The sequence below is a fragment of the Podarcis filfolensis genome (genome assembly GCF_964270895.1).
Source record: "Podarcis filfolensis genome assembly, chromosome: W".
Classification (NCBI taxonomy): Eukaryota; Metazoa; Chordata; class Lepidosauria; order Squamata; family Lacertidae; genus Podarcis; species Podarcis filfolensis.
This window is the reverse complement of record NC_139619.1, coordinates 33448581-33520669: the sequence shown is the minus strand read 5'-3', so window position 1 is coordinate 33520669 and position 72089 is coordinate 33448581. Positions and strand designations below refer to the sequence as shown.

The 72089-nt window shown below is 46.6% G+C and overlaps 1 long non-coding RNA gene across 1 annotated transcript; it reads left to right on the top strand.

The window, feature by feature from the left end:
• The first annotated feature begins 17019 nt into the window (after positions 1-17019).
• Positions 17020-53415, top strand: LOC310753919. The gene is made up of 3 exons (XR_014543510.1): positions 17020-17373; positions 52982-53175; positions 53346-53415. It is a non-coding gene; the product is annotated as an uncharacterized lncRNA (long non-coding RNA).
• Positions 53416-72089: the final 18674 nt, after the last annotated feature.

The following is a 72089-nucleotide window of genomic DNA, read 5'->3' as shown; positions in this document are numbered from 1 at the left end:
GCTGTGGTATGTGGGCTGCTTGAGTGCGCTGCTGTACTCGGTGCACCTCCTCCCTGTTGGATCCTGAGTCGTCGGTGAGGTCTTCGTGGTGGACCCTCGGTTGGGACGGCTGGCTCGGCCATGCCTCTTGCGTCGACCTCTCGGCAGCTTCCGTTGCCAGGGCCTCCTCCAGAGCGACCTGGAACGTTAGGTCCTTCTTAGCGTAGAGGCGTCGTTGCAGCTTCTCATCCTTCAGGCCACCGACGAGGCGGTCACGAAGCATGTTCTCCAGCTCTGAGAAGTTGCAGAACCGGGCAGCTTGGCGGAGAGAGGTCACAAACCCAGTTATGGTTTCCCCAGGGGCTTGCCGCTTTGCATAGAAGGCATTTCGACGAGCCACCACAGAGGGCTGTGGCGAAAAGTGCCCCTTCAGCTGTTCCATTATTGTTTTGTATGGAACAGTAGCGACGTCTTCGGGTGCAAGGAGAGCCCGGGCGATTTCAAACGTCTCCTCTCCGCAGATGCTGAAGAATATTGCCCTCTTCTTGGCGTCTTCTTCATCGGTGACCCCTTTGGCTTCTAGGAGGAAGGTGAAACGGGAGGCGTACGCTTCCCAGTCTCCAGATGCTGGGTTGAACGGCGAGAAGCTGCTGTCGGTTGCCATTCTGAGTTCCTTGTGTCCCGGAGCTGAAGCCTGGATACACGGTGCGAGGCAGCGGTGCGGCAGGTGGCGGTGCTGCGGTGCTGTGTGTGGCAGTCAGCTCAGCGGGATCCCACCTTCGTCGCCAGTGAAATATACTCAGAGTCGCAAAGTGATTTCATGCTCTTTATTCAGCTCATAGTGGTGAGGAGGAATGAATGAAAGTCCCCTCAAGGTATCTGCTTTATATACATTATTTACACAATGGGCTGCACATGATTGGCTAATTCCGGAATTCTACTGTAAGCCAATCAGGTTGTGGATTCACTTCTATCTGGAGCATGATTGGGTGGTTCCTGCCAACCAATCATATTGCTGCATTGTTCTAGGACCAATCAGACTGCTGCATTCTGAATCCTATTGTTCTAGGACCAATCAGACTGCTGCCTTTTGGATCCTATTGTTCTAGGACCAATCAGACTGCTGCAGTTTGGATCCTATTCAACTCAGTACATAACACTCGGGTAAGTAGGTTCAGAATTGCAGCCTAAATTTTGTTACCGGATTAAGTCCACAGGGTATCAGGGTCTTGAGTCTGTGCATCCTCCTGCTATTAAGATGGATTTTATGGTTGTTCCGTAGGAATAAGTTGGACAGGTTGAAGCAGCTTCCATGCTGATTAGCTGCTCTCCCTGTGCAAAGGTCAGAGGGGGCAGGGTTTCTGTTGAGGTAGGTGATTAGCTGTGGGAGGAGCTTATCAGAGCTTGCAGGGCAGCAGCTGAAGAAGGGTTTTCTTGTGTGTGTTTCTTGTGGCTGATTAGCTGCTCTCCCTGTGCAAAGGTCAGAGGGGGCAGGGTTTCTGTTGAGGTAGGTGATTAGCTGTGGGAGGAGCTTATCAGATGGTGAAATGCAAACAGGGGACACAGAAAGGGCTGAACTCCTCAATGCCTTCTTTGCCTCAGTCTTCTCCGATAAAGAAAACAATGCCCGACCTGAAGAATTTGGAGCAAATGATTCAGCAGAGGAAACACAGCCCAGAATAACTAAGGAGATAGTACAAGAATACTTGGCTAGTCTAGATGTATTCAAGTCTCCAGGGCCAGATGAACTGCATCCAAGAGTATTAAAAGAACTGGCAGATGTGATTTCAGAACCACTGGCAGTCATCTTTGAGAATTCCTGGAGAACAGGCGAAGTCCCGGCAGACTGGAGGAGGGCAAATGTTGTCCCTATTTTCAAAAAGGGGGAAAGAGAGGACCCAAATAATTACCGCCCAGTCAGTCTGACATCAATACCAGGGAAGATTCTGGAGCAGATCATTAAGCAAACAGTCTGTGAGCACCTAGAAAGGAATGCTGTGATCACCAATAGTCAGCATGGATTTCTGAAAAATAAGTCATGTCAGACTAACCTGATCTCGTTTTTTGACAGAATTACAACCCTGGTAGATGAAGGGAACGCAGTGGATGTAGCCCACCTTGATTTCAGCAAGGCATTTGACAAGGTGCCCCATGATATTCTTGTAAAGAAGCTGGTAAAATGTGGTCTTGACTATGCTACCACTCAGTGGATTTGTAACTGGCTGACTGACCGAACCCAAAGGGTGCTCATCAATGCTTCCTCTTCATTCTGGAGAAGAGTGACTAGTGGGGTGCCACAGGGTTCTGTCTTGGGCCCGGTCTTATTCAACATCTTTATCAACGACTTGGATGATGGACTCAAGGGCATCCTGATCAAATTTGCAGACGACACCAAACTGGGAGGGGTGGCTAACACCCCAGAGGACAGGATCACACTTCAAAACGACCTTGACAGATTAGAGAACTGGGCCAAAACAAACAAGATGAATTTTAACAGGGAGAAATGTAAAGTATTGCACTTGGGCAAAAAAAATGAGAGGCACAAATACAAGATGGGTGACACCTGGCTTGAGAGCAGTACATGTGAAAAGGATCTAGGAGTCTTGGTTGACCACAAACTTGACATGAGCCAACAGTGTGACGCGGCAGCTAAAAAAGCCAATGCAATTCTGGGCTGCATCAATAGGAGTATAGCATCTAGATCAAGGGAAGTAATAGTGCCACTGTATTCTGCTCTGGTCAGACCTCACCTGGAGTACTGTGTCCAGTTCTGGGCACCACAGTTCAAGAAGGACACTGACAAACTGGAACGTGTCCAGAGGAGGGCAACCAAAATGGTCAAAGGCCTGGAAACGATGCCTTATGAGGAACGGCTAAGGGAGCTGGGCATGTTTAGCCTGGAGAAGAGGAGGTTAAGGGGTGATATGATAGCCATGTTCAAATATATAAAAGGATGTCACATAGAGGAGGGAGAAAGGTTGTTTTCTGCTGATCCAGAGAAGCGGACACAGAGCAATGGTTCCAAACTACAAGAAAGAAGATTCCACCTAAACATTAGGAAGAACTTCCTGACAGTAAGAGCTGTTCGACAGTGGAATTTGCTGCCAAGGAGTGTGGTGGAGTCTCCTTCTTTGGAGGTCTTTAAGCAGAGGCTTGACAACCATATGTCAGGAGTGCTCTGATGGTGTTTCCTGCTTGGCAGGGGGTTGGACTCGATGGCCCTTGTGGTCTCTTCCAACTCTATGATTCTATGATTCTATGATTCTATGATTCTATGATTCCATTTGGGGGGTCAATAGTGATTTCTAAATCATGCCTAAAAGTCTTGTGTTTTCCCCCCTAATATTATGATTGTGGCATCCAGTAATGTATAATTACCGGTACATTTTTAGTCTTCCAGCTGAAATTCTCTTGAAGGAAATAATCCTTGCCGGCTTTCCTGCTTTTAAATGTAACGGTAAAAATAATACAGTGACCAGATTTACAATGATATACATGTTAGTGCTCTATTCTAGGCACTGTCTTTTTAGCTTAAAAAGTTCACTTTGCTCTTTTGAACGATGAAAATGCAGCAGCGGCAAGGCAAGAACCTCCAGAAGAAAAAGATGGCCAAGGTGGAGAGGAAGAAAGCCAAGGCTCTCAAAAAGGGTCGCATCCTGCCCGAGGACCTGGACAAAGCCAAATTTAAATGAATCAGGCTAGTGGACCATTGGAACCCACTCCAGGGCAGGTGCTCACAGGGCTCATTAATAAAAACTATTTTGTAGTGGAACCTCTACCCGGACACTGAGGTCCAGCACCGAGAGCCTTCTGGCGGTTCCCTCACTGCCAGAAGCCAAGTTACAGGGAACCAGGCAGAGGGCCTTCTCGGTAGTGGCGCCCTCCCTGTGGAACGCCCTCCCACCAGATGTCAAAGAGAACAACAACTACCAGACTTTTAGAAGACATCTGAAGGCAGCCCTGTTTAGGGAAGCTTTTGTTTGATGTATTACAGTATTTTAATATTTTTTTGGAAGCCGCCCAGAGTGGCTGGGGAAGCCCAGCCAGATGGGCGGGGTATAAATAATATTATTATTATTATTATTATTATTATTATTATTATTATTATTATTATTATCTAAATCTCCTTGGTTGTGAGATGACTTGGAGTTATCAGGCTATGCAGCTAGACCAAGAAGAGGGAGCTCCTACACTTGAGATGCAAAAGAGATATATTTCCACAAGACTGTTTCTGTGGTCATACAACCCTTAACTATGCCATTTGATCAAGTGGATTTTTTCATCCCTCTCCCTGAGTTAGGATAAGGGAACTTTCAGTCTGGGTGCTAAATGTGGCCTTCAAAACCTATCTTTCAGGCGCCCTGGCACAGCTTAACACCCTCCTTGAATATTTTCTACCTCTAACTGTGCTATAATGTCTTTTTTTCCCCTTGGGTAAAAAGTGTATTCATTGCTCCCCTCCATTTTTGCTTTTGCCCTGCCCATCAACTGGCATGCAGCCCCTTGAAAATTTCCCAGAAGGGAACACAGCCCTAAGGCTGACAAATGTATTTTTTGTGAAGAAATTTCACAAAAACTCATCAACAGGAGCTCAGGAAGGAAGCAAATGAATTTAATATCATAACAATAATGGAATAAATTAAAAGAAAATATGGGATTATTTTTAATTACTTTATATTAGCGCAACATAAAAATACTATGTATTACTTTACATATAATTTCCAGGAGATAAAGAACAAATATTTACAGCTGTTTGCAGAGATGCACAAAAGTTGAATGTTATCATGAAAATACTAATTCCAGAAGTTAATAAACAGTACCACTTTTCCATAAACCAGTCAATTTGAGATTTATAATAGCTTTTTGTGAAATAAATTTGTGCAGTCCTTTTTGTGGTGGTTCTAGAGTTTTCAGGTATGAGGCAATACACATAACTTCAGTTAGTAAGTTTAATACTGTTTGCAAGTCCTCTGTTTTTTATTTCATTTTCATTTCAACTTTTCAATAATGTATAAGATTTATTTTTTTCATCTGTAGTTAGATGATAATCTGTTAAATAACCAAAATACTGTTCCAAAAGTGGCTTATATAAGAACAGACCCCCAAAGTGGGCATAAGATCTTTCAACTGATCATAAGATTTTAATCTAAATTGGTCCCCTACTTCCATCAAAATATCATTATACTTCAACCACGTGGCTTTCATATTCAACCTTTTATGGGTCTTCGCTTCCAATGGTGATATCCACCTGGGTGTTTTCCTTTCTAACAAATCCTTATATCTTATCCAAACATTATACAAAGATTTTCTAATTATATGATTTTTAAATCCTTTGTGAGCTTTTATCTTATCATACCATAAATATGCATGACAACCAAATACATTATCAAAACCTTCCAAATCTAAAACATCTGTATCCTCCAACAAAAATCATACTTTCAGCCAGCAAAAGGCTGCTACTTCAAAGTAGATCCTTAAATCTGGCAGGGAGAACACCCCCCCTTTCACATCTGTTAATAATTTAAACTTTTAGCCTTATCTGAGGAGATAAATTCCTGGCCTAATTTTTTATTTTGCAGAATTTTCCTGTGGGTTCTTATTACACGAGTTTCTTGTAAACATATCACATCTAAATTCTGTTTTATCAGCACATGTTGAATTTTATTTCTTTTAGGCCGTGAATTAATTCCGTTAACATTCCAAGATAAAATTCTTAATGCCATGTTATCTCAGTCCAAATCTGGAGGTCCGACTCCTGCCCCAAGTCCTAATCCTGATCCTGAAACTGCACCTGTGGCTGATCCAACTCCTGCTCCTGTGTCAAATCAAAATCACTAGCGTTCTTTTCTAAAAATCTTCTCTTTTCTTCAGTTGACCTGATTCAATGTTTCCTTTGCTGATATTTAAATGAAAGGCCTTGTGGAAATTCCCATCGAAAGAAGATGTTTTTTCTTCTCAAAGCACTTGTAAGATCCAAATAGTTATTTCTTTTTGCCAAGAAAATTTTTGGGATTTCTTTAGATAAAACAATTAAATGTTGTTGTACTTCAAAATTCTTCTTGTAATGCAATCCCAAAATGTTATCTCTTTGATCCTTTGTTTGAAAGACTACCATACAATCACTTAAAATTTTTGAGTCCTTTTTTCCTCTAGGTCCAAATCTATAGGCCTTTACAATTGTAGCTTCCACCTCTTCCTTTGTTAGGTCCCAAAAGGACACAAATTCCTGGACCAAACACTCTTTCAAATTTCCTTGTTCAATCTCTGGTGGGCCTCTCAAACGAAGATATGTCTCTCTTTCCTTAAGTTGTAAAAAAGCTATTGCTGATTGGGCCTCTTCCTGTGATCTTTCTAAGTCCAAAAGTTTAACAGTTTCAATCTCTGATACTCCTTTCTGTAAACCTACAACTTCTGATCTCTTGGAGATCTTTGCACAGAATTCCAAAGTCTTTTTAAAATTCTTGTAGACAGAGAGTATTAGCTCTGACCTCTGTTGCAAGACTCTGCAGACCCTGCTTATTATCTTTCATAAATTCCAATATTTGCTCTTGGAAAGCCTGGTCTTTAGATTCTCTTCTTGTTTGTGGCTTTTTCCCAGGCCCACCAGCCATAACTCCACTAGTAACTGAGATTTCCAAGCTCAAAGATACTTTTAATTCAAAACAGTCAGGAGTAATGAGCTGGAAGTCAGACAACAGCTCCAGTTTACGGGACAAGGCAGTTAAAATACAGTCCCAATTTTTCCAGCCTGCCGTTCTTGTCAGTATATGAAAGCATCGCAGCTGCAAACCGCCAGCTTGTTGACATCACATGATGCGGCTATCTGTGGGAAAGAATTTCCCAGGAAGTTCACAGGCTGGAAAAGGCTCCGAGAAGAGTGTAATTTGAAACCTTCCATTTGCGCATGTACAGGAAGTTTGTCAGACTTGCTAGAAGAACTGAACTGAAAGGACGTGTTTTTCTCTAGTGCTGTAGTCAGAAATAAAAGAATGTAAATAGACGTTTCTGTCTGTCTCCTTTCCCTGCTAGGGAAGAAGCAGGAGGAGGGGGTGTGCATTTACCCACACTTGGGAAAATGTCGCCTATCAAAATCTCCCTGGTCTGTCTGGATGTCAGCCAGAGGAGGTTACCGGTATGCAAGCTCCGAGGACAGTAAGAGGGGCCAGCCTCTGTGGAGGGGGCTTGTAAACCAGCAGTGGTAGCAAAGCCTCGATGGTTGCTACGACAAGTGTTTGCACGGTAGATGGCTGAGACTGTGAAGCACTGCTAGACTTCCGGTCAGCGCCAGCGACCGTAATGGCGGATTTCCTCTGAACTCCGGAGGAAATCGGCTTCGTGGAGCTGGGGTTCTACCGCTACGGCGAAGCGGGGACCCGAAAAAAATCACAGGTGGGGAAGCCTGTGAACTGAAGGCTCGGCGGGCTCCATTTGCGCTCCCCCCCGCTGCAAAGGAGCCTTTTTAAAGGCTCTGGATCGGACCGGGGGTGAGGGGTGCGGAGCTGAGAGCTGTCTACCCGTCTCCGCGAAGTGAAGCCGCACAGCCAGGGTCGGAGAGCGCTGATTTCTTTACTGGATAATTGGACTTGAAAACAACTACCCGTGAGTAGGATTTTGACATATATTCGGAAGAAAATTATTAAAGAATTCGGCCGAAACGGGAAAGGTAAAAACAGGAAGTCTGCCTTCCCGGACTGTTAATAGATCAAAAGCAAAGAGACTGTAAAGCTGTGACTAAGAAAGACGAGTTTTTGGAAGGATTAAAATCCAGCATTAAAGAGGAAAATTCCCCCACTGTTGGCAGGAACAGTGGGGAGACATTTGAAAGATATTTGACCTGCAAGGAAAGGAAATTTTAAAATATATCTGCTGACTTTAAAACCTGGGAACGGACTGCCTATGACAGGGAAGCCGATTAGAGGGAACTGTCAAACGGAGAGTGGAAAAAAAGCTTGATTTAGCTCTGCAAAGGATACAGTGTAGATAAAATACTTTGGAAATGAAAGTAACCTTTTGGGACTGAAAATTTGATACTAAGATACTGGGACTTTATTAGAACATTATTTGTTATAAAGTTGCAATAAGAAGTTGGACTTGTGACCCCTAGAGGTGACTATGTTGCAGTGACATTCTAGACAACAAGTACTGCCGTGGGAAAATTTCTCCTTTCCCCAAACAAATTCTCCAAGTGTGTGACTGACCTTGGGAGTGTATGTGACTGTTATGGCAGATGATAAAAAAACAGAGTTGACACAGGAAAAAACTACCAGGTCTGGTAGACAATACAAAGCTGACACTACAAGAAGGCCTTCAACAGGGGGTGTAGCGGGCACAGCAGGAGCTGTTGCCCCACAGGTAAAATTAAAGGTTATGTCAACTGATGAACTTTTGGCCCAAGCATTGGGTAAGATTGATGCATCTTTGGAGAAGTTGGCCAACAAGGTGGAAGAGACAAATAGACAAGTAGCTGAGGCTTCTGCAAAAATTGATGTGAACACCTCAAGTATTAATTTGAATACCTCAAGTATCAACGAACTAGGGAAAAAGGTGAACTCTAATACACAGTCTATTGAAAAATTACTGGAAGAATCAGCTTCAACTAGAAAATTGGCTGAAGAGGCCAAGGAAATTGCAACTGCTGTTCAGGAACAGATTCCACTGGTATATGAAAAGTTAGAAGAGCATGATTTGACACTGTCCATGATAGACCTTGAAAGAAAGGCGAGAAATTTAAGAATAAGAGGTGTGCCAGAAAGTGAGAAATATAATTTGGCAGAATTTCTCACAAAGGAATTGTCACAATTTTGGCAGAAGGATTTGGGGGAGGAAGAATTTAAGATTGTGAGTGCATTCAGACTCGGCAGAAGACAAGGAAAGAATAAAGCAAGAGATTGTCTGATTACCTTAAAAACAAAGGAAGAAAGGGATAAAATACTGAACCTACATTATCAAAGAACCTTGGAAATTGAGGATACCTTTGTGGAAATCTTCAAAGACATACCCAAATACATTCTGGAGGTAAGGGCCTACTATAGAGACCTGGTTGACTTGCTGAGAAAAAATAAAATAATTTTCAGGTGGGAATTCCCCCAAGGCCTATCTTTTAAATATAGAGGAAAGAAAATAAGAATAAGGACAGTAAACGATAAGGACAAGTTTTTGAAAGATCACGAAGAGGACCTACAGAAGGAAGTGGAATCTGGTGAGGACTTATTGGCGCCAGGAAAAGGACTCTTGGAGATAGCAAATTTGATATCTGGACGCTCCGGCTCAGGGAGAGACAAGCCACCGACAGAAGAAAAACAACAACTTGGTGCAGTAGGAGGGAAAACTAATTAACTAATCATGTCTCTGCAACTTTTAAGTTGGAATTGTAATGGACTGAACTCTCCTAGAAAGAGAAAAGAGATTTTTCATATATTAAAGAAAGAACATTTGGACTTGATTTGCTTACAAGAAACACATGTTACGAGGCTACACAGGAAAATACTTGCGTGGCAAGACCCCTCCCCCATGTGAAATGAAGACACAGGACACAGTAGTTAAGGTTAATGGGCGTAAAAGGCCACAACTTTATTGATTACAGAATTGGAAGGTATTGGCCTTAGGCATTGGCTCCTATCGACTACCCGGCATGGGAACCGGGAAGGGTTGTCCACAAACCGTGGGAGTCCTGTTGAAGTACGCCAACTAGGATCCCACGGGTGGCACCGCTCTGGGGCGTGCCGGAGGCCCTTACCTCCCTAGGTTTCGGACAAGGCAACGCCCCCCCGGAGTCCTCTACCGGACTACCCTTTCCTCCTGGGGAAGGTGATGGCGCTTCCTTCCCCCTTCATTTGCATAACAATTGACCCCTGCCAATGCCTAACCGCCACTCGAGCAAAGCTCGCCGCCAATACCTTCAAGCCTGTAACCAATTCCTAATCCCTGCTATGATGTCCCCCAGCCAAATATCATTTCCTTCCTCTGACAGATGCACGCCATCCCGTCTGTAGAGGGCCTCGTTGCTGTACTGGATGCCTGGGTGGCCAATGATGCCCCCGCCCAGAGCTGCCACTCTACGCTCCACAGCCCGCTGCAAGACCTTTCTTGCTCTATTGATTCCGACCGGGCTCACACAATCTCTCCATGTCCTCCTCTCGAGCAATGAGGACCACAGGATGGTAATGTTTGGGTAAACCGCCATCAGACCAGCAAAATCGTCATAGATGTTCCATCTCAAATCAATAGCTTTGCGGTACGCTAGGTCATTTTCCCCCAACTGGATGACCAAGGCATCCGGTGGGCCCTCGGAGGCTGCCCTCGCCATCACGGTTGGCATAAATTCGCTCCAGCGCATCCCTCTTCGCGCTATCCACGTCAGCTCAACATTTTCTGGTAAGTCCAAGTTTTGCCCCAGCCCGGTATTGATGGCACGATTCCTGGCCCAATGCACAATGCTATGGCCCACCAACCAAATGCGTACCTTTTGGAATTCTGGAAAGCAAGTAGATAGAGAAACCAAGATCAGACGCGCGCCCACTAGTCATGTATTCTTTCTTACGTAAGTTCTGTATGCATTAGATTTCCACCGGCCCAGATCCTTTATCCTCTCGGTGGAGAGTCCGAGGTGCACAGCGGTGGTTGCAGCACCGATACGAAAGGAGTGAGCCGCAAATTCGGCCGCGGGCAGCCCGCATGCCGCCAAAGCCCTGCGCAACACCCGTGTAAACTGGTGTCTAGCCAAAAGCGATCCGTCGGCATGAATCAATAGGGGGCCTGGGCTACTGGGTCTTAAGTAGAGGAAACGCCTCGTGTCCCTAACCGGACAGGGGCCACTACCTTGCGCAGCCGGTAACCGTAAGAGGGCCCCCCTGCCCTGCTGGTCCGTCTTGGAGCTCCGAACTTGGACTATAAGCTCGTTTGTTGAAAGAGTCAGGTCACCTAAGAAGATACCCCTCTGGGTGTGGGAGGCCCCTCCCTCACAAACCACTTCCCCTATGCGCAGGGCCCCGAAGAAGGCTATGGAATAAGCGGCCGAGAATAGGCGAGCTTCGTATTTTGACCAGCATATTGCACGTAATTTTTTGTGTATTTTGGTCAGAATGTCAAAAGTTATGGGCCTCCTCCTGTCAGAGCTGGGGGGCTGAAGCCGGCGCCACCCTTCTAAAGACTTACGCACTATAAATTTAGCACACGGGTCGGTGTCGAAAAAGGTTTTACAAAAATATGAAATCCCTGCGGACTGGATATTAAGAGTCTTCGGAGCCCTGCCCAGCTCCTTCAGATGGGCTAAATAGTGGAGGACCTCTCTCGTGGAGGGAACAGATTTTTGGTTTGCACTGGGAAATTTATTGCGGAACTTTAAGAAGTCGGCCCACGCTTTTTTGTAAGATCTCATTGTGGACGGGGCGACTGCACCGAATACTCCCTTCATCACTTCTTCCTCCCAAGACTCCAGAGATGTTCCGGGAAAGGCATCGATGATTGTTCCGCATCCGGCGCTAACGAGCGGAAGCGCTCCATCTGAAAGCGAGATAGAGCATCCGCGATGTCATTATTAATGCCAGGTACGAATTTGGCTGAGAAATATATGTTATTCTCGAGGCACAGGAGGACGAAGGACCGCAACAAGTTTCCCACCCTAGGGGTGCGCGCGGACTGTCTGGACAGCACCGCTACCACTGCCTGATTATCGGTGTTGAAACAGACCCTATGATTGCGAAACTGCTCAGTCCAGAGGTGTACTGCCACTAGGATAGGGAAAAATTCCAAGAATGTAAGGTCACGCAAAATGGGCTGACCCTGCCAGTCTTCTGGCCACCTTTTTGCACACCACTGGCCCCTGAAATAAACTCCGAAGCCCAGGGACCCTGCTGCATCTGACTGGACTTGGAAGTCGGCCTTGAGGGTCATGGAGTCCTGCCACAGGGATATACCATTGTATTTATCTAGGAATTGCAGCCAGACTTCCAAATCTGCCTTGACTTCCTTGGAGAGGCGAACCCTATGCTGCGGTGCCCTGAGACCTGCCGACAGTCTGGCCAGGCGGCCACAAAAAGGTCGACCCGGTGCCACTACCCTACAAGCAAAATTTAGGTGACCCAGCAGGGACTGAATTTGCCTTAGAGTAACCTTCTTTAGAGGCAGTAGCTGTCCGATCAATTCCTTAAGGGCTAACAATTTCTCCCGAGGCAGTCTGGAAGTTTGAGCCACGGTGTCTAACTCAATGCCTAGATAGACCAATGAAGTAGATGGACCTTCCGTTTTTTCTGCGGCCAAAGGCACCCCCAGCTCACCTGCCAAGGCCGTGAAAGCCTCCAAGAGGGTGGAGCATCGCTGCCTGTTATCTGCTACCAAAATAAAATCATCGAGGTAATGTGTTACGCCCAACGACCCCGTCCTGAAGCGTAGGGCCCAGTCCAGAAAGGTACTAAACGACTCAAAAGCTGAGCAAGCTACGGAACAGCCCATAGGCATTGCTTTGTCAATGAAATACGCCCCTTCAAATCTAAAGCCCAACCAACGGAAGTCTGCTGGATGGACGGGAAGAAGGCGAAACGCTGACTCAATGTCACATTTGGCAAGGAGTGCCCCTTGCCCAAATTTGCGGATCATTTTTATTGCTTGATCGAAGGAGGCGTATTTCACCGTACAAAGCTCCTGGGGAATCGCGTCATTGACCGAGCCTCCCCTTGGGTAAGAGAGGTTGTGGATCATGCGGAATTCCCCTGGGGTCTTTTTTGGTACAATGCCTAACGGGGATAGGTGCAGTCCTTCCACTGGAGGCTCAGCAAAGGGACCTGCAACCCTACCTGCACTGATTTCTTTCTCTATCTTTTTCCTGACTATCTCTGGCCTTTCCCTAACTGATTTTTGATTTTGTGGGTCCCCAGTGTTAGGGGGGAAAGCCACGGGGATCCTGAAACCAGTGGAGAACCCCTCCCAAAGGTATTGTGCGGCTTTCCGATCGGGGTATTGATCCAGCAGGGTTCTGAGGGGCTGAAGGCGGATGGGGGAGGAGGCTAAACCAAGATGCAAGTTACTGGCGGTTACCGGGCCCTTGGTGGGAGGATCCGGGGGTGGCCCTGTTATTGTTGTGGAAGAACCCCCTGCCCCCACGAAAGGGCTGCTGTTTGTTCTTGAAGCACGCAGAGGCGGGGTGGTTACCCCAGCACCGCTCACATTCATGAAGATACTTACAGGAGGATCGCGAGCATACACCCCTGTTGTACTCCCAGCAGTGGCGGCGCCGCTTCGCCTCTGTCTTACCCGCCTTGGCTGAATCCTGGTGTTTCTTTTCGATGTAGGGATTGACGTCCTCGCCCCAGTAATTAGGATCCGTTAGATCCCATCGGGTGGAAGGCAGGAGAGAAGCGTTTCTACGGAAATTCTCATCATATGTTAAGGCGGCATTTTCCCCCGCAAGCGCGTGTGCCCTCCTCACGTGAGCCAAATAAGCAACCAAATCCATGGAGCACCGAGGATAAGCAGCGCAAACGACTCCCATGAAAACCTGGTACCCATCCAGCCAATTCTCAAAGGTGCGCTCTGCCCTAGGCGACCTATACCTCCGCTTACCAAAGGAGCGCCTCTTCTCACCTTTTCCTGTTAGCTTAGTCGGAGGGAGAAGGGTGAACATGTCCACATAGTCCCCATTGAGGATCTTATTCCTCTTCTTCTGGGACAAATGGTTCCCCAATATAAAATCGGTGGACTGATTGGTGGCAACTTTTACATCCTCCACTAATGCCCCGTCCTTCCATTCCAGTACTCCATTGAAAGTCTTACGATGGGAATTCGCCCTCCTTTCATGCGCCCAAAGTGGGATCCCATGATTCCCTTCACCAAGACCCCAGTAACCATCCATGGGGCCCTCGCTATCCGAATCAGAGGATGACGTACCTGACTCATCTTCCGACTCGGACTGCTTACTTCTTTTCTTCTTCGCAGACGTGTGCTTCTTCTTGGACTTTCTTTTACCTCCTTGGACCTCTGCGTTGGCCGGGTTCACACTGGCCGCTGGCTGAGCAATTTGAGGTTCCATGTGCTCCTCCTCCAAGCCGGAACCCGCGCTGTCCTCGGTGGAGCTGTGCTGGGGCTGCTGTTCCTGAAACACACTAGGAATGTCTACCACCTGTGAAAAGGCATTGCTGCTGGTCCTTTTGGCAGTAGCCTTCCCCTTGCCGGGACCTTTTGCCGGTGCCTTACCCTTTCCGGCGCATTGGTTGGCTTTCTTAGTAATGGCTGCCTGGGCACGGGTATTAGGGCGACCTACATTTGCGGTTTCTGACTGGGCGCTGCCCACTGCAGCGGCTGGGATGCCCTGCTGCCCTAGATTGTTAGGAGGAGTGTTGGGTATTACCTCCTAAGATGGCTCTGGGGCCGGAAGCGCCAAAGCCCCAGGCCTACATTGCCTATAAAATGTTTCAAACGCCCTGAAAAATTGAGCAAAGGCTTGAGGGTCACAGGGCATGGCCACTACTTGGGCGCTACCATTACTTGTGGCAGGTGCCAACTGATTGCCAGAGGTGGATGCCTGCTGGTCCCCGCCGGAAGCCATTACAAACTATATGTGAGACCTGAGAAATCTCAAATTACTTTCCAAACAAAATGCACCTGCTCAGAATCGACACGCCGCCAAAGGGTTCTGACTAGTTCAGTATTGTCAACACTGCTTAAGGCTCTACCCAGAATCTAAAGAGCAAATTTCCCTTATTTAAACTTTTATTTATTTTTTAATCTCTTATTTATTTATTTAACTATCTGCTGCCAATAATAAGTAACCGCAAAGGCTATAAGCTGTAACTATGAGGTAGCCTATTGGGTAGAGCCCAGATTGCTAGTCAAGAAGGAAGCTATTATTGATTATTCCTTATTTATTTATTAATTTTTTAAATTTATTTGTCTATTTAATTTTTATTTGTATTTATTTATTTATTTATTTTATTTTTTATTTTTTAAATTAATATTATTATTATTTTATTAAACTGCCCTAATTAAAAGCAACCGATGGATTAATCAGGCAGATGGTGTCTAAAGAAGTAAAGCAAATGAATTGCTATCACCAATGAGGAGCCAAGTAAATGATGCTGCCAGAAGCCCCTTGCACTCTTTAGCCCTTTTATTGCCTTTATGAATTAAGGGTTTTAAAAGCGGAGCTGAAATAAGATATAAGCCAGAGTGCTTGCCAATTGCACCAATCAATTGCACCAATCAATCAATTGCACCAATCAATCAATTGCACCAATCAATCCTACAAGCAGCCCGCGGACAGCACTTTACAACCAGCACTCAGCCCTCCAAAGACCTTTAATTGCCTCTATGAGTTGAGGCTTTGAAAGGAAAGCTGAAATAACAATATAAGCCACAGTGTTTGCTAATTGCACCAATTAATTTCAAAGGCAGGCAGCAGTCAGGACTTTGAAACCAGTACTCAGCATTACCAAAGACTCCTTTATTATATTATTATTGTTTAAAGTATTTCCCCCAATAACCACAATTTAAAAGCCTGTCATTCAGAAACCTGCAGCAGCAATAGATTCTCCCCTGTACTGCTGCAGACCTGGGAGCCAGCAGCGGGAGGGATTGCAACAATGTAGTTGCTTCCTGCACAGAGCAGCTAGCCTATGCTGGCAATTTATAATAAGCGTCAGAGCTGCTGCTGAGAGGGAAGAGTAAAGCAAAGTTGTAAATACAAGCCTCCCCAGTGTGTAAGGGGGTGATTATTCAAAACGCCAGGCAGCAGGGCTTGCCAAAGTCCTCAGGAATGAGGTTAATATCGCTTATTATTCCCTCCCCCAAAGATTGGAGCAGCCCTGTATCACAGTCAAGTCTGAACCATAAATAATATGCTTGCCAGTACCCTTCCCTTACTTAAAATGGCCGCCTGCGCTTCGCCACGTGGGCTCTCCAAAATGGCGACGGCTGTTTGCCAGTACCTCGCCCTTACATTACTTGTTAATAAAAGATTAGGGCAAGAATTTATCTCGTCTGATAAAGTTAAAAAGAGAGGAGTGGTGATCTACGCAAAGGAGAAATTTTCACCGAAATTTATTTTCAAAGATGAACAAGGAAGATATTTGGCTATTGAAATTCAGTTTCAAGGAGAGAAATTTTTGATAGTAGGTGTGTATGCACCAAATGAGGGGAAGTCGGAATTTTTCAAGAAGTTGCATGAGACTTTGATGGACTTTATGGACTATAATATAATTTTGATGGGGGACATGAATGGAGTTGTATCCACCAATATGGACAAGGCGCAAAAACAGGTAGTCACCAAAGATGGTAGACTACCAAAAACTTTCTTCAAAATGACTGATAATATGGACTTGATCGATATTTGGAGAACTAAGAACCCCTTGGAGAGAGAGGGAACATTTTTCTCTGAAGCTAAGATGACATGGACCAGAATTGACCAAATTTGGATTACTAGAGGAATGGCACCAAAGATAAAAAAAGTGGAGATCTGCCCTAAAACTTGCTCTGACCATAATGCTGTAAAGATGGAGATGAAGACAACAACAACCGGTACCTTCAGATGGAGGATGAATGACACTTTATTTAGAGATGAAGAAGTATACAACAAAGCCCAAAAGACTCTAAAAGACTATTTTGAATTAAATTTGCCAACAGATGTGGAAAAAAGAGTAATCTCAAATGTATCCCTCATGGCAGGACCTGATGCGAGCCACAAAAGCCATTTTCCTCTTCTCCCCAACTATCAGCACAGGACTTGGGGAGGGGGAGGGGACCCCACTCTTAGTTATTGCTTAATTGCATTTGATGATTTGCATAAATAAGTGCTGTAAATAAATTTGCACAATTAAATGCATTCATTAATTGTATAAATAAATGACAATTTTATTTAAAATTGCTCAGGGCACTGGCACCCAGATAGGTAAATAATAATAATTTTTAAAAAATATATTTATACCCCACCCTCCCCAGCCAAGACCAGGCTCAGGGCGGCTAACAACCAATAATAAAAACAAGTTGATTAAAATACAATTTCAAAAATACAACATTAAAACATTAATGGCAGATAATGGGGAGGGAGTCCACAGTTGCAAATAAGACTGCAGCTATAATATCATAAAACCCCACTGAAATACACTGGCATTTACTGCTGATATATGAGTCAGTTCGAGGTGCCATGCAATTACAAAAAAGTCTTGTTCACAGCAGTTTCTTCCCCACTCGCCATTCCCAACATCACTCAAGGAATGACAACAAACCATTCAATTCTTTCTTTCTTTCTTTCTCTTTCGCTGCATTTTCCTTTTTCTCAGCTAACCCAAGAAAAAGTTCAGCTGCAAACCAATCAAGCGCCTAGGAAAAGTCTGCAACATGACTCTAGTGAGGGTGTCCTGTGTCGTCCCCAGTGGGAAAGTCTACAGACAGATATTTGATGATGAGGTACGGCAATGACAGAAGCTAGAAGACCTGGGGGGTTTTTTTGGGGGGGGATAGCATCACTTGAAGAAGGGATGGGGAACCTCAGGTACAGAACTCTTCCTGGGCTACACATCCTCTCCCTAGGCCACACCCCTATCCAGCTTTGGTTAGTAGATCTGCAGATTAGTAGATCTGCAGGTTCTAGTAAAACACAGACACACACATAGAGACACAGTAGATCCTGCAAGCCTTCGGTCTGCCCACCACTAGACTTAAACTCCGGCAGAGGCAGTTGCAAAGTTGGGTTAGAGCAGTCTTTGAAAACCTAGTGCTCTCCAGGTGTTTTGGACTAAAGTTCTCATCAGTCCTAGCCAGCACAGGGTGAAGACTGCGTGAGATTTGTGTCCTAATTCTTTGTGGGATATCTTGCATAGGATCACTTGGGGAGTATCTTGTTCATTATGGTCTGTATCAACCATTTTCAGATAATACCCTCAGACCCATGTGAAAACATCTGGAGAGACTTCAAGTCCATGAACTTGTTCTAAGTAATGGTTCTAATTTCATGCTGCTATTAGACTTTTCCCAAGAAATGACAGGCTACCTGCTATTGTTGTAGTTCATTGTATTTTAAATTACATGTAAAAGCAATAAAACATATTCTAAAAGAAGAAGAAGACTTAACACATTTAAGCTTTTAGGGTGTGAAACAGGGCTGTGTTCTCACCCAAACTCTCTTTGGCATATTCTTCTCCCTGCTGGTCTCATGAATTCAGCTTGACTGAAGACAGTGTATACTTTCATTCGAGGAGCGACAGGGTTTGTTCAACCTGACACATCTCTGTACCAAGGCAAAAATGTGGCGAGTCCTTATCTGAGAGATGTTTGCAGATGACGCAGCCTTGACAGTTCTCTCCAAGGAAGCTCCACAAAGACACATCAACTCTTTTGTCCATGCCTGCATGGAATTTGGCCATACCACCAGTCTGATGAAGACCAACATCCTGGGTGAGAACGCCCCCAGCACTCCACGCATCAGCACTGGTGACCACACACTTGAGGTGGTAGGCGATTTTGTCTACCTGGGCTCCACCATAACCAGCAACCTTTCCATTAATGCTGAGCTGGACAAGCATATTGGCAAGGCAGCTTTGGCAATGGCTTGCCTCTCCAAAGGGTATGGGAGAATGTGATGCTAACATCTACAGTGGTACCTCTGGATATGAACGGGATCCGTTCCAGAGCCCCATTCACATCCTGAAGCAAACGCAACCCGCGTCTGCGCATGCGTGGGTCACAATTCGCCGTTTTTATGCATGCGTGTGACGTCATTTTGACCGTCTGAGCGTGTGTGAGTGGCGAAACCTGGAAGTAACGTGTTCCGTTACTTCCGCGTTGCCGCGGAGCACAACCCTAAAGCGCTCAACCTGAAGCAACTTCAACCCGAGGTATGACTGTAATACCAAGATGAAGGTCGTCTACCAGGTTTGCGTGTTGAGCACGCTGCTATTGCACACTGTGTGTTGACTTGTAGACAACTTACAACTGCCAGGAGCAGCGCCTCAACGCCTCTCACATGCGCTGCATCAGGAAGATTCTGGGCATCACATGGCAAGACAGAGTTTCAAACAAAGATGTGCTCTCCCAGGCCTGCAATCCCAGCATGTTCACACTCCTGTCTCAGCAACATCTACACTGGCTTGGTCATGTTCACAGAATGGAAGATGGAAGAATCCCGAAGGACAGTGGTGTCCAAACTTTTTTCAAAGAGAGCCAGATTTGAAGTGAAGGGCCGTGAGGGTCAAAGGGCCAACCAAAGTTGTTGACCTTTTTTTAAGATTGAAATTGCTGAGCTTTTTTAGGGTTGACGTTGAAGGTTTTTTAGGATTTTACCCCAGGAAATAAACTGCCACAGGGGCTGGATTAAACTGATCAGCGGTCATGCCTGCCCAAGGGTGTGCTCTACAGGGGGATGGCTTCATGAACCAGGCTTGTTGGCAGACCAACTCTGTGTTACAAAGATGTCTGCAAATGTGACAAGAAGGCTGGCAACATCAGCCCTGTTGTGTGGGAATTCCTTGCACATGACTGTAGTACCTGGAGACAGTCAATGTGGTCATGGAAAGAATGACCACTTGAAGGAGCGCAGAGGGAAGAAACACCATAGTGCTTCTACAGTGGCACAACTAGGCACCTTCATCTGCCCCAGCTGCAACAAATACAGTTTGCTTTGCCCCTCCTCTTTGACAAACACACATGGCTCAGCTTTGCCTTGGTGAAAACCTAGAGAAAGCAATTTCTCAGTGTGTTTTGTGTTCCAACACCTGGCACTCTGCTTGAGACCATATAGGGATTTCTGTAGCTTACAGACCATTCCCTTCTTTACCTGCACTCCATCAGGTGGAAGCATGTACAGCTCCTCTTGCAAAATCCCGTACAAAAAAGCTGTACTCACATCGTAATGAGAAATGTGATGTTTCTCCTCTGCAGCAATCTGGAGCATTAGCCTAATGCTCTCATACTTGACGGTGGGTGAGTAGGTCTCGTGGTAATCCTGTCCTGGTACCTGTGAAAAACCTCTGGAGACCAATCTGGCTTTGTGCCTTTCAACCTTGCCAGTCTGGTCTGTCAGATGGCTGTCAGGTGGCAAGGGTGGTTGCTCACAAGTAACCAGGCAGGACTCCGACCTGTCTTTTACAGGTTTTATTTGGTGCAAAACGATTTACAGTGCAGAACCCCATGTCTGTCTCAATCGCTAGCAGAGTCTGGGAGTGGTTGTTTCCTGGACCTCCCCCAACATAAAAATCTTGTTACTCCCAGCCTTTTCCTTCCCTCTTTGCCCTTTAGACTTCTGCGCAGGGTGGGCGACGGAAGGGATGTGCTTCCCTCCTGGCCGGCTTGGCAAGGAGCGGTGCTGAGGCTCCCACCAGCATCCTCTGGTCCTTTTATCTCTTCCCCACTGGAGGTGGGGCTTTTCTCATCACCGGAAGAGGAACTGCTTCACAAGATTTTTGGAGGCCCCCTGTAACACAACTACCCTTCTGTTTCCCACCCCTGTTCCAATGGCAGTTCCCTGACATCCACCCCCCTCCCCATTGGTGGGGTCCATAGCTGCTTCCCACTCACAGGCGTTTGCGGGAGAGGGGGGAAAACCTATGAAAGAATCCTCCTCCTCCTCTGTGAATTCAAAAACTGTAACAGCGCAAGTACTGCTGCAAAATGGCATTCGCTCTCTCGGCCTGTCCGTTGGTTTCTGGGTGTCTTGCTGTTGAGAAGTTCACCTCTACCTGCAACAAGCTCATGAGTTTGCGCCAGAAACACGAGGTGAACTGCCTTCTGCGGTCGGAGATTACCCTCGAGGGGACCCCATGCAGTCGAAAGACGTGATCCACCAACAGCTTCGCAGTTTCCTCGGCTGTCACTGCATGAGAACATGCCACAAAGTGACACATCTTTGACAGCAGATCTACCACCACCATGACTGCCGTCTTACCTCGTGACCTGGGCAGATCCGTCATGAAATCTATGGACACCACCTCCTAGAGTCTCCCCGGTGTCGGTAACGGTTCTAGTAACCCCGCCGGTGCTGCCCTTTCCCCCTTGGCTCTCTGACACCTGTCACACCCCCAGACATATTCCCGTACATCCCCCCTTACATTGGGCCACCAGAACTGCCTTGTGACTAACAACAGGGTCTTATGTTGCCCAAAATGCTCAGCTGTGGGGTTGTCATGGAGCTGTTTGAGGACTTTGGCCTCAAAGTGCCCCTTTGTAGAACAACAGCCCCCTTTCTCCTCAAAGCCCCCATTTGCTCCCAGACCTTCCTTGAGCTCCCTCATTTTAGTTTGAGCAAACTCATCATGTCTGGTGAGTCCAACCAGTTCTGCCTCCCCTGCCAGTGCTCCCCCACAAGTCCATTTGTCCTCCTGGAACATTTGTCTGGCCATGGGGGGCCCTTCCTCTTCCATGTACTTAGGCTTCCTGGAGAGCGCATCCACCCTCACGTTCTGCTCCCCTGGTACGTATTGGATCTTAAAGTTAAAATTAGCAAAATACTGTGCCCAACGGATCTGCCTCTGACAGAGCACGCGCGCTGTCTGCCAATATTCCAGGTTCTTGTGGTCTGTCCACACCTGGATCTGCTGCTGCGCCAATCAGAAAGTGTCTCCACTGCTTAAAAGCTGCATAAATGGCCAACAATTCCTCGTCATAAATGGTCAATTCCTTGTCATAAATGGCCAACAATTCCTTGTCATAAATGGAGGGCCCTCACCTCGTCTGAACACGCTCTAATCAGCCAAGACGGGCACGGGTCGAGAGGATAGGTGGTGGGCTTTCCAGCTCGGAGGAGTCTGTTCACATCGGCTGGGGATATCCGGTCAAAGTGGTCCAATACAGGACCCGAGGACAGTCGAGGGGTCTCCAGTACGAAATAATTGCGCTGGGCGAGAGCTAGCGGATGCAATGGAGGCCGAGAAGTAAGACTTCTTAGCAGCCTTCACTGCCCTCTCATAGGTTTTCATAAAAACCCTATAAGATGTTCTTGAGGCTCCGTCACGGGCACCCTGCCATACTCGCTCTAGCCGTCTGAGGTCCCGCTTCATTTTCCGGAGCTCCTCGGTAAATCAGGGAGCCCGTTTTCTGCGGGGTTGCAGAGGGCGCTTAGGTGCGATCTCATCGATGGCTGCCAGGAGCTGGGTATTCTAGCCCTCAACAAGCTCAGTCAATGAGTCGCCAGGGGGAGCAAGGTCCCGCAAGGCTTGGCGGAATCTATCACTTGTCCATCAGCCTCTGCGGGCGAGCCCAAATTGGCTCGCCACCTAAGCAGGGTGGGGGTGGAAAGTCAATCCTGGCTTTCAGAGCGTAGTGATCAGACCTTCATCGAAGGAGACATGACCACATCTATACCTACGCCAAAGATCAAATCCAGCGTGTGGCCTGCTTGATGTGTGGGGCCCGAAACAAACTGGGAGAACCCTAGTGTCGCCATGGAAGACACCAGGTCCAGAGCCTGTGAGGAGGGAGTGGCATCAGCATGGATGTTGAAGTCCCCCAATACCAATAGGTTAGGGAACTCCATGGCAAAGCCGGCCACCGCCTCCAGTAGGCCTGACAGGGTGGCTGCTAGTGCGCTAGGTGGCCGGTACCCCAGCCAGACAGCCAAGCTCACCTCGGAGCCCCACACTAGGCCAACACATTCAATGCCGGGAATCGATGGCGATGGTAGAGCCCTGAAAGAACAATCTTCCCAGATTAATAATGCCACCCCTCCCCCCGGCCCACAGTCCGCGACTGGTGGAGGACGGAGAAACCCGGGGGCACCATCTCTCGTAGGGTAACTGTTTCCCCTTCACGCACCCAGGTCTCCGTCACACAAGCCAGGTCGACCCCCTGCGAGGTAAAGAAATCTCGCAGGGTGGCGGTTTTATTGCCTATAGACCTGGCATTGCACAGCACCAGTGACGGAGGTGAGTAATCCTTGCTCACCCTACCCTCGTCCCTCGGGATGGGGCGCAGATTGGAAGGGGTACGAGCATATCCGTATCACGATTCCCTTCGCCTATGACATCTGCCCCCACCGCCATACCTCCCTCGCCCCTCCACGGTAGCAATCCCAAGCCTCATACTAGCCTCCATTTACAAATTGAAAAGCAAAAAAACCAAAAACAATTATACCAAAACAAAACCAATCCCCACTCCACTCAACATCCATCCCACCCCAAACCAAAATAAAAATACATGAATAAAAACCACCGTTCACAGTGGTACAACAAAGTAAAAAGTAAAAACACTTTTAAAACACTTTAAAATATATAAAAACATTTTTGACATTTGCTGCAGCAGCACCAGTGTCCTTAAAGCTGTGGTGATGGTGAGTGTGGGCCCCGCCCCCTAGGCCTGGTGGAATTGGCCTGCAGGAGGGAGCGGCCTTCCCCAGCACTCACGGTGGCAGCAGCAGCAGCAGCAGTGTCCCAGTGCCTCAATGAGGCCTCTTAAAGCTGTGGCGGTGGTGATTCTGGGCCCCGCCCCCTAGGCCTGGTGGAATGGGCCTGCAGGAGGGAGCGGCCTTCCCCAGCACTCACGGTGGCAGCAGCAGCGGTGTCCCAGTGCCTCAATGAGGCCCCTTAAAGCTGTGGTGGTGGTGAGTCTGGGCCCCGCCCCCTAGGCCTGGTGGAATGGGCCTGCAGGAGGGAGCGGCCTTCCCTAGCACTCACGGTGGCAGCAGCAGCGGTGTCCCAGTGCCTCAATGAGGCCTCTTAAAGCTGTGGTGGTGGTGAGTCGGGGCCCCGCTCCCTAGGCCTGGTGGAATGGGCCTGCAGGAGGAAGCGGCCTTCCCCAGCACCCACGGTGGCAGCAGCAGCGGTGTCCCAGTGCCTCAATGAGGCCTCTTAAAGCTGTGGCGGTGGTGAGTCTGGGCCCTGCCCCCTGGGCCTGGTGGAGTTGGCCTCCGGAGGGAGCGGCCTGCCCCAGCACTCACGGTGGCAGCAGCAGCGGAATTATATGCTTCCACCTGATGGCGTACAGGTAAAACAGGGATTTGTTTGTTCTCTGTAGAAGTCCCTATATGGTCTCAAGCAAAGTGCACGATGCTGGCACTCTAAACTCACTGAGGTGTTGTTTTCTCTAGGTTTTCATCAAGGTAAAGCTGATCCATGTGTATTTGTCAAGGAGGAAGGGCAAAAGAAGCTGTATTGCTTGTTTTATGTTGATGATATACTTTTCTTTTGGAAGGATGTCAAAATGTACAATAGCGCCCTAGCTCAACTGAAGGAGCACTTTGGCATGAAAGATCTTGGTGAGGTAACCAACTACCTATCTCTGGAAATAGAGAGAGACCACGTCTGGAGTTTGCTATATGTACACTCAGGGTCTATTTGATTGGTTGTGCAAGAAGCAAACAACAGTAAGTTTAAGTACTTGTGAAGCTGAACTGAATGCACTGTCTTATTCACTTGTGGATTATGAATGGTTGTTACAATTGTGTAAAGACATGAGAATTCCTGTTAAATGTCCAATTCAGGTTTATCAGGACAACAAAGCATGTTTGGCTTTGCTGACTTCTGAAGGTTGTAAGCAAAGCACGAAGCACTTGCAATTGAAGCTGCAACATGATAGGGAATGTGTTCAGAATGGACTCGTAACGATGTCCTACATGCCAGGTAATGAAATTCCTGCTGATTCCTCCAAGGTTGTTCCGAAGGATCAACACTGTACCTATGTACAGAAATTGGGTTTGTACTGAGATTGTACTGACACGCTGCCCAGTGGTGTTCACAGAAAGGGGGAGGATGTTAGTTTCTGTTCTTATCACTGAGCAGCTGCGTGGAGTCACAGGACTCTGTTTACATTCCAGAGACAGTCCAGACTCTTGGATGTCTCACGGGAGGGGAGACGGGATGTGACGTTAGTGGTTTCCTGTTTCCTTTGTTCCTTTGTTCAGTTGCTCTTCTCTCACAGGGAGAGGATGTATATTTCTTTGCTCTCTGCATAGCTAGAAAATAAAGCATAGCAATGTAGCTCATACTATCTCATCCTTCCACATGCTGTTTTGGGAACTCTGCTAGGACGACATGCCTGAGGCGTTATCAAAGGATCAGGTCGTCAATTAATCGTCGGGAGGCGATTCCGAAGATGAGCCTTATCAGCTCGGTCGAACGGAGATTCCGACAAAAGCAACATATTGAATTGCCAAAAATAAAAATTGTAAATAAACTTTTTGTGATAACACATTTTAACGAATAAAGATGAACTTAAAAATTTTGTCTTGGAATGTTAATGGATTAAATGAAAAAAAAGAGAGAAACAAAATAGCACATATTTTGACCAAACAAAAAAAAAATGTTGTTACTTGTCTGCAGGAAACACAAGTCACAAAAGAGCATAGAAGAGTATTAATCACCCCCAAATTAGGAAAAGAATTCATTGCTGCAGATAATGTAAAAAAGAAAGAGTAGTGATTTATGTCAGACCTGTGTTAGAGTCAGAGTTGTTATTTTCTGGCCCTAAAGGGAGAATAGTATTGTAAAGATTAAAAGTCAAGGAGAAAACATCAAAATAGTAGGGATATATGCGCCGAATGGGGAAAAATCAGTATTTTATAAAAAACTAGAAAAAAAGCTGTTGGAATATGTAAAAGATAAATTAATACTGCTTGGAAATCTTAATGAAGTAACAGACCCACAGATAGACAGATCGGAGGAAGTAAAGGACAAGGAAAATTGCCTTGTACATTTGCGAAGATGATAGAAATTCTAGATCTAAAGGACTCATGGAGGTACAAACCTAGATTTGAGAGAGAATACACGTACTTCTCTGAACCAAACAAAACAGCTAGTAGGATAGCTGCCATCTGGGTTTTGTTAGATTTGCTTAGAAAGATTGAAGAATCACAGATTTTACCAAAAATAATTTCAGATCACAATCCAGTTCTGTTAAAACTACAACCAGACTGGAAATCAGGAATATGTAGATGGAAATTGAATGAATCATTACTGAAAGAGGAAAAAATATTAGAGAGAGCTAAAAATGCACTAAAATAATACTTTGAATTGAATAAAAACCAAGTTGATGATGTAAGAATACTCTGGGATGCTGGTAAAGCAGTGATCAGGGGATACTTTATAAAACAAGGTGTAAGAATAAAAGAGGAAAGCAAAAAGCAAAAATAGAATTAATGGAGGAAATAAGGAAAAAAGAAAAAGAGCAAATCAAACAACCAAATAATGATACAATTAAGAAAGAGATTAAGTTATTACAGGCAGAATATATGTCCAAAATAGAACAGGAAATAGAGTGGAATGTGGAAATGTGGAAACAAAATAATTTTGAGTTTGTCAACAAGCCCGGAAGATATCTGGCGTGGCAATTGAAAAAGAGGCAAAACCAAAGACAAATAAACAGAATAAAAATAGAAGAGAAAAATATAGATGATGCAAAAGTAATAATACAAAAATTTAAAAAATATTATGAAAATCTATATAAAAAAGACAAAGACGCAAACAAAGAAGTAGACAACTACCTACACCAACAGAAAATCCCAGCGATAAATAAAGAAAAAATACAAATGCTCAACTCCTCGATAACAACATTAGAAATTAGGAACACAATCAAGAAAATTAAATCAGGAAAAACACCTGGCCCAGGAGGTCTCCCAGCAGAATTCTATTTAAAAAAATGGAGGAAATCCTAACAGCTCCAGTGGTTGAAGTAATGAACAACATTCTTAATAAAGGAAAGATTCCAGACTCATGGAAGGAAGCCTGCGTAACATTAGTACCTAAACAGGGAGGAGACCCAGAGTGAATATCTAACTATAGGCCAATATCGCTATTAAATTGCGATTACAAACTTTTTGCCAGTATACTGGCAAATAGACTTAAAGAGGCCATCAGTGAAATTATACACCCAAATCAGTCCGGGTTCCTCCCAGGAAGACAAATCTCGGCCAATACTACAAACATTATAGACATTTTAGAATATTTAGAAGCCAAAAATGATAAAAAGCTGCCTTATTATTACTTGATGCAGAAAAGGCATTCAGCAATGTTTTGTGGCATTATATGAATAAACAATTGGAGGTTATGGGTCTAGGAACAAAATTCAGAAAGGGAATAGAGACAATATATGAACAACAAAAGGCAAGGTTAATAATAAATGGTAATCAAAATCAAATCCATTTATTGTGAGGACCATGCCTGTACACAAACATCAACACTACAATAGTTAAAAATATTAAAATTAATTACATACTATGCCAACAAAACCTTCTTCCCACAGAATAGAAAAGGAGGGAAAACGAGCAACGAGTTAAACAGACGATGAAGGGGTCTTTACATTGTCTTCCATAAATCTTTCCCTGGCTTTCATGGCCTTCATCACAAAAACCGCTACCACATGGGTAATACGTGGGTTTGCATCAACTAACAAAAATTTTACTCTGTCTTCAGGACTGGTTATAGAATTGGGTATAATTTGCAGCAATGCGTCTCTAAAGCCCGAGTAAATGGGGCAATAGGGGAGGTAATGTGTAAGATCCTCTTTAATTTTCATAAGGCAAGGACATAAACGGTGTTCTACTGGGGTTTTTGTGTATCTACCGGTCAAATAAGCAGTTGGCAATGTTTGGAACCGTGCCATAGTAAAAGCTCTCCGAAGGGTGGGATCAGTGATCTCCACCAAGTAGTTGGCACAGATTTTGAATGCTTTTACTCGAGGGAACCAGTAGGAAAACCCAGAGTTTTTTATCTTAGTGGAGTCCAAAAAGGCGTTGTCAGAGCTGCCCGAGATCCCAGCTCACAAAGGACCAACGCCGCTTCGTTGTTAAGTACGAAAGTCTTTATTGAAGTTCAGTTTCACTTCCACAGCCGCAGCGTGCAGCTCTACGTCTCAAACTCTAGACCGCTGAAGCTCCGTCTGAATCTCCTCCCCCCAGACACCAGTTTAAGACTCTAGCCTTGCTCCACCTCTTCCTCTGCTCTTTCCTCCTCTGGTTCCGCCTGTCCGTCGGGGTCTCGCCCTTTCTAGACTCTTCTGATGCTGATTCCCCTGAGTCTTCCCCCTCCCTCCGGCGGGCTTTAGGAGCTGGTTCCCAATCCGGGTCTCCTGCTGTCCCTCGCGCCTGTACATTTGAACTTGGCGCACGCGCCCAGCCGGCAACTTTCCTCCTGACCGTTTCACTGCTGCTGTCACTGCTTCCCCCTTCGGGGAGGCTAGCTGCAACTGACCTCCCCTCCGTTCCCCCACTCTCCGATGGAGGCGTGGTCAGCCCTGACTCATCTTCTCTCCCCGCTGGAGGAGACGCTGGTCCTGACACATGTGACTCTTCCCCCCCACTACGCTCTGGTGGGGAAACTGGTCCTGATCCCCCGCTGCTGCTTTGGGGGTCCCCGCTGGCTCCTTGTTTCTGGTGCGTCCCCCCTGGGACCCCCCTTGCCCTGACCATCGGCGCCCCCTTCTGGGAATCTTCTGATTCGCTGGAGAAGCTCATGGAATCTCTCGGGTCACTGTCATACTCCCCTACGCTGCCCTCGGATTCTTCCCCTTCGCTCTCCATTTCCTCTCTCCCCTGTGCTCCTGCTCCCGAGCCCCTGACATCCATCCCCCCTCGAAGCCCCCCTTCCCCCCTCCCCCTCTTCGGGTGTGGTTTCCGGGTGCTCCAGTCCTGTGGGTGTGAGTGCGGGATACCATTCTTCCCCCCTGGTGTGCAGCCGGCCAGCGGGATCTGGCCAGACCGCAATGGGCTCGTCGACGTCAATTTCTTCTGCTTCCATCTCTCTGCTGTTGTGCTCGAATCCAGGATCCTCCCCCAACACGTCCATGTCCTTCCCTCCCCCTCGTACCTCGGGTGAGGCTGCGTGTAAGGTCCCCGCAGCAGTTCCCTGCTCCACCCCACCTCCGGTTGATTGTCCCACCAATAGGAGCGGTCTGTGACAAACCCCAAGAGTGACCCCTCCGGGGAGCTTGTTTCCGGTGTCGTCTCCTCAGCTGATGAAAAACCCTGGAACGTACTGGCTGAAAGTGTGGGTGTGAAAAGCCAGTCGTCGAAATACTCTGCCGGCATAGGTCTGTGTGGGAAGAGTGCATGGAACTCGTCTTTGAGATAGTGCTCCTCCACGGCATAGCACGGTACCCAGCTGTTGGCGCTGGCTGGGGTACCTTCCCTGGCAAGGAGATATTCCACTCCCTCTTCCCCCCACCTCGAGTCCAAAATCTCCGTGACCTCGTTGAGTGGCGTCGCCCTCTGTGACCCCTCCCCTGTTGGCGATTTGTTAAGTGGGTCTGGCGCGTTCCCTGGCGCCTGAAACCTGTGGGGTGCCCTGTAGGGTGTGAGCACTGACCTATGAAAGACTGGATGCATTCTGGAGCCCTCCGGGAGTGTCAACCGGAAGGCCACTGGATTGATTTGTGCCGCGACCTGGTAAGGCCCCAGCTGCTTGTGTTTGAGCTTCCTCTTAGCTAACGTCCTGGCCGGCACTGCCTGGGCTGCTAACCAGACCCAGTCCCCCACCTGGATGTCTTCCCCGACTCTCCTGTGCCTGTCTGCCTGCAATTTGTAGGCGTGTTTCGCCAGTTCCAAGTGCCTTCGGAGTTGCTCGCGGACCTCCTGTAACTCTGCTGCTAAGTGCTCTGCTCCCCGTGGCTCCCCCTCCCCCTTCGTCTCTAACCCCGGGAAGGTTCTGGGATGCCGTCCATTGTTGGCGAAGAACGGTGTCACCCCTGTAGACCCGTGCTTCGTGTTGTTGTAGGCAAACTCGGCCAGCGGTAGGTAGTCCACCCAGGTCGAGGGTTGTTGATTCGCGTAGCATCGCAGGTACTGCTGCATGATGGCGTTGACCCTCTCCGCTTGTCCGTTGGTCTGCGGGTGTCGTGCCGACGCTAAGTTGATCTTGACGTTCAGGATGCCCAGCAGCTTCTGCCAGAAGCTCGAGATGAATTGGCGACCCCGGTCGGACAGGATGGACCGCGGCAAGCCGTGAGCTTTGAACACGTGGTCTATGAACAGCTTGGCGGTCTGTTCCGCTGTGGCCACCTTCGCGCAAGGAATGAAGTGCGCCATCTTGGTGAACATGTCTACGACCACGAGTACCGCTGTTTTGCCTCGCGAGCTGGGCAGATCTGTGACAAAGTCCAGGGCCACTTTCTCCCACGGTTCGAGCGGCGTCTGTAGAGGTTCTAGCAGACCCGCCGGCTTCCTGTGTACTGGCTTGGCCCTTTGGCAGGTGTCACACCTGGAGACGTAATCCGCGACTTCTCCCCTCATCTTGGGCCACCAAAAGTCTCTGGTTACTAATTCCGCCGTCTTGTCCTTGCCGAAGTGCCCAGCGCTGGGCGCGTCGTGTAACTGCTGCAGGACTTTCGCGCGGAGGTCGTCTCCGGGTACGTAGAGAGCCCCTTTGCGGATGAGCAGTCCGTCTCGTATCTGGAACTCGTCGTCCTTCGCTGTGCCTCTTCGCACCTCCTCCATCTTGGATTGTGCGAACGAATTCGTCTGCAGCGCTCGACGCACCGCGTCCAGGTCCACGGCGGCTGAAGCGCACGCCCACGCTTTCGGTGCGAAAATGTGTTTGGCCGCCACCGGTGCCGCTTCCTCGAGATACTGCGGCTTCCTGGATAGTGCATCCGCCATGACGTTGTTGTCTCCCGGGACGTATTCTATCCGGAAATCAAAATCCGCAAAGAACTCCGCCCAGCGGATGTGTCTCTGGTTCAGGAACCGCGCCGTGCGCCAGTACTCCAGGTTCTTATGGTCCGTGCGGACCTGCACTGTGTGTCTGGCTCCGACGAGGAAGTGCCGCCACGCCTTGAAGGCTGCATGAATGGCCAGCAACTCCCTGTCCCAGATGGTGTAGTTCTCTTCCGACTTGCTGAGTTTCCTGGAGTAGAATGCGCATGCCCTCCAGTCCCCTTGCGGATCTTGCTGCAACAGGACCGCCCCCACCGCTCTGTCCAAGGCGTCCGTCTCAACCCTCATTGGTTTGCTGGGGTTTACGTGTAGCAGCTGTTCTTCGGACGCGAAGAGACGCTTGAGTCTCCGAAAGGACTGCTCTGCCTGGTCCGTCCAGGTGAACTTCTTCTTCTTGGAGCTGAGGGTGTCCGTGATGGCCGCCGTCTCCTTCGCGAACCCCTTGATGAACTTGCGATAAAAGTTGGCGAAGCCGACGAACTTCTGGACCTCCTTCCGATTGCGCGGGCTCTTCCAGTCCAACACCGAGCGGACCTTGGTGCTGTCCATGGCGAGTCCCTTGTCGGACAGCTTGTAGCCCAGGAAATCCACCTCCGTCATGTCGAACTGGCACTTCTGTAGTTTGGCGTAAAGTCTGTGCTCCCGTAGCCTCTGCAGGACCTCCTTGACGTCCCCCTCGTGAGCCTCCTGCGATTCCGAGAAGATCAGGATGTCGTCCAGGAAGCAGACGCACTTCTTGTAGAGGAGTCCCGCTAACACGTGATGCATGAAGGCTTGGAAACAATGGGAGCCATTTTGCAGACCAAACGGCATTACGCGATATTCATAGGTGCCTAAAGGTGTAAACATGGCCGTCTTCCACTCATCGCCCTCCCGCATGCGTATAAGGTTGTACGCCCCTCGTAGATCCAACTTGGTGAAGAGTCGTCCCTTCCTCACCGTCGCGAGCAGGTCGTCGATCTTGGGCATGGGGAATGCTGTGGGCTTCGTCCTGGAATTGATGATTCTATAATCAACTACGAGCCTCCGTTGGGGCGTGTCTTTCTTCTTCACGAAAAACACGGGACGGCCCCCCACTGCTTTGGATTGTTGGATGAATCCCCGCTTCAAGTTGTGATGTATGAACTCCCTGAGTTCTTGCAGTTCGTCCTCAGACATGGAATACAGTTTTCCAGTCGGCAGCGTCGCCCCCAGCAGGAGGTCAATCTTGCAGTCGTAAGGCCTGTGGGGAGGCAGCTTATCCGCTTCCTTCTCGCAGAAGACCTCCAAAAACTCCTTGTACTTGTTGGGCACCGCTTGCACCATGCCTAGGTGTAGCTGCGGTTCATCCTCTTGCCCCTCCTCTTCCTGGCAGGTCCGGACGCAGTGTTCTGCGCAGTAGGAAAAGCAGAAGGTCAATTGCCGCTGGTACCATGCTAATGCCGGGCTGTGCCTATCCAGCCAACTCATGCCCAACACTATGGGCGTGTCCGACAGGTGGGTGACGTTGAAGCTGATGACTTCGCGGTGGTTTCCAATTTGCATTACCATAGGCGGTGTTTGCTGTACCACCTCTCCTCCCAGTATCTTCCTGCCATCGACCGTGACGACGTTTAGGGGCATCATGGCTGGTAGGAGTGCTATGCGATGTTGCTTGATGAAGTCCACTCCTACAAAGTCTGCGTTGCTACCAGAGTCAATGGTAATTGGGACTTCCAGGGTGAGCCCATTGGGCAGCTGGAGCGATGCGGTGAGTTGCACCACTGGTTTGGGTGGGAGGGGGTCTGTGGGCTGTAAAATCTCTGGGGACTGCTTCACTGACTCGCCTGGCTGGGCCCCAGTGCTTCTGCTTCCAACCAGGCTTCTTCGTTTCTCTGCAGCTGTTCTCCCTGCTGAACTGCTCCCCTTACTGTTGCTGAGGCTGCAGTGTGCTTCTGGATCCTCTGGGGACACTCTTTGGCCATGTGCTGTGCACTGTCGCAGATGTAACACTTCCTGCTCCCTCTAGGAGCCTTCGCCTTGACTGCTCCTGGTGTTTGGGCTCTGCTTGCTGTCTGAGCCCTGGCACCACCTATCTCCATCGGCTCTTCTCCCCTCCCCAGTGGAGGCGTGGATAGCGCGCGCCCTGTCTCTCTGGGTAGGAAGGGAGTTGTTCTGGCTGGTGTGCTTGCCCTACGTTCCTCCTCCCTGCTCCAAGGGCGGTCTTCCAGGCGCACCCCTATCGCCAGCGCTCTCTGGACGACTTCTGTGGTGCTTTTAGGTCTTTCTCCCCTTGCCAGCTCATCTTTCACGGCCCCATTTAGTCCCTCCCAGAACAGATCCCTGACGGCAACGGAGTCCTTCTGCCAGCCCAGCACATTCACTAACGCAAAAAAGCGTGAGTGATATTGTCTCACCGTGGCTTTGCCCTGCTGCAGCCCATGCATTTCACTCCTGGCCACATCCACATCTACTGTTGATTTAAAACAAGCGTCCATAGCTTTGATAAATGCGTTGGAATCTTGGAGGGCGGGATCATTTTCGCGCCATAAATTCTGCAGCCACGATTTAGCTTCCCCATGCAGATGAGTAATTATGAAGCCTACTTTCTCTTCCTCATCTCTAAAGTCTTTCCGAAGCAAATTGAGCGCGAAAACTATGTCGGCTCTGAAGTTAGGATACTGCTGCAGGTTCCCGTCGAAGTGGGCTACTATGCTGCCCCCCCTCTTCCCGAGGCCAACTCCCTCCGGCTTGGGTCCTGGCAGCCCCTCCTTGCCCAAACGTTCCCACCTGGTCTGCAGATCCCGGCAGAGCGCTACTTCTTCTTCTTCTCTTTTCCTGGATGCTGCTACTTCTGCGTAAAGCGTCGTGACTGCGTTTTGCAGTTCTGTCACCTTCTCCTCTGTAGTCATCTTTGCCTATCTTCGTGAGCTCGCAAAACACCAAGTTTTGCCCCTCGCTGCGCCAACTCACGCTGCGAGGGTTAAATTCTAAGAGGGACGGAGCTTAATGTCAGAGCTGCCCGAGATCCCAGCTCACAAAGGACCAACGCCGCTTCGTTGTTAAGTACGAAAGTCTTTATTGAAGTTCAGTTTCACTTCCACAGCCGCAGCGTGCAGCTCTACGTCTCAAACTCTAGACCGCTGAAGCTCCGTCTGAATCTCCTCCCCCCAGACACCAGTTTAAGACTCTAGCCTTGCTCCACCTCTTCCTCTGCTCTTTCCTCCTCTGGTTCCGCCTGTCCGTCGGGGTCTCGCCCTTTCTAGACTCTTCTGATGCTGATTCCCCTGAGTCTTCCCCCTCCCTCCGGCGGGCTTTAGGAGCTGGTTCCCAATCCGGGTCTCCTGCTGTCCCTCGCGCCTGTACATTTGAACTTGGCGCACGCGCCCAGCCGGCAACTTTCCTCCTGACCGTTTCACTGCTGTTGTCACTGCTTCCCCCTTCGGGGAGGCTAGCTGCAACTGACCTCCCCTCCGTTCCCCCACTCTCCGATGGAGGCGTGGTCAGCCCTGACTCATCTTCTCTCCCTGCTGGAGGAGACGCTGGTCCTGACACATGTGACTCTTCCCCCCCACTACGCTCTGGTGGGGAAACTGGTCCTGATCCCCCGCTGCTGTTTTGGGGGTCCCCGCTGGCTCCTTGTTTCTGGTGCGTCCCCCCTGGGACCCCCCTTGCCCTGACCATCGGCGCCCCCTTCTGGGAATCTTCTGATTCGCTGGAGAAGCTCATGGAATCTCTCGGGTCACTGTCATACTCCCCTACGCTGCCCTCGGATTCTTCCCCTTCGCTCTCCATTTCCTCTCTCCCCTGTGCTCCTGCTCCCGAGCCCCTGACAGGCGTCTTTTTCAAAGATCCATTCCCGAACTTTATCAGGGCTCCACAATTTGAGAGTATTAAACTCAGGTAGGTTGTATCTACATAAAATGTCTAGTAGATTTTTATGCCAAGTGGTATTATTTTGTAATGATACAAAGGCTTGTTTAGCCAATAAGGTGTTTGGGGCATCTATGAGGTTGGTGAAGAAACGCAGGAATCTTAAGTGGGCCCTGGCAGACACAGAGGGTAATCCTACTTCCACTCTTAGGAAAGCTGCCGGAGTGCTCTGAGTGAGGCCTAGAATTCTTCTGAGATAAAAATTTTGGAAGATTTCAAGCCGTTCTAACAGCTTCTGATTCCATCCCCAGAGTTCTACTCTGTATAACATCTGGGGAATCACTTTTCCAACAAAAGTTTTTAGTGCCGGGGTCACCAGTTGCCCTCCCCTCGAATAAAAAAAGCTGAGCAGAGCACCAATTGTCCTACGTGCTAGAAGGGCTACAGTCTTGAAGTGGGCAAGTCAGCTAGATGTAGCTTGGAAAGTGATACCAAGATATTTAAAGAGAAGACATTGTTCAATTTTGTGTTCATCTAAAGACCATCTGAATGTGTGGCGAGCTCTAGTAAATACCACAATTTTTGTTTTATCATAATTTATCTTTAGAGAGTTTTGGGAACAATAAGCTACGAGCCCCTCCAGCATGCTATGTAGGCCCCTTCGAGTGAGTGCCATGACCGCCATGTCATCAGCATATAGCAGTATATTCAGGTGTTTGCCTTCCAGGGCAGGAGCTGATGACTTATACTTTGCCATATGTTGAACAATGTCGTTTATATAGAAATTAAAGAGGAACGGCGCTAACAAACAGCCCTGTTTAACCCCTTTCCCCAGTGGCAGTGGGTCAGTATAGTTGCCTGACATCCCAGTTCTAATTTTAACTGTGATGTCTGTATGTAACTCTCTAAGTATTTTGAAAAGTCGTCTATCTATATCTGTGTCATATAGTTTTTGCCATAATTTGTCCCTACAGATTGAGTCAAAAGCGGATGTAAGATCTACAAAAGCCACAAAAAGTTTGCTCTTATGTGTCTTTGTATACTTATCTATCATTGTCTGTAATACCAAACAATGGCCTATTGTACTATGGCCCTTTCTAAACCCTGCCTGTGCCGAATTAAGCAAGTTAGAGTGGTCAGCCCAGTCAACCAATTTATTTAACAGGTGGTGAGTATAAAGTTTATACACAATGTCCAGGAGACTTATGGGGCGATAGTTTGAGGGGTCTTGGGGGTCGCCCTTCTTATAGATGGGGGCTACTAGGCTCAGTTTCCAATTTTCTGGGATTTTGCATGTATCATTTATTACCGTAAAAAGTTGGGCCAAAAAAGCAGCCCACCACTGGGCATTTAGTTTAAGCACCTCAGGAGGAATCATATCTTCACCGGGAGCTTTGCCATTCTTGAGTGTTTTAATTAGCTGTAAACATTCTAATTCGGTAACAGGATCCCAGCCCATTAATAGATCATTTTTAAGAGGAGGAAACTGGCTTGGTTTAGGGTTAGGGTTAGGGTTAGGGTTAGGGTTAGGGTTAGGGTTAGGGTTATATAGCCGGGAAAAATGTTGGTACCATAAGTTAGATGAAATACTGTTGGTTACAGTTATCCCTTTGGGTGAAATTCCCTGAGCAATTATTCCCCAGAACTTTTTGTCGTCCCGCAATTTGATCGCCTTGTCGAGTGCCTCCCACTGTTCCTTTCTATAGAGGGATTTCTTAAGTTTTAGAGTATTTTTATAATGAGAGCGCCACCTGTGCAGGTTTTCCACTGAGGACAGGGTCCCTTCCTGTTTTACCTTATTTTGTAATTTCCTGAGCAAAGATCTTAGATTCCTACAGTCTTTATCGAACCAGGCCCTCGAATTATTTTGTTGTTTGGGAGGGTTGGGGTTCGTGAGTAGTGGGAAGAGCGACTCTGAGACCTGCTGAAATGTTAGAAAGGGGTCAGAATTAGATAAAATACACTGGTCTCTCAAGGCCAGTAATTCTGATGAATGCAGGTGTAGTTTGATTTTGAATTCCAGGTCGCTGTTCCATTTACGCCTGCGAAGGGCCAGAGTTGGAGGTGGGTCTGCACAGTGATTGCGGTATTGCGGATCCTCCAAACCACGGGGAATTAGTGAAATTGATATAGGGAGGTGATCACTCTCAGTTCTGTTGAAAGTCCTAAAGCCCTGTGACCTCTCCAAAAGTTTTGGGGAGACCAGGATATAATCAATAACGCTCACACCTCTAGGCCCAAGGAAAGAAAAGAAACCCCCTGACCTGTCCATATGGGTACCAAGCAAATTATACAGATTATGTTTGAAGGCAGTCTCCATTAATGTAATGCCTGCCTTATTCAAGACCTTATCATCAGAGTCGAAATTGGAAACAGAACTGTTAGAACCAAAAACTAAGATTTTGTCAAAGATGTATAACTTGCTGTTGAAATGGAACACGCAGGATGAAACGGTCAAATCAGCAATGATCAAATGGGCGCAGGATCTAGGTCATAATATTATGTTTGCTGATTGGGAACAGTTGTGGACCACCGGTATGAAATTTACGGCATGTATTGCCTTAAAGGAGAACATTATGAAAATGATTTACAGGTGGTACATGACCCCAGTCAAGCTTGCTAAAATTTATCACCTGCCTGACAATAAATGTTGGAAATGTAAAGAAGCTGAGGGAACATTCTTTCACCTCTGGTGGACTTGCCCAAGAGTTAAGGCTTACTGGGAAATGATATATAATGAACTTAAGAAAGTATTTAAAAGTACCTTCCCTAAGAAACCAGAGGCCTTTCTCTTGGGCATAGTTGGCCAATGGGTGCCAAAGAAAGATAGAACATTCTTTATGTATGCAACAACAGCAGCAAGAATACTTCTAGCTAAATATTGGAAGACACAGGATCTACCCACCGTGGAGGAATGGCAGATGCAAGTGATAGACTACATGGAGATGGCTGAAATGACTGGCAGAATCCGTGACCAGGGAGAAGAATCGATGGAACAGGACTGGAGAAAGTTTAAGGACTATCTACAAAAATACTGTAAAATCCTTGAGTGTCAATAGGATGTGGGAAGTAAAAGCAACAGGGTTTGTGTGACTTTGGTCAAAGGTGTGTGAAAAGAAGAATCTAAGAAAAAAAGGATAAGGGGTTTTGAACAGAACAATATTATGTCATATTTTATAAGATGAGGTACGGATTAAAAAAATGGAAAATGGGGACATAATAATTAGAATATAACATTAAGTATGGTTGAAACAAGGTTTTGAATTTGCTGAATCTGATTGGAGTAAAGTGGAACACAAAAAAGGGGGATGTGAGGAGGTCAAGACAGAGGGGCATGGAACTTTATAAATTTAAGAAAGAGCGTTTTTCTTTTTTCTGTTTTTCTATTTTTCTTCTTTTCTTTTTTTTCTGTCATATATTTTTGTTTTTCTTGAGCTTTATGTATGGAAATGATGCATTTTGAAATGATGAAATTCTTTGTTTTGTAAAACCTTAATAAATATGTATTTAAAAAAAAAAAAAAGACCTTATCATCAGAGGACCAGGGAATAAACCAATCTGCCTCTGGCAGCAACTGAGATTTAGAGCAGTAAGTATTAATGTCGTTTCCTATCCTGGCGTTGAAATCACCTGCCAGCAGGATATCCATGCCAGGGAATTCTAGTTCAGCCTTTTCCAAACATAGCTCCAAATCTTCCCAGGTTTGTAACGACTGGGAAGGGGTGCCTATAGGAGGGATATATATATTAAAGCAAAGGAAATCTCCTCCTTCACTGCTAGAAATAAGTAGGATTTGTAGATTGTTACTCTTCGCCCACTGCTGTTGCCGGACCTTGCACTTTAGCTTGGTGGAAACAAAAGTGACTAAGCCACCACTAGGTCGGCCTCGAAAATTTGGTTTAAATGGTAATCTAACAGACAATTGTTGGCTATTTTCAGTTTAGTTGTGCTGCAGAAAGCTTGCTGGGGAGACCACACATTACAAGGAACTCAAAAATAACTTTATCAAGGTTTTTTGTTGTACTTACCTTTATTGTAAGAACCAATAAAGATGTATTAAAAACAAAACAAAACAAAAAAACAAAGGTTTGCCAGGATCCACGTGCAGGAACTGCTCCTCGGAGGCAAAGACCTTCTTTAAGCTTTCAAAGGCCTGCTGCGCCTCCTTTGTCCACAAAAACTTCTTCTTCCCACTGAGACAATCAGTGATGGGCGCCGACAGATGCGCAAAGTTCTTGATAAACTTTCGGTAGAAGTTGCTTAAGCCAAGGAATCGCTGCACATCCTTCTTTGTCTTGGGGCTTTTCCAGTCTAACACTGCCTTCACCTTCTCCGGATCCATGGCAAGCCCTCTATCTGACAGCCAGTACCCCAGGAACTCGACCTCCCGAGCATGAAACTGGCATTTCTCCAGCTTGACCCATAACTGATGCTCCTTTAGCTTCTCCAACACTTGCCGAACATCCCTCATGTGCTGTTCCTCATTCTCAGAAAAGATCAAGATGTCATCCAAAAAGCAAACGCAGTTCCGGTACAGTAGGGGACCCAGTATGTGGTGCATGAAGGCCTGGAAACATGGACTGCCGCCTTGTAATCCAAAGGGCATAACGAGATATTCAAATGCCCCAAGGGGGGTGAAAATGGTCATCTTTCATTCGTCTCCCTCGCGCACCCTGATAAGGTTGTACACTCCTCGGAGATCAAGCTTGGTAAAAATTCTGTCCCGCCTGACTCTCGCCACAACATCGTCAATTCTGGGCATGGGGGAGGCCAGGGGTTCCATCAGACTGTTCACGATTCTGTAATTCACTACCAGATGGCGCTCTTCTGTCCCCCTCTTGTCCACAAAGAACACTGGACTACCCCCTACCGCCTTGGATTCCCTTATGAAATCCCTTTTCAAGTTCTTCTCAATAAACTCCTTCAAATCTTGTATTTCTTGGTTGGACATTGAGTACAGCTTACCCGCCTGCAGCTTGGCCCCGGGAAAAAATTCATCTGGCAATCAGATGGTTGGGTAAGCTGTACTCAATGTCCGATCCTTTCCCTCCTTTTTCTTGGGGATGTTAGTGTTTTAAATCTCCCGCTTACAGGCTACATCGATTTTCATGGGCTCTGCTTGCGGCAGTCTGTGTGAAGCCCCCACTGGCGTTTCAGGAAAGCGGTTGCCATGGAAATGCTCCCGCCTTTCCTGTGCGTGCGCCTCTTACCCCACCCAATGGCTAACGCTGCCTTGGTTAGCTCATCCATTGATCATGGCCAAGGACCTCTGGAGAGCTCATCTTTCATGTCTGAACTTAAGCCCGCCTTAAAAAGTGCTTGCATGGGTTCGGACGACAAATCCCAGCCCAACTTGTGCACTAGCATTGCAAAGCGCTACCAATAGCTCCGGACAGTCAGAGACCCCTGCTTAAGTGACAGTAATTCCTGCTGAGCGACATCCCCCTGAATCTCGCTGGAAAACATTGCATCCATCGCCTGATAAAATTTTGCTAAGTCCTGAAGGGCATCGTTCCACGCTGCTATCAGGGGCCTCACCCATTCCCTCGCCGAGCCTTCCAAGTGTCCAATTACAAATGCCACCCTCTCCTCATCATTTTCAAACTCCCTTTTTTTGCAAGTCCAACACGTATTTAATCTCAGTCTTAAACACCAGGTAGTCTTGGGGGTTCCCTCCAAACTTGCTCACCAGCAATGGTAGTTTTTTCCCAACTGGAGTGGTTCTGACCTGCTGGTCCTGTGCTCTGCGCTCCTCAAGCCTAGCTGCAAGCTCGGCGATGTGCACCTCCAGCTCCCTGTTCCTCTGTGCCAGGGATGCTACATTCTGTGCCTCCTCATCCTCAGCGCCTCCGCCTGCAGATCCCTTCTAAGTATGACTCATCGTGTCTTTCCGTGCTGCTACCCACGAGCAACCTCAAAGGCTCCCAGATTGCTGTCAGATGGCAAGGGTGGTTGCTCATGAGTAACCAGGCAGGACTCTGACCTGCCTTTTACAGGTTTTATTTGGTGCAAAACGATTTACAGTGCAGAACCCCAAAGTTCATGTCTGCCTCAATCTCTAGCAGAATCCAGGAGTGGATGTTACGAAAAAGGAGCAATGCTGCTGAGTGCTCCAGATGGCTGGAAAGCCAAACAGGATGTTGATGTTATGGGACTGTACCGTGGGAACAAAGGACAGTCTATTCTGTGCTCTGAGCACCGGATGTTAGCTCAGAGTGGCACATGACCCTGTACCAGAAGTACATGGGTGGAGTTATTCCCCCTCTGCTATTGCTGTAAAGAGAGTGCAGACATGTTTTCTCTGCACTGCTGGAAAGACAGAAATAAAGGCATGTAAATACATTTCTGTCTGTCTCTCTCCCCTCCCTGGGAGTGAGGGAGGAGGGATGGTTGTGTTCTTCTCACGTTCGTGAGGAGGATCGGCCGATAGAGACCTCGCCTTGTCTTGCCGGGAGTCGCTGACGGGGGAGGTCAACAAGGAATCAAAGCCGGGCACCTGGAGAGTGCCAAATTCCTCTGACTGATATGGCTTTAGATTTCAACATATGGTAGCAGATGCCGCTGGTTATCTGATCCGTGGGAATCAGCATGAGAGGTGAGAGGTTGATGGATCGTGTGCCATCCTCTGCACCAAGGAAAGAAGATAACGTCTGCATTGCAGCCAGAAGCTGAACAGACGGCTGGACACCAAGAGGGGGTGTTTTCCAAGCATCGGAGCCCCGAAAAGGTATGCTGAATATCGGGCTAAAAGTGTGAATGCAGATTGATTCTCTGGTTCACAGGAGAGCTGCGTTTGGAAAAACAGCTCTGAGAGCAAAGGCTTGCATACCAGAAATTCTTGTGGCTAGATAAGAAGAAGAGGTATGCACAGTTGCTAAGCAACGACAGTCAGTACAGTGGAAAGTTACTGACACCTGGGGCTGGCTCAGTCAGAGCAATGGGAAAGCGAAAGTTGTTTTGAATTCGCTTCTTTGCAAGGACTGTGAGACAGCTTGCAGATTGCCTGAGAGAGGCTGTAAACAGCTCAAAAGAGACTTTTGGATTTTACTGGCTCGAGAAAGAGAGCTGAGACTTGGATTCACAATGGATGCCAAGAAGGGGGGAGGCTTGCCTTACCCGCCTCCCCTGACTAATGACAATTATTCATCTTGGTCTGTAAAGATGAAGGCCCTGCTGCAGAATCAGAGGATTTTTGGGGTGATTGAGAACCCCATCCCTCAAGCACCAACGCGAGGTTGGGAGTCACAGAATGTGAAAGCCAGGACGGCTATAATTCTGTGTGTCTCGGATGATCAACTTGTGCATATTCAGGATTTGGAATATGCGCGTGAGATTTGGGAGACGCTGCGTAGAACACATCAGAGAGATGCTGGATCTTCAGCGTTGCTATATTTTGAGAAGCTTACCAATCTGAGGCTTGCGCCTGATGGAGATGTTCAAGCGCACCTGACGGAAATGAAATATCTGCGCCAACAGATGGTGGAACGCAATTTCCGTCTACAGGAGGAAGTGTTTTGCTTCATGATGATTAACAGCTTAAATCGGACTTACAAAACGGTTGCCAGTCAGCTTGGTTCCCTTCCGGCGAACGAATTGACCGCGGAGAGGGTGTCTGCCGTTGTTTTGAATGAACACGACAGGCTTGCTGCACTGGAGGTGAAGGACAGGGGGAGGGAAGAACGGAGTTCTAATTTCCCCACTGTTGTTGCTACTGGAGAGGATGCTGTAGCTTTGAACGTTGTCCGATGTTACAATTGTGGACAGGCTGGGCATCTTCAGCGGAACTGTAAGAAGCCACGCCAGCCGAAAGGAGCTAAGGGCCGCTCAGCAAAGCCTGAGGCAGCAGGCAAAGGTCATACCAAGTCTTCGGTGAAACCTGCAAAGGCCCTGATGGCGAAAGGAACCACGCCAGATGTTGGACACTCTTTTATAATCGATACGGGCTGTACTGTCCATATGTCTCCGCACAAGCAGCTCTTTTCGACGTTTAAGAAGCAAAGCTTCGCTGTGAAACAAGCCAACGGTCAGGAGCTGGAAGCGACCGGGATTGGAACTGTGTATCTTAAGAGTCTGAACCTGACTATAAACAATGTTTACTTGGTTCCTGAATTGAAGTTCAATCTGCTGAGTGTTTCGCAGATTGCAAAGAAAGGACTGAAACTGTCCTATGATGCTGAGAGCTGCAAGATCTTCAAAGATGGAGAGTTGTATCTTTCTGCCAGAGAGAAAGATGGACTGTATTTGTTGGACTTTGACCAAAGTGATTACATGGAATGTAATTCTGAGTCTAACTTGATTTCTCTTGCAGGTGTGACCAAAACGAGCGCCAAGAAGGTGGCCAGGGTCGACAGAGCATTTCAGCGGGTGTATGCTGATGTGATTGGTCCTCTAGAACCATCTAGAGGCAATGCAAGATTTTATCTTGTGTGTGTGGATCATTTCTCTAACTTTGTCTGGGTTTATGTGTTAAAAAGGCCACAGGAAGCCTTGGAAAGGTTTCAGGAGTTTTGTGACAAGGTTAAAAAGATGCATGATGCTAACATTGATTGTCTTTTGACAGATGAGAAGCAGATTTTTCTTTTACAGGATTTCCAGAGGTTCCTGCAGAAGAAAGGGATAAGGCACAAGGTTGCTGTTTCAGCGGAAGCGTGGAACAGGGGTGTCTGTGTACGGGTGAACAAAGAATTGCAAAAGGGGATGAATGCGCAATTGCTTAGTTCACATCTGCCACATGAGTTCTGGGCGGAGTCGCTCATGTCGTTTTGTTACGCGTGGGTGAGAAAGGTTTCAAAAGAGTTGGGAAGTTCTCCTTTTGAGAAACTGTTCCAGAGAAAACCTTCTGTTGCCCATTTCAAGGTTTTTGGGTCTCATGTGAGGACAGAAGCTCCAGGTGGAGTAAAGAATGCCAGAGGCATTTTTGTGGGATATGAAAAGGGTCTCTACAGAGTAATTTTGTCTGAGTCTGGTCAGGTGATTCTCACAAAATTTCTAGAGAGTGCTCCTGAACAGGAGAGAGTGATAGTACACACATTTCCCACAGAGGACAATTCAGATGATGATGATGATTTCACAGAGTACAGTGGTACTGAGAGCGACAGTGATAGCTCAGAGAGCTCAGTTGTCACAGTCATTGAGAGGAAATCTCACACAATGGATAGACCTTCACAGGTGAAGGATGAACCACTGTTTACTATTGGAACTGGTTCTCCTAAGAGTCCTGAGACTGAACCAGTGAGCAGAGAGGATCAGCACCTCTTACGCAGGTCTGAGAGAGTCACAAAGGGTGAACCGCCCAAAAGGTACTCAGAAGAGTTTGCTAACTTAGCTGTTGCATGTGTTGCTGTTGTACACAACCGAGGACAGGTTGGAGCTGTGTCTAAGTCAGAGACAAAAACACAACAGAGAGTTGCTAGCCAAGGTAATGCAGATGCACTCATTCCTTGGAAGCCAGACAACCAGAGAGGTACACTGGGGAAACCAGTGACGGGTAGTTCCAAGGGTGGAACTGAAACAACAGGGGAGTGTTATGTGTATAACAACTGTTTGTTTTCCCTGGATCACGCTTTGCTTGCCGCAACACGCATTGATTCTTTTGGGGGAGGTTGTTACGAAAAAGGAGCAATGCTGCTGAGTGCTCCAGATGGCTGGAAAGCCAAACAGGATGTTGATGTTATGGGACTGTACCGTGGGAACAAAGGACAGTCTATTCTGTGCTCTGAGCACCGGATGTTAGCTCAGAGTGGCACATGACCCTGTACCAGAAGTACATGGGTGGAGTTATTCCCCCTCTGCTATTGCTGTAAAGAGAGTGCAGACATGTTTTCTCTGCACTGCTGGAAAGACAGAAATAAAGGCATGTAAATACATTTCTGTCTGTCTCTCTCCCCTCCCTGGGAGTGAGGGAGGAGGGATGGTTGTGTTCTTCTCACGTTCGTGAGGAGGATCGGCCGATAGAGACCTCGTCTTGTCTTGCCGGGAGTCGCTGACGGGGGAGGTCAACAAGGAATCAAAGCCGGGCACCTGGAGAGTGCCAAATTCCTCTGACTGATATGGCTTTAGATTCCAACATATGTTTCCTGGACCTCCCCCAAAATAAAAGTCTCGTTACTCCCAGCCTTTTCCTTCCCTCTTTGCGCTTTAGACTTCTGCACAGGGTGGGCGACGGAAGGGGCGTGCTTCCCTCCTGGCCGGCTTGGCCAGGAGCGGTGCTGTGGCTCCCACCAGCATCCTCTGGTCCTTTTACCTCTTCCGCACTGGAGGTGGGGCTTTCCTCATCACCGGAAGAGGAATTGCTTCACAAGATTTTCGGAGGCTCCCTGTAACACAACTGCCCCTCTGTTTCCCGCCCCTGTTCCGATGGCAGTTCCCTGACAGTGGCCCTTTCAGATCTGCGTACTAGATGCAAGCCTTCAGCACTCATGTCCTCCTTCTTAGGAGAAAAGTGGCCAATGGTGAACAGTGGTTCTTCTAGTTCAGTGTCAGACCCATCAGATAGTCTGAGTGAGGCCTTAGCTCTCTTGTAGTCTCATCGCTGTCGCTGACATCAGCAGCAGCACCGCCCACTGAACTGGAATCCGAACTCTGATCATCATCCTCACCTTCCTCTGCTACCTCATCATCTTCTTCTTCTGAGTGACTGGATAATTCCCCCACACACCCCAACTTTGGATTGTACTCAACACTCTTTGTGACCCGAATGGTCTTAGAGTCAGTCATGCTGCTCTGTGGAGTGTGGACCCACATGTCAGAACCAAAGATTCTCATGTGCTTGACATAAGGTTTCTTACTAAATACCATACATCTTCTCATCGGGAGTACAGCCAATAGGTGAAGACAGTCTCCTATTATAGGAATAAACAAAACACGATAAAGATTCAGCCCAATATTGCTCAGGGAGAGTGGCATCATGCAACAAGGTTTTTAGGCCTTGCAACAAAGTCTGGTTCGCCCGTTGACAAAGTCCATTCTCCCATGGAGATCTGGGGCTTGAGAGGTCCTGCTGGATTCCCTTCTCAGTCAGAAAAGCTTCAAACTGCTGAGAAGTGAATTCGCCGCCTCGGTTAGAAAACAACCAACCAATGTGTTTATTGTGGGCATTTTCCAACCAAGCACAGAACACTTTGAACCTAGGAAATGCTTGACTTCTGCTTGAGCACAAACACATGAATGAACCTGGAAAAAGAATCAATTAAAACCATGAAGTACCTTGATCCACCCAAAGAAGGTGCAAGTGGACCAACCAGGTCTGTGTGGACTAGCTGATAGGGTTTGGAAGCCTGTCTGCTAGACACTTTGCCTTTGGGAGCAACCTTCACTTTGTTTTCTGCACAAGAGACACATTTCATGTGATACCTGCAGGTCTTGATGGTTAACCCCTGAACCATCTCTGGCATCTTGGCGAGCACCTGCCATGCCATGTGACCAAATCTTCTGTGCTGTTCATGAATATATTCCGAATGAAGAACTTTGTTAGTTTGTGTGACACAACAAGATTCAACATTAGACACATCAACAGCAGAGTCATCATATGTTATCAAGAACAAACCATCTACAAACCTAGCATGCAAGGTGTCCTCATTGTTCTTCTTGATGATGTAGATCCCCATTTTGAAGCAAATCTCAAAGCCTTGTCAGTCAGCTGTGGGATGCTGAGCAAATTGTCTGCTGAATCAGGAACATACAGTACCATGCTGATGGTGGTGTGCAGACTGGCCAATTTCACTGTCCCAACTCCTGCAATTCGCAAAGTCTTACCATCAGCCTGTTGAATTACTCCATCCCGTGGAGTAAAAGAGATAAACAAGTGTTTGTCCTTCGAAATGTGCTGCGACGCTCCCGAATCGACAACAAACCTGCTCTTGGCCTTTGGAGCAGCAGTGCTAGCAATCAAAGCTTTGTTTTGCACTGGTTTGGGCTTTTGGCCCACCTTCTTCCAGCCATCTGCAGGCTTCTTCCTTTGTTTACCTTTAGCCTTTGGGCAGTCACGCTGTATGTGGCCTTGGATTCCACAGACTCAGCACTTCACAGCTGCCAACTCCTTGGCTCCCCCTGGTGGCTGGAATGCTGTCCCAGATGATGTCACAGCATGCTCCCCCTGAAGCACACAATCTGGTTCCTCTGCGTTCTTCCTATCATACCCATTTTGGAGGGTATCCAAAACCTTTGTGGCAGACAGGTCTTGTGCAGGTAGAGTTGCCAGCTGACTTGCCACAGCGTGGTAACTCTCATCCAAGGAATCCAAAATTAGGATTGCAAACAAAGACTCAGGCATAGTGAAACTTCTTTGCACTCCCCAAACTTCTTTGGGGAGCTTCAGTAAGAGTGTGTTGGGATACTGCCAGGGAGACGGAGGCATCAGGCAGGCCCACAGTCGTCTCTGGACAATCACCGGTCTCCCGTGGAACAGCATCAGTCAATTAGCGACACGAGCCTCAGAGACATTCCAAGGCCCGTGCACACCCTTTCAGCAGAGTCTCCACAATGAAAGGATGCAGACAGGAGAACATATTTACAGCTTTATTCAACGTAGTTCAGAACAAAGGAAAAACATGACTGCTTGCCTCCGTGTCCAGGAAAACAGCCGGAACAAAAGCTATATGCAAAACGGAAGTTCCCAGCGAGCAGTGCTGGGAGTAAACAGGCATGTGATACACAAAATAATGCCTGACCCTTTTAAGGTGGAACGGAACTATCCTAACATCCTCCCCCTTTCCGTGTAACCTGTAGTACCTGTGGTTCAACCCAATTGCAACCTTTGTACATAAACTTTAAGTTGTTCTCTGTTAACAACCTTAGACAACAGATCAGCAGGAATTTCATTTCCTGCCATGTAGGACACCTGAATGAGTCCTTTCTGAATACACTCTCTTGCACGATGTAACTTAATCTGCAAGTACTTGGTTCTTTGCTTGCAACTCTCTGAGTTCAGCAAAGCCAAACAGGATCTATTGTCTTGATACACTTGTATAGGACATTTCACAGAAACTCTGATGTCCTGAAACAGTTGCATCAACCATTCACAATCCATGAGTGAAAACGACAGGGCATTGAGTTCTGCTTCACAGGAACTTAGGCTTACTGTCGTCTGTTTCCTGCACAACCAGTCAAACAGGCAGTGGTTGTACATGTAGCATACTCCAGAAGTGCTTGTACCATCCGCGGTGTCACTTCCAAAACTAGCATCTGCAAAGATTTCAAGACCTCCAGTCTCCTGACTGGTGAACCTCAGCCAGTAGTGCAAAGTCCCCTTCAAATAGCGGGCTATGCGCTTCAGAGCTTTCCAATCCAGAACAGTAGGATTGTTAGCATGTCTGCTAAGCAGGTTAGTGCTTACAGCTATGTCAGGTCTTGAACATCTAGCACTGAAATTCAGCTTGCCTAGAATGCATCTGTACAGCGTAGTGTCAGAAAACGCTTCAGCAGTGCTATCTACCTGGTAACCTGTCACCATCGGTGTGTCTGCTGGGTTTGCATCAACCAAATTCAACCTGGTTAATACATCAGCAATTTTCTGTGTTTGGTGTACCAGAAAATTACCTGCTTGGTCCTTCTCCACCTGCAGAGAAAGATAGTTGGATACCTCAGCAAGATCCATCATGTCAAAGTGCTCCTTCAGCTGAGCTAGGGTGCTTTGGTACAAAGCCCGATTCTTCCAAAACATCAGAAGATCATCAACAAAACATAAATACAGTTTGTTTTGCCCCTCCTCTTTGACAAACACACATGGATCAGCTTTGCCTTTGTGAAAACCTAGGGAAAGCAATGTCTCGGTGAGTTTTGTGTTCCAACACCTGGCACTCTGCTTAAGACCATATAAGGACTTCCGTAGTTTACAGACCATTTCCTTCTGTGTCTCCACTCCATCAGGTGGAAGCATATACAGCTCCTCCCCCAAAACCCTGTACAAAAAGGCTGTGTTCACATCATGATGAGAAACGTACAGTTTCTCCTCTGCAGCAATCTGGAGCATTAGCCTAATGCTCTCATACTTGACGCTGGGTGAGTAGGTCTCGTGGTAATCCTGTCCTGCTACCTGTGAAAAACCTCTGGCGACCAATCTGGCTTTGTGTCTTACAACCTTGCCCGTCTGGTCTGTCTTTGCTTTGAAGACCCATTTCCTGCCAACCAGTCTCATTCCTGGGACTACTGGCACTAGCTCCCAGGTTTGGTTCCTATTCAAGGAATCGACTTCAGCCTTCATGGAATTAAGCCATGCCTCAGAATCTTTAGAGGTTAATTCCTGAAACTCTTTGAAGCTTGAAGGTTCCCACACCTTCTCTGAGCTACTAAGAACAGCAGTTGCTGTCTTAGGAAACTCATCAGCAAATCTCTTTGGGGGTTTGCCTTTTAGGGCCCTTTCAGATCTGCATACTAGACGCAAGTCTTCTGGACTCATCTACTCTTTCTTAGGAGAAAAGGGGTAAATGGTGAACAGTGGTTCTTCCAATTCAGTGTCAGACGCATCAGATGGTCTGACTGAGGCCTTTGCGCTCTTGTAGTCTGCTGTGTCATCACTGTCGCTTACAACAGCAGCAGCGCTGCCCACTGAGCTGGAATCCAAACTCTGATCATCATCAGCTTCCTCTTCTACCTCATCATCTTTTTCTTCTTCACATCATCTTCATCCTCCTCTGAGTGACTCTGGAAAATTCCCACATCCCCCCCCCCTTAGGATTGTACTCAACACTCTTTGTGAACCTAAGGGACTTTGAGTCAGTCATGAATACCCTGTATTCACCTTTTTTGTACCCCATGAACAAACCATGTGCCCCACGCTTCCCAAGCTTGCTGCTCTGTGTTGTATGTACCCACATGTGAGAACCAAAGATTCACATGTGTTTGACGTAAGGTTTCTTACCAAACATCTGCTCATAGGTAGTACAACCAATAGGTGATGACAGTCTCCTGTTATAGGAATAAAGAAAACACGATAAAGCTTCAGCCCAATATTTATCAGGGAGATTGGCATCATGCAACAAGGTTTTTAGGCCTTGGAGCAAAGTATGGTTTGCTCGCTCGCAAAGTCCATTCTTCCATGGAGATCTGGGACTTGAGAGGCCGTGCTGGATTCTCTTCTCAGTCAGAAAAGCTTCAAACTTCTGAGAAGTGAATTCACCGCCTCGATCAGAAAATAAACAGCCAATGCGTTTATTGTGAGCATTCTGCAACCAAGCACAGAACACCTTGAACTTAGGAAACGCTTCTGACTTCTGCTGGAGCATAAACACATGAATGTACCTGGAAAAAGAATCAATTAAAACCATGAAGTACCATGCTCCACCCAAAGAGGGTGCAAGTGGACCAACCAGGTCTGCATGGACTAGCTGGTAGGGTTTGGAAGCCTGACTGCTAGACACCTTGCCTTTCGGAGCAACCTTCACTTTGTTTTCTGCACAAGATACACATTTCATGTGAAACTTACAGGGCTTGTAGTTCAAACCCTGAACCAACCCAGGCATCTTGGCCAGTGCCTGCCAAGACATGTGACCAAATTTTTGGTGCGCCTCGTGAATACATCCTGCATGAAGAACTTTGTTAGTTTGTGCAACACAACAAGATTCAACATTAGACACATCAACTGCATTGTCATCATAAGTTATCAAGAACAAGCCATCTATAAACTTCATGTGCAAAATGTCCTCTTTGCTCTTCCTGATGACACAGACGCTCTTCTTGAAGGAAATCTCAAAGCCTCGCCCAGTCAGCTGTGGGACGCTGAGGAAATTGTCTGCAGAATTTGGAACAAAAAGTACTTCGCTGATGGTTGTGTGCAGACTTGCCAGTTTCACTGTCCCGACTCCTGCAATTCTCAACGTCTTTCCATCAGCCTGTTGAATTTCTCCATCTTGAGGTGTGAAGGAAATAAACAAGTGCTGATTCTTCATAAGGTGCCTCGTCGCTCCAGAATCCATGATAAATCTGCCTTTGGCCTTTGGAGAAGCAGTGCCAGCAAACAAAGCCTTGTTTTTCACTGGCCTGGGTTCCCCCCCCCCTTTCTGCTTCTGGGCATCTGCAGGCTTCTTCTTTCATTTAGCTTCAGCCTTTGGGCAACATCTCTGAATATGACCTTGGTTTCCACAGTTCCAGCACTTCACAGCTGCCAACGCCTTGGCTCCCCCTGGAGGCTGGAATGCTGTCCCACACTGCTCCCCCTGAAGCGCACAAGCTGACTCAGCTGCATTCCTCCTATCATATTTGTTTTGCAAGGTCACCAAAACTTTTGTAGCAGTGAGGTCCTGCGCAGGAAGAGTTGCCAGTTGGCTTGCCACAGCATGATAGCTCTCATCCAGGGAGTCCAGGATAAGGATTGCAAACAGAGACTCAGGTATATTGAAACCTCTATGAGTCAATTCCTGTCTGAGATGCTGCAAATGCAAAACGTGGGCTCTAAGGTCTTCCCCTGGCTCCAAACGCTTCCTGTGCAGCTTTCTGAAGTAAAGCAACACAGACCCGGCCTCTTGTCGGAGATGACAGGCCTGAAGCCCTTCCCACATCTCACGCCAGCTGGCCTTGCCAGCCAGGGTGATTAACTCTTCAGGAGCTACTGAGAGCAAAATTATTCCCATGGCTCTTGAATCCTGTGCCACCCATTCATCTGTCAAAGGTGCTGGGAGGGTCCTCAGAAACAGTGTGCCACACACCAAGCCTTCTCATCTGGCCCTCGCAGTACCTTGCCCAGGTCTGATAGTTGTGGCCATTAAGCTTTGGGCACGGAGTCCCAACTGAGGCTTGTAAAAGATCCATTTCAGCTCTTTACTTCAGCCATAAGCCTTATTCCCTTCAAAGGCTCCTTATCTTTGGCAGTCGTAAATTACGAGGCCTGCTTGCTCTCTGCTGGCCTAATTAGTTGGCTCGGACTTCAAAGACTCTCTGCCGCGGCACAGAAAAGCCTCGCTTTTCCACATACCTCTCGCAGTCCTTAGCAGTCTTACTCTCCTGTAAGCACTGTGAATCTGGGCCCATAACCTATTGTTGGGATACTGCCAGGGAGACGGAGGCATCAGGCAGGCCCCCAGTCGTCTTTGGATGATCACCGGTCTCCCGTGGAACAGCATCAGTCAATTAGCGACACGAGGCTCGGAGACATTCCAAGGCCCGTGCACACCCTTTCAGCAGAGTCTCCACAATGAAAGGATGCAGACAGGAGAGCATATTTACAGCTTTATTCAACGTAGTTCAGAACAAAGGAAAAACATGACTGCTTGCCTCCGTGTCCAGGAAAACAGCCGGAACAAAAGCTATATACAAAACGGAAGTTCCCAGCGAGCAGTGCTGGGAGTAAACAGGCATGTGATACACAACAATCATGCCTGACCCTTTTAAGGTGGAACGGAACTATCCTAACACAGTGTACCACACTGCAAGCTTTCACAGTTGACCCTTGCAGTACCTTGCCCAGGTCTGATAATTGTGTCCATTAAGACGTGGACGCAGGGTCCCATCTGACGTTGCCTATAAGAGATCCATTCCTGCTTTTTACTATAGCCAGGAACTGAATTCTCTTCACAGTCGCTTTATCTAAGCAAGTCATAAATCATGCGGCCTGCTTCTCTCCAGCCTTAATTGCTTGGCTCGGACATCAAAAGCCCTCTAGCCTCGGCCAGGAATGCTTGGCTCCACATACCTCTCTCCATGCTGGGTCGACACAGCAGTCATCAGCAGCCTTACTCTCGTGTAAGCACTGTGGATCTGGGCCCATAACCCTATTGTTGGGATGTGTCCAAGGGATCGGGGGCAATTTGCAGGCCCCCAGCTGGCTCTGGCCCACTGGCCGGTAGCCGGGCAATCTCCGGTCCTTGGCTCAGCATCAAACAGCGACCCACAGCTTCAGAAGCCTTCAGAAGCTGGAGCACGCTCTAATCAGCAGAGTAAATAACACACAACAGAAGTGGCAGATAGAGGCTGTGTAAAGCATATTTACAAGCAGTTTATTTAGCATACAGCAGGACAAAGGAAAAACATGTCTTCTCCCTTTCGTGTCCAAGTGCAAGCAGCATAAGCAAAAGCTATACACAAACGGAAGTTCCCAGCAAGCTGTGCTGGAGTGTAAACAGACATGTGACATACAAAAATTCCACATGTCTGTAAAGGTGGAACGGAATATTGTAACAAACCTGTCTCTCCCATATTGGTCTCTACAGTCATAGCAGGCACTGTAACCTTCCAAAAGTTTGACTTCACCCACAAAGGCACACTCCCCTATTGTCTCCTAAGACAGATGAATGCCAACACAAGCTTTTGGGGACTCATGCTCACTTCATCACATAGGTGAATTGAAATCTTAGTATACATGTTTGTAAGGGAGAAAATTGTAATTTGGAAGTTGTATGGAAAAATCTTTCCCCTTATTTTTTGCCTCTCATTACCATTCAAACCCTGCCTTACAATTTTCTCCTTTATTCACTTGCCAACTTTCACTTCATTAACCTTCAACAATATGCTTTAATTCTAGCTATTAAAAAATGACAACAAAATATTACGAAGAATTAAATCAGGGTGGGACCCATAAGTACTTAACTTTGCTTGGCAAGTGCACTCTGTTTCTGGTGAGTATAAGCATGCCCTCTTTCACTTTAAAGGACGATGTCTAATTATTTTGGCTTTGGCTTTGGCTAGATAAACCTTGTGCGCACTCTGGGAGAGGCGAGAAGCAAGATAGCCCAGCACAAGCTCCCGCAGATCCCAGGAACAATTCCGGTGGTGAGGGATGTGGAAACCTGCTCAGGCAATGGGTTTTTATCACATCGTCAGCAGATGTGGGTTGAGGGAATGCCCAATGATGACATCACTGAAAATCCAGTGCAATACAAGTAAGGAAGTAAGAGTTGTGATGTTATTCTGTGCTGTCAGGCCTGTTGGCCAAATGTGGCCTCTCTACTTGACCCTTGGAACTTTTTCCAGGCCACACCCCTCACTCACCCTTACTTCAAATCCCAAGTGTCTCTTGCTTCAAGTTTCTCCCACTCTGTTTCTATTCCAGAGAGGCTGCAACACTGGCATTTTTAAAGGCTCAAGAAAGTGAAAATGTTATTGTTGCCCGGGAAGTCTGAGGCCTTGCTGAAGTCATAAGTAAATGTTTACCAATTTAATTCTGGCACCATAATCAGTGTTTTTAGCAAATGTGCTATCTTTCATTTATGCAGACTACCAGCTATACTACTGCAAAGTACTCTGCTTGGGGCTTCCTTTGAAGACAGCTCAGTAACTGCAGCCAGTGCAGAACACCACTGCTCAGTTTTTGGACAATACCTTGCCAGTTGCACTGGTAGCCACTGCATTCTCACACTCAGTTCAACCTGATGGTGATAGTCTTTTAAACCCAAAATTGTTTTGCCGATAGTAACACCTTGAACTTAGGCTGTTACCAAATGGGCCACCAGTGCAGTTATCTGAGCAGAAGTGTTATATGCTGACAGGGCCTCCTGTCAACAAACATACTGCAGCATTCTGCACTAACTTTAGTTTCAAACCCACACAGAGTTGATTGCAGTAATCCAATCTTGAAGTCACCAATGCCTGAACTATTGTGGTCAAGCCCTCCCTTTTTATTGTCTGTAAGCCACTTTTATTTAAGTAACTGTAATAAAACATATAAGAATGAGTAACTATGAACTTGTGCATAAAACTGAAGACAGAACTAAAATCTGGCAGGCTTCTTTAGCAGCATGGGAATGTCAGCTAACCCAGTGGTTTTATAAAAACAACAACAACAACAACAACACATTACTATTTTTTAATGTAGAAGGGATTGTAATCTCTCTCTTTATGCTAGCCTGGCATGAGTTCTACAGCTGTGCATACAGTCTAATCTCTCTCCCTCCCTCCCAGTTCCTGAGAATAAAAACAGTGACATTGTGGGACGTATCTCAGAGAGCAGGAGGTGCCGTTACGAAGAGATGGTGGTGACGCTACGGCAGGAATTGGCACGCGTTGGGAAGGTAGGCAGCCCTCTTCACTACTTTAGTGCATCACTATTGATAGTACTAGGGATGGGATAATCTGTCCATTTGCAATGTGAAGCCAATGTGGTGTAGTGGCTTGAGTGCTGGCCTAGGACCTGGAAGACTAGGGTTCAAATTTATCCACTTGGCCATGGAGGTCTCTGAGTGACCTTGGGCCAGCCACTCACTCTCAGCGTAACGTAACTTACAGGGTTGTTGCAGTGAAGATAAAATGGGGAGAAGGAGAACCATGTACACCACATTGAGCTTCTTGGAGGAAAGGTGGGATGTAAATGTAATAAAGAAATAAAGCTCAGTTCTCTCCGTTTCTCATTTCTTCCTATCTTAAATTCAGTTTTCCACTTTTTGCAACAATTTGTGAGTTTTTGCTTTAAATCCTCATGAAAATATGTTACTGCTTTAGTACAGATCTCTCTAAATGTTTTGTGTTCAGTTTTGACTATAGTTTTATGCAAGAAATTCCCCCTTATGTGCATTTTCATTTTATTTTCCACTTATGTGACACATTTTTCTAATACATACATATTGATGCACATTGGCAAGTGTTACCCACCAGATGGCAAGTGTTACCCATCAGATCATCTTCTCTGTTCAGGAAATGGAGCTGTGTTTCTTGGAGCCTGGGAAGCTATTTCTGACCAAGCTGTCAGAATCCGATCGCACCACTGAGTCCCTTTTCCAAGTTTCCGCTGAGAACCTCCGCTTGGAGACTTACACCATGAAGATGAGGGAATGCCTCGCAACTCAAACTCAAACAGGGTTTGAAGGCTGCCTGCCACCTTTTCTTGCCCCTCTGGCTGATACTTCTGGTGACCCTAGATCCTCACTGCTTAGCAACAGGGATGAAGGGCCTGGCAGTCACTGTGGGTAGCAGAATAAGGCATGCTGGAGATAGGAACATAGGAAGCTGACATACAGGTGAAACTCGGAAAATTAGAATATCATGGAAAATCAACACAGACTGTGGAAACTTCACACTGGACTTCAAGCATCTGGCATTGTGTTCCTCCCCATTCTTCCTCCAGACTCTGGGTCCTTGGTTTCCAAATGAGATCCAAAAGCTGCTCTCATCAGAAAAGAGATTTGGGGAGCCATGTCATCAGCTGGTGTTGGTCCACTGTGCTTCATTAAGTCCAGGGTCAACGCAGCTGTCTACCAGGAGATTTTGGAGCACTTCATGCTTCCTTCCGCAGACGAGCTTTATGGGGATGCTGACTTCATTTTCCAGCAGGACTTGGCACCTGTCCACACTGCCAAAAGTACCAAAACCTGGTTCAATGCCCATGGGATTACTGTGCTTGATTGGCCAGCAAACTCGCCTGACCTGAACCCCATAGAGAATCTGTGGGACATTGCCAAGAGAAAGATGAGAGACATGAGACCGAGCAATGCGAAAGAGCTGAACGCTGCTATTGAAGCATCCTGGTCTTCCATAACACCTCAGCAGTGCCACAGGCTGATTGCATCCATGCCACGCTGCATTGAGGCAGTAATTGATGCAAAAGGGGCCCAAACCAAGTATTGAGTACATATGCATGCTTCTACTTCTCAGAGGTCCAATATTGCTCTATTTGCAGTCCTTGTTTTGCTGATTTCATTTCATATTCTAATTTTCTGAGATTATTACTTTGGGGTTTTCACCAGCTGTACACCATGATCATCACAATTATAACAAATAAAGGCTTGACATATCTCGCTTTGTATATCATGAGTTTGTCTCATATATTAGTTTCACCTTTTAAGTTGAATTACTGAAATAAATGAACTTTTCCATGATATTCTAATTTTCCGAGTTTCACCTGTACTGCGTCATCCCATTGACTCATTTAGCTCAGTACTGTCTACACTGGCTGGCAGCGGCTTTCCACGGTTTCAAGTTGGAAGTCTCTCCCAAACTTACCTGGAGATCCTAGGGCTTGAACCTAGGAACATGGAGAACTTCTTTATACTGAATCAGAACTATGTGTCTTTCTACCTCAGTATTGTCTACACTGACTGGCAGCAGCTCTCCAGAAAGTCAGGCAAGGGATATTCCCAGCCGTACCTGGAGATGCCAGGGATCAAATCTGGAGCCTTCCGCATGCAAAACAGATGGGCTGCCGCTCAGCTACAGCGCTTTCCAGGAACACAGAAAGCTGCCTTATACAGAGTCAGACCATTGGTCCATTTAGCTCAGTACTGTCTACACTGACTGACAGCAGCTTTCCAAGGTTTCAAGCAGGGGCATTACCAGCCCTACCTGGAGATGCCAGCAATTGACCCTGGGACCTCCTGCATGCAAAGCAGATGCTCTACTAAGCTACAGCCCTTCCCTCTAAAGGCTGTGACACATGGGCGTAGCCAGGGTGGGCAGAGGGGCAGCTGGCACCCTAAATCAATACAAATCAGTACAAATATGAGGTTCTTCCCCCCCAACAAAAGCCTGCTTCCTCAACAAAAATCCTGGCTACGCCCATGGCAGTGAGCAGAACATTGGGATGGGTTGAAAGGATCTGGCATGCCAACAAAGATCATAGAACAGACTTCATCTGGACTTGCTGTGAGGCATCATGGCGGATGCCATGGCAGTGAGCAGCTCCTGAAGCCAGCCAGAACCAATTGGGCTACCTGGCTGGCTCCCGGACCACTGGGACTGCTGCTGCTGCCGCCACAAATGACAGGGAACCAGGGGTGCCCAGTGTGCCAACTGAGGGAGGTGCCAACCCCTCCCCCCAGGCCAAGCCGGGAATGAAAGCGAGGACACCCAGCCACCCGGCCGACTGCCCAGCGACGATCTGGGACCAAGAAGATCCCAAAGCCGGCACAGGGGAGAAGAGGAGAGAGGAGAGAGAGAAAGACACGGAGCCCCGACCTTGCTGCTGCTAACGCCAATGATGCCGCTGAGAAGGAAAAAGAGGAGAGGTAGGAAAGAGCACCGGGAGGGCAAGGGAAGCCGTGAAAAGACACGTGGCTGAGCCTGGCACGAGCCTACCCCCCCCCCTCAACTGCGGCTAGCACGTCAAAAGCAGGCAGAGGAAGCAAGAGGAAGGCTGCGCAAACCCCTGTTGCTGCCGCCGTGCCAAGGAAAAGGAGGAGAGGGACACCCGGCCATCCAGGGCTCCGGGGCCGGAGGGACCCAGGAACAAGCGCGGAGGAGGAAAGGAGAAGCCCTGACCCTGCTGCCGTCACCATTGCGCTGCCACCGCCAAGGGAAAGGAGGAGAGGTAAACACGTGGCTGAACCCAAGCTCAGCCCGAGCCCACTTCCATGATGGTGAGTGTGCTAAATGCAAGCCGGAGCCCAAAGGGAAGCCCACTGGAATAGACCTCGCTTCCTTCTATTTTCAATTTTTAAGAAAAGAAGAAGGAGGAGGAGGAGGAAGGAACTTTTTTGTATATATACGTGTGTGTGTGTGTGTGTGTGTGTGTGTGTGTGTGTGTGTATAGTTGAATGGTCTCTTTAAATTTGAAGGTTCCTTATCATTCCACAAGATGTGTAATTCTTTAAGGGCCAGAGCAAATAACATGACCTAGTTTTACAGCTGTGAAGCAGTATAGCAGGTGCTGTTAAGTTGTGTTAATTAAGCTGTGTCAGCAATTGGGTATAATATATAAAGAGCAGCACCTAGCTCTCTCAGTACTCTGGTGGTTAGGTCATGCTTGTTGATATATTTAGTATAAAAGGAGTTTTTGTTTTTGTTATTAAGACCTAGCTAAAGTTATTTTGAGTTCCTTGTAATGTGTGGTCTCCCCAGCAAGCTCTCTGCAGCGCAACTAATCTGCAATTAGCCAACATCTTTGGTTATGGGCCCAGCTGCTGAGTGGATGACTGCACATTTTTGGACTTTGAGAAAGGTTTGAAAACTCCTTCTCCTGTTGGCGTGGTACTGTGGGTCTGGAAGAGTTCCAGAATGGTTGACTGGGTTCCAGAAGCCGAGAAGGCTCTGATTTTCCCACAGCTGACAGATGAGAACTATAGTTTATGGTCGTTTCGGGTGGAGGCTCTTTTGACCTCTTGGGAAATGTGGACCTATGTAACTGATGACCCTCCTGACCCTGTGACTAATGCTTGGTCAAAAGGAGATGCAAAAGTCAGGGCTATAATTTATTTGGCAGTCAGTGACCAGCAAGTAGTCTATATAAGGAATAAGATAACTGCCAAAGAAATGTTACAGATAGGTAGCCGTGTTGGTCTGCCATAGTCAAAACAAAACAAAAAAATTTCCTTCCAGTAGCACCTTAAAGACCAACTAAGTTAGTTCTTGGTATGAGCTTTCGTGTGCATGCACACTTCTTCAGATACACTGAAACAGAAGTTGCCAGATCCTTCTATATAGTGAGAAGGTGGGGAGGGGTATTACTCAGAAGGGTGGTGGGAATGGGTGATTGGCAGATAGCTGTGATGAGCCTGTTGACGACTCTTAACGACTGCAATAGGTCTTACAGGAAAAAGCAAGGGGTGAGAAGGTGAAAAATGGCTTTGTCATGTATAATGAGATAAGAATCCAATGTCTTTGTTCAGACCAGGTCTCTCCATGGTTTTAAGTTTGGTAATGAGTTGCAATTCAGCAGCTTCTCTTTCCAGTCTATTTCTGAAATTCCTTTGTAGTAATACAGCTACTTTGAGATCTTGTATAGAATGTCCTGGGAGATTGAAGTGTTCTCCTACTGGTTTCTCTGTCTTGTGATTCTTGATGTCCGATTTATGTCCGTTTATTCTTTGGCGTAAGGTTTGGCCTGTTTGTCCAATATAGAGAGCTGAAGGACACTGTTGGCATTTGATGGCATATACAATGTTAGACGATGAGCAATTAAATAGTCCCGAGATGGTATGTGTGATGTTGTTGGTGCCAGTAATGGTGTTGTCCGGGTGTATGTGGCAGCAAAGTTGGCATCTGGGTTTATTGCAGGCTCTGGTGCCAGTGTCCGTGTTACGTCTGGTTGTAGTATTATTGTGGGTTAGGAGTTGTTTAAGATTGGGTGGCTGTCTGTAGGCAATGAAAGGTCTTCCTCCCAGAGCTTGAGAAAGAGAACTGTCATTGTCCAGGAGAGGTTGTAGATCTCTGATGATGTGTTGTACTGTTTTAACTTGGGAGCTGTATGTGATGACTAGAGGTGTTCTGTTATTTTCTTTTTTGGGTCTGTCTTGCAGCAAGTTCTCTCTGGGTATCTGTCTGGCTCTGTTGATCTGTTGTCTAACTTCATCTGCTGGGTATTTTAGTTCTAAAAAGGTTTGCTGTAGATCTCTTAGGTGAGAGTCTCTGTCTGTAGAATTGGAGCAGATACGGCTGTAACGTAGTGCCTGGCTATATACAATGGACTGTTTGGTATGTTTGGGATGGTAGCTAGAGGCATGTAGATATGTTTGTCGGTCAGTTGGTTTACGGTATAAGGTGGTGTCTATGCATCCATCCTGTATTTTTATAGTAGTGTCCAAAAAATGTATTTCTTGCATAGATTGATTCATTGTTAGGTTGATTGTGGGGTGAAAATCATTGAATTTCTGGTGGAAGGTGTCCAGGGTCTGTTGACCATGTGTCCAGATGATAAAAATATCGTCAATGTATCGCAGGTACAAGAGAGGTTTGAGTGGGTAGGACAAACATATCTAAGAGATCTACAGCAAACCTTTTTAGAACTAAAATACCCAGCAGATGAAGTTAGACAACAGATCAACAGAGCCAGACAGATACCCAGAGAGAACTTGCTGCAAGACAGACCCAAAAAAGAAAATAACAGAACACCTCTAGTCATCACATACAGCTCCCAAGTTAAAACAGTACAACGCATCATCAGAGATCTACAACCTCTCCTGGACAATGACAGTTCTCTTTCTCAAGCTCTGGGAGAAAGACCTTTCATTGCCTACAGACAGCCACCCAATCTTAAACAACTCCTAACCCACAATAATACTACAACCAGACGTAACACAGACACTGGCACCAGAGCCTGCAATAAACCCAGATGCCAACTTTGCTGCCACATACACCCGGACAACACCATTACTGGCCCCAACAACAACACACATACCATCTTGGGACTATTTAATTGCTCATCGTCTAACATTGTATATGCCATCAAATGCCAACAGTGTCCTTCAGCTCTCTATATTGGACAAACAGGCCAAACCTTACGCCAAAGAATAAATGGACATAAATCGGACATCAAGAATCACAAGACAGAGAAACCAGTAGGAGAACACTTCAATCTCCCAGGACATTCTATACAAGATCTCAAAGTAGCTGTATTACTACAAAGGAATTTCAGAAATAGACTGGAAAGAGAAGCTGCTGAATTGCAACTCATTACCAAACTTAAAACCATGGAGAGACCTGGTCTGAACAAAGACATTGGATTCTTATCTCATTATACATGACAAAGCCATTTTTCACCTTCTCACCCCTTGCTTTTTCCTGTAAGACCTATTGCAGTCGTTAAGAGTCGTCAACAGGCTTATCTCAGCTATCTGCCAACCACCCATTCCCACCACCCTTCTGAGTAATACCCCTCCCCACCTTCTCACTATATAGAAGGATCTGGCAACTTCTGTTTCAGTGTATCTGAAGAAGTGTGCATGCACACGAAAGCTCATACCAAGAACTAACTTAGTTGGTCTTTAAGGTGCTACTGGAAGGAAATTTTTTTTTTTGTTTTGCCAAAGAAATGTGGGACAGTCTTGCAGATTAGAAAAGATTCCCTTAATGAGGACTTTGATGGTGTAGCTAGCCAGATATCTGCCGTTCCACCAGCACAATTAACTGTGGAAGGGGTAACGGCAAGATTAATGGGCGAGTTGGACAGAAGGGAGGGTTGCGCGACAAGCACTCCTATTTCCAGAAATAATGAGGAACGCCATATGCAAACTTGTGGTGATACGACTGCATTTAAAGTTGCCAAGCGTTGTTGGTTCTGCAATAAACAAGGACATTTTGCAAAGGACTGCAGATCCAAAAGAAAGCAAAGTACTCCCAAGTCTGTTTCTGTTTGTCAATCACGGTTGTCAGCCCAGCAGCCGACATCATATCGTAAAGACAGAAAAGAGCCGTGAGCTTTTCACGCTCGGACAACAGATAGTAAAAGAATTAAAGGTGCCAAGTAGAATTATTTTATTGTGGACTCTGGAGCATATCAGCATATTTGCAATGATCGAAGCTTGTTTATTTCTTTCGAAGAGGAAATTGGTAATGTACATTTAGCCAATTCACAAGTCTTGAAGTCGCTTGGCAGGGGCACCTACGGGACTGCCTCTCCTGGTATGTCCCACAGAGGAACTTACGGTCTTCAAACAAAAACATTCTGAAGGTCCCAGTGTGGGAGCCAGTGTGGTGTAGTGGTTAAGAGCGGTAGTCTCGTAATCTGGGGAACCGGGTTCGCGTCTCCGCTCCTCCACATGCAGCTGCTGGGTGACCTTGGGCTAGTCACACTTCTTTGAAGTCTCTCAGCCCCACTCACCTCACAGAGTGTTTGTTGTGGGGGAGGAAGGGAAAGTAGAATGTTAGCCGCTTTGAGACTCCTTCAGGTAGTAATAAAGTGGGATATCAAATCCAAACTCTTCTTCCCAGGCTACAGAGAGGTTAGGCTGGCCTCAACTAGAGCCAGGGCTTTTTTGGCTGTGGCCCCAATCTGGTGGAACGCTCTGTCACAAGAGACTAGGACCCTGCGGGACTTGACATCTTTCCACAGGGCCTGGAAGACGGAGCTGTTCCACCAGGCCTTTGGTCAGGGCACAGCCTGACTCCCTCCTTTGCCAATCTTCACAGAACTTTAGCCTAATGGTTGCCATCAATTTGAGTTGAATAAATTTTATAATGAAATGATTTTAGAATGTTGTACCATTTTATTGTTAGCCGCCCTGAGCCCGGCTTCGGCTGGGGAGGGCGGGATATAAATAAAATTTATTATTATTATTACTGTTAAACTTGACTCTTTAAATATTACGATAGCAAACTGCATTTACTGCCCGTCAGTAGATAATTTATTGTCAGTAAGGTGCTTTGCTCCTCAAGGCATAACCGTGAGTTTCTTAAAGTCAATGTGTAAGTTTTTCGATGGGAACAAACGTCTATTGTATACCCGGGACTCTGATGGTTTATATAGACTGTATTTTCGCACCTACTCACAATCACCTATAAATTGCAGAGCAGCACAGTCAAGCCAGGGGTTGAGGAATGTAAGGCCACATTCCGGATGTGTCCATGAAGCACACAGACTTTTAGGACATCTGAATTTTGCTGATGTAATTAATATGGGATGATTGATTAGTAGCTTTGCTTGCCCCCGGAGTCCACACGCTTCCCCTGCGGTGCTCTGCTCCAAAGGGCTCCTCACAGCTTCAGCAGAGTGCATACGCAGCGTAGAAACGGAAGCTGTTGCCGTGTGTGCGTAATAAATCAGGCTTAACGCACGGTGCCTTCCTTATCTTACAAATAGCTTTATTCTCGTAGCAGAACAACAGTTCATAACTCTCCTGGTGACAGAGCACACATCTTGCTCCTCTCCCGCAACGGAGCAACACACACTCTCTGTGAGAGACACAGTAGAACACTCCCCTCAGTATTCTAAACCACGCCTCAGAATGTGAGACGTCACTCAGAACTTCTTAACCCTGTAAGTTCTGACTCTCTCCATACCCCCTCTCGTATCACTTTCTGAGAGGACCTCTGAGTGTTCAACACCTTCTCCACTGCCTTTCTCTTCTTCCTGGCATCATTGTCAGGCACCTGTTGAACCTCCTCACAAATCTCAGGTTCGCACTGTGCGAGACCAACCCACGCATTTGTGACCTGAAACCTCTCAGGTGGAATTCCCTTTGTTGCCAGAGATGACCACCTGGGCACAAACTGGGGTGCTTCTTCTGACCCACTGGGGCCAGCAAGTGCGTCTTCTTCATCAGACGACTCCCCCTCTGACTTGAACCGTCTGTGAGCTTTCTCCTTTACGCTAACAGGAGATGAGGGCTCACTCTTGGACACTCTTTTAACAACCTGTGGAGACGCCCTACCCTGGTGCTGACCCTGATCATAGATCTGGTCTCCATCACCTGGCTCTCCCTCCTCCTCAGATTCAGACAGACAATCTGAGTGAACGTCAGGGCTCGCTTTGCGCCTTGCCCTACTATCCTGGTGCTCATAGAACTCAGCATGTTTACTGATTAGAAGCTTGGTCTGATCACCTTCTGGACATGCAAATCTCCACCCCTTTGTCGCAGGTTCATACCCACAGAAGATCATTTCCTGGTACCTTGGGCCACCCTCTTGCTGCTGAAACTTTGGTACAGGCACCAAGGCTCTGCAACCAAACGAACGGAAGAAATGCACCTGCGGTCTCTGTCCGTTGAGCAAGAAATACGGGGTGTCACCTACCACTGAATTGTAGCACCTGTTCATCGTGAAATTGGCCGTCTTTACCGCCTCCCCCCAAAAACTTTGAGGCAAACCAGAGTCACACAGTAGAATCTCTGATGCTTGAACCAGAGCTTTACTTCTCAGCTCTGCCACGCCACTCTCCTGAGGAGAAGTCACCTTGTGACGTATCCCTCTCTGGCGAAAGAACCTCTTTAGAGCAGACCCAGTGACCTCTGAACCTCGGTCACACTTGAACCCCTGCACCTTGGTGGAGAACCTTAGTTCCACCTCTGCAACCCAATCCTTGATCAGTTGCGTTGCGTCCTCCTGCGTTCTCAGCGTGAACTCCCATGAGTTCTGCGTAAAATCATCTGTCAGCGTCAGCAGGAACTTGGCCTTGCCCAGACTTGGCTGTGGCATGGGACCAAAAAGGTCTGCGTGCACAAGCTCAAAAGGCTTTGTGGTTACTCTCTCCACCCTGGGATAACTGTATCCCTTATTCTTGGCTTTCCTGCAAGCCCTGCAATTTAGAAGTTCACCACATTCTCTTACCTTGCACCCTTTGGTGCACTCTGATAACATCTGAATGTCTTCACAGGGGCCATGTGACATTCTCTTGTGCCACACGCAAGCACATGAAACATGAGTGTGAATGGTGGCTTTGCCAGCATTCCCCTCACCCTCCAGAGATGTTTCCAGAACAAAGAGGTTGTTCTGATTTCTCTCAACACGTACTAGCTGCTTCCCCCCTCTGGAAATTGTACAGACATTCTTCTCAAAACAAACCATATACCCCTCCTGTAAGAGACAAGGTACAGATAAAAGACAATGTTTTATCCCTGGCGACACGTAGACTTCCAGCTGCGCCTGTAAAACAGAAACAAACACATTTCCCACATTGGTTACACGTCTTTGTGACCCATCAGCAAAACACACTGATTTCCCAGCTGAAACAGCCCTGCAGTTCCTTATCTTGACACCAGGTGTCTCAGACACGAGATGTTTATTTGCAGCAGAGTCCACAACCCAACGCAGCACTCTGTTCTTCGTTGTTGCCTTAGCAACAGACTTCCCGCTGCCCCCGTCCTTGGGGCCTTTGCAGGTGTCCTCTAAAACTGCCATCGAAGCAGATAGCTGATAAACGCCGTCTTCCCCCTCTGGTCGTCTCTGCGTCTTCCCACGCCTGCCTCCTCTGCTGGACTGGTTGCCATGGAAACTCGGCTGGTTCCCATGGGAAGCGACCTTGGAAACATCCTGCCCTGTCTCCCTTGCTCTCTGTGGGCAGCAGCTGCGCAGATGGTCAGGGGAATTGCAAACAAAGCAACGACGAGTGGAAAACTTTGCAAACCTGCCTTTGGTCTTCTCTGCCCCCCCCCAACCTTGCCAGCAGCTCTCGTTGAGGCTTTTCTGCAACTGGGGACGTGGTTTTTGGCTTCCGCTGTGGTTTCTCTGCAAACCCTCTCCAGCTCCTGCCAAACAGCCTGGGCACTCTCAAGACCCTTGGAATGGCCTATCTGGCCTGCACCCCCACTCCTGGGCGCACAGCTTCCAGAGGAACAGCTTGCCTCTGCTTTCCTCTTCTTTGCTCTCAGCTGCTCTCCAGCACACAGCCCATCACACAGACGTGTGGAAGCATTGCAACAGCTTCCAAACACAGTCCCAGCCCCCACTGGGCTTTCTGGGCGTCCTTCAGCCCCTTCTGGGCTTGGTGCTCCCTCTGGGCAGCTTCTAGCCCCCTCTGGTCTGGCTCCCACTGCGGCCTGACATGCCGTCTTCAGTGCCTGCCACGCGACCCAGGGCTCTTTCCCGTCCACCTTTTCAAAAAGGACTGAGTACGATTCATGGCTGTCTGCCATCTTCTCCCCCGGGGCCCAGCTTACTTACGAACAGTAGTAGCTTCTTCTCGCACCCGGTTCAAGCGCAGATCTTCCCAGCGAGCTCCCTGCCTCAAACAGCTTCAGCTGGCTTCAGCTTTTCTTTTTTTTTTTTTTGATATTTATTAGAGTTTTACAAAAAACAAAGATTTACAGAATAAAAGACAAACCAAGAAAAAGGAGAATTCAAAAATACATAAAAAAGAAAAAAAAGAAAAATACAAAAAACAAATCCATTTTTTGATATTTTTAAGCTCATTTGCTTGTTTCCTTGACCTCCTCACACCTCCCCTTTTTGCATTCCCATTTACATAATCAATTCAGCAAATCCTTACCCTCTTTCATTTATCTTAACTCTATATCCTAACATATTATGACTCTATCTATTCATCCATTTATCAATTCATTTTTGCATATTCTTATTAACTTTTGTTGCTGAATACCACTTATTGCCAATCCGAACATAATTTTAACATTCATTAATTTTACAATATTTCTGAAGATAGTCTTTAAATTTCTTCCAGTCTTCCTCCACCACCTCTTCTCCCAAGTCTCGGATTCTACCAGTCATTTCCGCCAATTCCATATAGTCCATCATCTTCATCTGCCACTCTTCCAGGGTGGGTAGATCTTGTGTCTTCCAATACTTCGCAATAAGTATTCTTGCTGCTGTTGTTGCATACATAAAGAAAGTTCTGTCCTTCTTTGGCACCAATTGGCCGACAATGCCCAGAAGGAAGGCCTCTGGTTTCTTCAGGAAGGTATATTTAAATACCTTTTTCATTTCATTATAGATCATTTCCCAGAAAGCCTTAATTCTTGGGCACGTCCACCAAAGGTGAAAGAATGTACCTTCAGTTTCTTTACATTTCCAACATTTATTATCAGGCAAATAATATACTTTTGCAAGCTTGACTGGGGTCATGTACCACCTGTATATCATTTTCATAATATTCTCTCTTAAGGCATTACATGCCGTAAATTTCATACCTGTGGTCCACAACTGTTCCCAGTCAGCAAACATAATGTTATGACCGATATCCTGTGCCCATTTAATCATAGCAGATTTAACCGTTTCATCCTGCGTATTCCATTTTAACAGCAAGTTATACATTCTTGAAAGTATCTTAGTTTTGGGATCTAACAGCTCTGTTTCCAATTTTGATTTTCCCACCTGAAAGCCATTTTTTTTGTCCAAATTATAGGCCTCTCTTATTTGATAATAATGAAGCCAATCTCACACTTTATCTTTTAATTTCTCAAAACTCTGCAATTTCAATTTGTCTCCTTCTTGCTCCAATATTTCCCAATATTTCAGCCATTTGGCCTCCATATTGAGCTTTTTCTGAGCCTTCGCTTCCATTGGTGACAACCACCTTGGGGTTTTGTTTTCCAATAAGTCTTTGTATCTTATCCAGACATTGAACAATGCTTTCCTGACAATGTGGTTTTTGAATGCCTTGTGTGCTTTAACCTTGTCATACCACAAATATGCATGCCACCCAAAAACATTATTGAAACCTTCTAAATCCAAAATGTCTGTGTTCTCAAGAAGTAGCCAGTCTTTCAACCAGCAGAAAGCTGCTGATTCATAGTACAGTTTGAGGTCTGGCAGGGCAAATCCACCTCTTTCCTTTGCGTCAGTTAATATTTTAAACTTTATTCTGGGCTTCTTGCCCTGCCAGACAAATCTAGAAATATCTCTCTGCCACTTCTTGAAACAGTCCATCTTGTCCAAAATTTGCAATGATTGAAACAAAAATAACATTTTTGGCAATACATTCATCTTTATAGCTGCAATTCGGCCCAACAAGGAAAGCTTCAAATTTGACCATATTTCTAAATCTTTTTTCACTTCTGTCCAACATTTCTCATAGTTATCTTTAAATAAGTTTAAGTTCTTAGCAGTCATATTAACCCCCAAGTATTTTACTTTCTTGGCTAATGTTAAACCAGTCTCCTTCTGAAACCTCTCTTTCTCAATCGGTGTTAAGTTTTTCTCAAGAACTTTAGTTTTTGACTTATTCAATTTAAATCCTGCCACATGACCAAATTCTTGAATCAGTTCTAATACTCTTTTCGTACTAGATTCTGGCTCCTGTAACGTCAAAACTAAGTCATCTGCAAAAGCCTTCAATTTGTATTGTTTAGCTCCGACCTGAATACCTTTGATCAAACGGTCCCTTCTAATCATATTTAACAAAACCTGGCTTCAGCTTTTCTCCAGCGTCTCTTCAGCTGGCCGCAGCACACACACCGGCACGGACACAGCTTGCTTCACAGCGTTGCTGACAACTCCATAACCTATGGGATGATTGATTAGTAGCTTTGCTTGCCCCCGGAGTCCACACGCTTCCCCTGCGGTGCTCTGCTCCAAAGGGCTCCTCACAGCTTCAGCAGAGTGCATACGCAGCGTAGAAACAGAAGCTGTTGCCGTGTGTGCGTAATAAATCAGGCTTAACACACGGTGCCTTCCTTATCTTACAAATAGCTTTATTCTCGTAGCAGAACAACAGTTCATAACTCTCCTGGTGACAGAGCACACATCTTGCTCCTCTCCCGCAACGGAGCAACACACACTCTCTGTGAGAGACACAGTAGAACACTCCCCTCGGTATTCTAAACCACGCCTCAGAATGTGAGACGTCACTCAGAACTTCTTAACCCTGTAAGTTCTGACTCTCTCCATAATTAAGACAAAGAATATTGTTAATGGCCTCAACTTAAAACCATGTAAATTCTTTATGCAATGTCTATCCTGTTGCAAGAATAAGATTAAGGTTGCACGCAAGGGTAGGTGCTCAGATAGGAAAGTAACTGAGCCATTTGAGAGTGTACATTGTGATTTAGTTGGGCCACTCCCATCATCATTAGAGGTTCTAAGTACTGGCTTACCCTGATAGACCAGTATAGTAGATATTGTTGGACTTATGCAATAGCTGAAAAGTCTCAAGCATTTGAGAAGTACAAAGTTTTTTGCAGCTGGGTAAAAACGCATTTTAACAAACCTATTAAGAACCTGTTTTCTGACTGGGGTGGGGAATTTGTTTCTGAGTATTTTGAAAATTTCCTGGAAGCGCAGGGGACTACTCATGATTAAATTGCCCCCCAAGTCCTTGGCAAAATGGGCTTGTTGAAGTTATGCAGTGTGACTTGCAGGCGGGGATTAAAATTTATCTGCACAATGCTAATCTGCCCAAAGTTTTTTCGGCTGAAGCACTCAATGCTTTTTGCTTATGTTAAGAATCGTAGTTATCATTCTGGTTTAGATGTCACCCCCTATGAGACATTGTTTAAAAAACGCCCTAATCTGAAATACCTACGCATTTCGGTTTCAGATGTAATTATGCATTATCCCGCTAAGCAGAAATTGGGTGAGCGTAGTGTTCAGGGGAATTTAATGGGCTACCAGCAGTGGGTGTACAGAATTTACATACCAGCAACTGGCAAATTTCATATTACCAGAAGCATGATACAAACTGTAAATTGGAATGGAGTTGCTGTTTTCCAAGATACTAACGGTATAGATAATACTGAGGAAGCAGCAGCAGCAGGGAATGATAGTGATTCTGAATTAATGGAAGAAGATGAAAAGCCTGTTGAATCCAGTAATTTGTTTGATGATTTAAAGTTACAGGCACCCGAGGGGAGGTTAGATTCTCTTGAGTTTTCTGACCGTGAGCTTAGCCTACAGGCATCTCTTCAGTCTGACAATAATGATTTACAACCTGAAACTAGTAGTTTACTGAGTCCCATTAAATCTGAGGAGTCTGACTCTCCTTCGGGACTGAGACATTCAGATAGAAAGAGACAGAAGCCACAACGGTTTGCAGATGAGCAATAAGGCGATTTTTGAGCCAAAAAGCTACAATGATGTTCGGAATTTACCTAAGCACCAAGCTGCAAATTGGTATGAACTATGAACTCTGAGATATTTGCTTTAAAAGAGCATAACACTTGGTCTCTTGTACCACAGACCCCAGATATGAGACTTATTGATTCAAAATGGGTTTATAGAGTTAAACTGAATGACAAAAATGAAGTTGTAAGGTACAAGGCTAGATTAGCTGCTGGGGGTTTTCAACAAATTCCAGGCGAAGATTATGATTGAAGGAAAAGCCTACACCTGTGCATCCAGTATCTCCAACAAGCAGGGATCAAGTACCGTTGGGACTTCCCCTTCTGCCTCATTCTGCAATTAATCTAGAAGTAAGGTTACAGGGAACCAGGCAGAGGGCCATCTCGGTAGTGGCGCCTGCCCTGTGAAACGCCCTCCCAGCAGATGTCAAGGCAATAAACAACTATTTTACTTTTAAAAGACAACTGAAGGCAGCCCTCTTTAGGGAAGTTTAATGTCTAATGCTGTATTGTTTTTAATATTCAGAGCTTTTGAATTATGGTGCTGGAGGAGACTCTTGAGAGTCCCATGGACTGCAAGAAGATCAAACCTATCCATTCTGAAGGAAATCAGCCCTGAGTGCTCACTGGAAGGACAGATCCTGAAGCTGAGGCTCCAATACTTTGGCCACCTCATGAGAAGAGAAGACTCCCTGGAAAAGACCCTGATGTTGGGAAAGATGGAGGGCACAAGGAGAAGGGGACGACAGAGGAAGAGATGGTAGGATAGTGTCTTTGAAGCTACAAACATGAGTCTGACCAAACTGCGGGAGGCAGTGGAAGACAGAAGTGCCTGGCGTGCTCTGGTCCATGGGGTCACGAAGAGTCGGACACGACTAAACGACTAAACAGCAACAATGTCTAATGCTGTATTGTTTTTAATATTCAGTTGGAAGCCGCCCAGAGTGGCTGGGGAAACCCAGCCAGATGGGCGGGGTATAAATAATAAATTATTATTATTAATTATTATTGAAAAAAATGTTGAAATATACATTTATAAAGAAACCAGAGGCCTTTCTTCTTGGAATAACAGGTTTGGAATTGCCCAAGAAAGATGTTAAATTATTTTTGTATGGCACAACTGTTGCTCAAATTTTACTAGCCAAGAACTGGGAGACCCAGGAAATACCAACAGTGGAAGAATGGCAGATGAAAATGATGGAATTTTCGGAGCTAGCCAACCTGACCAGAAGAGTCCGTGACCAGAAGGAGGAGGAGTTCCAGGAAGAATGGAAGAAATTTAATGACTATTTAGCTAAACAGGTTAAGTTAAATTAGTTGGAAAAACCTTGCAAATACCGGACAGGCTTAGGACTACAATATGTATTATGTGATGGATTAATATGTTTAATACTGAATTGGGAAGTAAGAAAGATGTTAAGAGATAAAGTTAATTTTATAAGAACACTGATTTGGAAAACCGTTAAAATGATATATATTGAAATCCAACCAGGGGGACACGAGGAAGTCACTAAACAATGTTAATTGCATCAAGGTTTATAAAAGCTATGATCTATGTTTGTTTAATTTTTTGTGAAAAATCAATTAATTTTTTAAAAATAATAATAATAATAAAAGTTAAGAACTGAGAAGCGGCTTGTGAATGCTGGGGGGTGGGGGGTGGACCCTGCCGAAAGTAACTTTGTAACGGAGAAAGGAAAAAGACAAGAGAGCCAGCAATGAGTCCCTACAGTTTCAGAAGGAGTTTGAGCCAGCGATCTGCTCGTGAAGGTTTCTAGTAATTCCCATCTTTCTAGATACTTAACTTTGATTTCTCTGGGGATCTGACTTGAATCAGAGAATTTACAGTGTCATTCTTCCGGTATTCCTTTTGTTTTTTATTTTTCCTTTATTATTTTTGGGGGTTCCTACAATCGTTATCAAAGTGAGAGCTGGACCATAAAGAAGGCTGATCACCGAAGAATTGATGCTTTTGAATTATGGTGCTGGAGGAGACTCTTGAGAGTCCCATGGACTGCAAGAAGATCAAACGTATCCATTCTTAAAGAAATCAGCCCTGAGTGCTCACTGGAAGGACAGATCGTGAAGCTGAGGCTCCAATACTTTGGCCACCTCATGAGAAGAGAAGACTCCCTGGAAAAGACCCTGATGTTGGGAAAGATGGAGGGCACAAGGAGAAGGGGACGACAGGACGAGATGGTTGGACAGTGTTCTCGAAGCTACAAACATGAGTCTGACCAAACTGCAGGAGGCAGTGGAAGACAGGAGTGCCTGGCGTGCTCTGGTCCATGGGGTCACGAAGAGTCAGACATGACTAAACGACTAAACAACACAATCGCTATTACGAATTAGGTCGTTGAAGAGGCCAAAGAGGGGAGTTGATTAACAGGCAGCTGGGGTTCCTTATATTTGGATTAGGCTGAATTGGCAGCCGAAGAAAGTCTCCCCATTTTGAGAAGGAGTCGACGCCATTTAATAATAATAATAATTTATTATTTATACCCCGCCCATCTGGCTGAGCTTCCCCAGCCACTCTGGGCGGCTCCCAATCAAGTGTTAAAAACAGTACAGCGTTAAATATTAAAAACTTCCCTGAACAGGGCTGCCTTCAGATGTCTTTTAAAGATAGGATAGCTGCTTATTTCCTTCACATCTGAAGGGAGGGTGTTCCACAGGGTGGGCGCTACTACCGAGAAGGCCCTCTGTCT